Here is a 71652-nt window from a genome sequence, read left to right on the forward strand (position 1 = left end):
AGTTCTGTTCGCGACCGTGTTTCAAGTACATTATTCACGAATACAGGCTTTACGTTTAAGAAGTTGTTCGGAGATAGGATACGTAAAAGCCGGTGGTTTTTCCCCCCTGAATTCCTATCAACAGCACCACAGACCGTCCAATGCCAATTTATTCCTTGCCTTCTTCCTCTTCCGCAGTGTAACGACGTCAACGTAAGCACGTTCCTCGTGTACAGCAACGTCCCCGTTCAAGAGGTGCCGCAAAACGCACGCTGCGTGAAGTTCACTCGCGTGACACCAGTTGACAACGGCTTTGCCGACTACCGAATCACCTTTTCACCTACAGGGGATAAGTGAGTAATAACGATCGAGGTTTCATAAGTTGGTGACGCGTGGTGTGGAACTCGCAAATCCGTGCTTGTATTGTGAAAAAGGCGTGAAATGAAGGTAGGTAAATACATGTACAGAACGAACAGTAGTGTTGGTGACGTCCCTAACATAAACATTTTTGGGCTTGACGAGGGGGGGTTTGGGTAGAGACAAATAGTTTGTTTTTCGGCTCAGCTGACCCATGCATGAGACGGCGGATTGAGTTCAAAGCCCAACGGGGATGTCCGTTTGAACCGCAGGCAGGTGTGGATTGACTCGTTCGTTGGGTTCAGGTGGCGAGCTCTAAGGAGCTGAACAGGTCCTTTTCTGCGAATCCCGCCGGTCTGCACCGTGACATCGATTCTTTGGATGCAGTTTGTGTAAACGCGGGAAGGTCAAAGTAAAAAGAGCCTGCGTGTAAATTCTACCCTCCTTCGTCGAGTATATGTATAATAGGGTTATAGCTGCTTTACATCGAATGCGAATTCGCTGGGCAGACACGCCTTTCTGGTGTGTACAGACCACTGTAATGCTGCAGTATATAAAGAGAGAGAGAAACGAAAAACAGGACTCGAAATGCAAAACCTGAACCATCTTTCTTCAATTTTTTTGGTAGCACGACATACTCAGGTAGCACTCAATTCGCCTGGCACATTGCGTAGCTACATTAGAAAGACACATCCTTGGTTGTTTCTGCTAGTGTTACTGCGATGCTCATGTGTTATAACGATTGCGCTAGTGTCGCGAAAAAATGTGGCTACGACGTGTTATTTATATGCTTTGTTCTAGGACCCTCCGGACCAAGTTAACGTCCTCTGTAGGCCAGGTCGTAAGAAACGTGCTGGAATCATTTCCGCCAGAAGGTATGGTATACGTTTGTGAATACATGGCGAAAATGAAACTAGATATTTATGCCTATCATGGTTGCATCAAGCCGGATATTTTCTAAAATTGTTTTTTATAGTTTTGCTGTTTCGTTTGGGGAGAGATTGTCTCACCTGATAAGGCCAAACCAATCAGGCCAAAACCTTTCCACGTTTCCACTTAACAGCCACCCTCCTATTAAATTACCCTGTTCATGTCGCCCAGCACTGCAGTGAATCAGATTTTTGATCTATTCTATGCATTCTAGTCGAACATTTTTTAGCATCCTGGTGGTCATGACTAGCTACGTAAGCATAAAAATTTGCCACATTGAACTTAAGTGCCTTATTTGGACTTCGCCACGAATGCTCATGTGGGCAGGAACATTCTTTAGTAGTTCTTGTGACTACTTCTTAGGTAAGAAATTCGACTCTAAGCCATATCCTCCTAGATGATCTAGCTACGACAAGACATGGCTGGAGCAATCCGCGACATTTGGCGGTCAAATGTAAATAATCAGCACTGAGCATAGCTCGACATTGGTCCGAACACAACTTCATGATTACAAGATGGTGTTACATTGCTACTATGCTTTAGCGACCCCCAAACTAGGGGATGTTCACCGTAAATATTGTAAAGGCTTGAAAAAGCAATTGTGTTATTGCATAGGAACTCAGTAAAATTTCTCTGAGAACTTACGGAAAGTGGACAGAGATTCTATTGAACCTCTGTGAACAATTTCTATAGAAAGTCAAAAGAGATACTCTAGATGGATTCAAAAAGCGAGTACTTGATAGAAAAAGTCATTTGAAACTCAAAATTTCCGAAGGAACGCGGTGGCCAAATCACTTTTCAAACCGGGAAGACGAACTTTATTGAGACGTAAGCATCATCATAATCAGACTGTCTACGCCCACTGCAGGGCAAATGCCTCTCCGGATACTTTGAGAATTAACACTGAGCACTTATAGATTCTTTTATTGAAAATCAATAGACTTTCCCAATCATCAAGGAAACAATATTTGTAAGTGGTATATAATATGCGCATATTAAGTACAAAGCTCTTTTCGGAACTTGCTTCCGATGAGGAGATACAAAACCAAAATGTGTTGTTCTGTATTGAACGCTTCCTCAACAAACAAATAATTAGTTGAGTCATGTCGCCTTCCTCTCCTGTCGCCTTTAGTTTTGCACTAAATACCTTTCAGGTAAGAATCCGAAGCCGTTTAGTGTTTTGTACACTGACTGCAGCATCTGTAAGATAACAAGTTTTCCTCACCCATCCAGAGGTAAGTACCTGGCACCCTACCACTCTTTTTAAAGCGAGAGCTTTCTTTGGGGGTCTAATGTTCTCCTGTCAAAAAACGAATGCATGTACCCATAGACCGGTTGGCCGACCGAAAAGCTCTGATAAGGTCTCCGTACACACAGCACGTGCGTAAAAGCAGGCTTGCATTGAGTAAAACGGTTACTCAAAAATCGCAAAAAGGAACTGTTCTTGATAAGACAATAAACACATCGATCACGAAAGAGTGCAAAAGTTTACATTTATCTCATAAACCGCGTATCGGTATTTTCCATAGATGTGTTTACTTAGTGCGCGAAAAATCGTCGCATGGGTTTGTTTTTCATTTGTGATTGCGGCCTTTGAAGGCCTTTGATTGCTGCCTTTGGACGTACTTTTTGGCGAAGCTCTATGGCGCAGTTTTGACGCAGATTTGATGTCGAAAACCTTTCGCACTTCTTTCAACTTCCTTCTGAAAGGGATTGTAAAGTTTTTATAAAGTAGTTGCAGTCGCGGTAAACCTTATTACTTTTCATCTATACTTCCCGGCTGGCATTTATGATCCGGCAACTCATCTCCATCCAAGTTTACGTCTACCGAAAATGAGGCATAGGAAGAACACTTACTTTTTGGTCGCTAAAAAAAGAAACATGGTCATGACAGTCGCTAACAAAAGCTGGCCGCAAGAAGCTCGCCGTCCACCTTCCATCCATACGCATAGGCGCTCATCAGCTTGCTGAAGCAACAGAGCTCCGTATTCTGGGCCTGCATATTCACCAAGCTGGTACCTCTACAGCATGGCTGAAAGCAGTGAGCAAACGGCGGCAAATACCATTCGCCTAATCCGCCGCATTGCGCCAAAAGCGGGTGGTGCAAGAACTGAGGTCGCTCGGCGGCTGGCGTGGGCTGTCCTCCAACCACGATTAGTTTATGAAGCCCAGTTTCAGCGTCTAACCGCATCCCAACATGCTAAACTGGAAGCTATTAATAGAGAAGCCATACGAGCCATCACCGGTCTCCCTCGCATTATCCGATACCGGTCCTTCAGGAACAAGCTCAGCTCAACACAATTGACGAGCTCATAAATCAACGCTGAGCTGTGTGACTGTCAAAGTATGCATGTCTGCAGAACGGCCGTGAACTGTACGATCACTTCAATCCGGTCACTTTGGCCCCTACAGAAATTCAAGATGACCTTCCACCCTGGGGTTATACGATTATAACCTCCAATAAGACAAGCCATCTGCAGAAAAGGCGGACCAAGGAGGGTAAAGTACAGCTCTCTATGCCGCAAATAACCCGGGACCAGATGATCAATGCCTCCTCTACACCGACGCTTCATGCACATGAACGCATTCGTGGAACAGCCCCACTCATCCCAGCATCGAAGGCCGTATTCCCTACGCCTCTGCCACATGTACCCATGTCCTGCTGGAATTGCGGGCTGAACACGACGACCTACTGTGTGCAGCCGCTTGCAATGAAGACTTGACAACCATCAATATTCGTACCGACTCCACGCAAGTGATCCACCATTTGAAACAGGTTGCGCAGACCCCTATCATCTGTCAACCAGCTCAACCAGCTCCACATCAAAATGTCATACAAAGTGGTTGTGTCATGGGTTTCTGGTCACACCAGCATTGCAGGAAATGAACGGGCTGACTTCCTGTCACACAACTGCTCAGCCCCATCATCCCCCGCCCCGCTCCCAAGTGACCCATGGGCAAAAAGAATGGCTGCAAAGGAGGATCTTCGATGCCGAACGCGTGCTCTCATACCTCCGTGTTCGGTTGTCCTCCCCCTTAACCTTACCAGGATGGAGGAGGTTGTACTGCAAAGGATCCGACTGAGCGTGGCTCTTACTCCTGCCCGCCCGAGTGGATGGAAAGGGGATTACCGAGGGCATGTGAAATGTCTAACCTGCTCTGAGGAAACGGTTCCGGCAGACCTTCACCAGCTAATATGAACATGCCCTGGAACTAAGGACATTCGAAGAAAATGTTTGATGGGAGCAGGCCTAAATTTGCGGCAAGACACGCATTACCATCAGTGGCTCCATGGTGATACCTTCCGTTCCTTGCTGGACTATATCCGGGAGGCCAACCTAGTTTCCTGGATATAGATCGGACCCGCTTAGTGTCTAAGCATTGAGGCTATTAAATAAACGAAAAAACAACAACACAGAGAACACAACGGAGAAGAAAAACGTTTCTTGTCTACCACGAGAATTGTGATGTGGGCACACTGTTGCAAAAATTTGTAGTTTAAGTAGTGCAAAACCGTTCATGCTACAGTGAAACATTGGTTAATTTGCTAGAAATCTGACGTATTATGAAGTGAACTGTTTTGTGCGATACAATAAGAGAATAGAAAAACAAATCTGCAGAAATTCATATTATTTCCCAATCATGCATAGCATTCTTACACCGCTTGTCTTTATCTGAAGTGTCTTTCAGTCAGATGTGGCTATACTTAGCCAATTACGTTCGGTTTATTTCGTTGTTTTAAAGTCTCCCTTTGTTTCTTTCAGCCGATCATGTACACTTACCTCATTATACCGACTAAATGGCTCAAATGCCCCTTTATGTAATAGTGCAAAAATGTAGGCGATATATGCAGGGTGCGTTTTACTGATTTCTTATTCGGGTTTCTGTTAAATATTTCTGGCTTTGTAATTTTAGTCTCCGTTTTTTGGGGAAGGACAAATCTGTGATCTACATTTTGATTTCGCAACTTCGCTTTCATTCTTCTTCGCTTTTTTTACTTTGTATTGTTTTTTTCTAATTCGGTTCGACACCTCATTTCCACTTACGCGATTACAGCGGTTAAAGTTGTTACCTCCGCCTAATGTACATTTTTTGTGCGAAGCAGAGTATACAGTAGGGGCTCTGGGGGTATTCAACAAAGAACGCTACACATAAAAAATGCAGAAGAATCCATTGCACCACGTCAAAGCACCGATATTTAAGTACTAAACCAAGAATAAAATACATGCTTCTGCACATAAAAGTCGTAAAAAGAGAAGGTTTTTCGGAAGGCCCTACGGCAGTTTATCTCATCTCACAAGCACACACAAAACTAAATCGTTTGGATCCGTGCTGCGGTAAGGTTCTGTAAAAGCCGTAAATAATTGTCACATAGTTGTTTTCAAGAGCTGTAATACTCATGAAATTTTATGCCCTAAAGGTTGCCGAAACAAACCCAAGCAACATGAGGTGCAAGCAGAAAAAATAACCGACATGTTTTAGACAAAAAGAAGGTACATAAAAATTTACTCACCGCAAAAACGTATTACTAGAATATAATAACTCGTACATATGGGCCCATCACTGAAAACACTGGACATAACACATCTAAGCTATTATATAAAAGAGACAAAGAGATCGTGCCGGAGATAATATACTACGTGACTCGCGAAGAACGTAAAACGGCATATATCAATAAATGGGACATAGTCATTAGCAAAGACGTCTCGTCACTAACACTGTTTTGCATTTTGTTATTAGTGCTTTGTTCAGTATAACTTTCATTCATGCAAATTTCTTCATTTTACCGCTGCGATCTTTTTTTTGACAAAAAGCAGCAGTGCTGACATTTTGTGCAGATCTTAATGAACCGTAAAGAAAATGATCAGAATTGCCCGGAATTTCTAAAACAAAACGTTTTTACTTTTTCACAGAAAACGCCTGTATGCTGTTCATCGCAGAGATGCACTTGCGAGAAGCAAGCCTGCACTGCCATTACATCTTCGATCTTCTCTGTGGAGCTACCAAAAAATACCACTACGCAAACGAAACCTGCCTCACCAAAGTAATGTGAAAGGGGCATATCGCAGATGAACCACTTCGAGGAGCCGGGGTGCTTTGAAATATTTGAATGAAGATTGAAATTTAATGCGAAAAGCTGTTTGCCCATAAAAAAAAACACAGAAGTACAATACCTCTACAATTTTGATAGTTGGCGAAAAAATATACTTATGCATGCTTGTTACGAGACCTTGTAAGTGAATTTACTTTTTTTTAATGTTTCTACGAGCGCCAGATCTCTAAAATTTAACGGAAATAAAAGAAATGGGTTCTGAAGTAAATACTTCGATTCCTGTGTTGTTGGTGGATGACATTATACAAGAACCTCCAAGCCCATGGTTAGAGTAAAGCAGTGGTACTATAAGTACCAGTGCCTTTCGTGTTGGTTTTTTAAAAAGAAATTTAGCGATTGAAAGGTGAACCATTACCTTTTTATTTCAAAACTGAAAACAAGAAGTCTACAAACTTGCCGTTTGCAAGTACGAGAGGAAAAATGGTCGGCCTGTCATGGCAACTTCAGGGGAGATTTCATATCTAACTGGGCTACATATTCCGCAATATGGAGCATAACCAACTAGCCCCATTCTACGTCCTTAAGGGGTGATGCTCCTCGAAAACACTTTTCGTTAATACTATACCTATGGTCATTAAACTTCGGTCATAGATGAAGATTTTTAAAGCTGATCCCAAATATGTTCTTAGATTTCTTTAGCTTTATTAGTTTTTGTGCGAGGCATGCCACGGTAATAAAAAAAGAACCTAATGCCTAAACAACTATTCGCTAGTCATGTAACATTGCGAGCAGCAATAGAAAAATATGCTAAAAAAGCTTCTGATAAGTTTTATCATAGCAATCTTTGGTGACATCTGTTTTGTAATTATTGCAAATTAAAAGACGCAGCATTTTCACCAACCCTTAGTTGTGTCATTTCCTCGCACAATTTGATTTTTTTACAAGTTGCTGACACTCCGAGCAGCCGACCGTAATTCCAAAAGCATCGCTTTCACGAACTCAGCGAGAAATATAAAGCGAAGCTTTCAGATTCTCACTGATGGTGTCGCTAGCCCACCCAAAACGCACTGCAGGAAAGCCAACTTTCTAAAACGATGATGACAACCGTTGGTGAAATGAAAATGAAAACGCTTCCAATCGTAGAAATCGAACCTGGGTCCGTCGCGTTATGGTGCATACGTCTATTTGATTTGATTGCGCCATTACGGCAGGGTTAATGCAGCTTAGATTTGAAAAGGAGTGGAGACGTGCAAAATTAGACTGAAGAAGACCCCCCCCCCCCTATCTAACGACGACGATGGTTGAGCGCTTTTGAAAGCCATGGTATGCCCGTATTAGTAAAGCACAAGAGAACACAGTATCAGTGCAGTGATACTTGCCAATAAAAAATATCGTATGTGTATTTGCGATGCGGGTAAGCGCGCTTCTGGGTTGCTCCGTTTGTGTTTATTTGAATTTATAAATCTTCGAGTTTCCGCATCGTTGTTATTTCGACAGAGGGTAGTTGACTTTTTAGCTATGTAGCCATAAATGAATTATATTTGTAAATACACGCCTATTCTCCCGTCGTAAGGCTTTACGTAAATGTAAATATACCTTCACAACCATCATCGTCATCAGTCTATATATGTTCATTATAGGAGGAAGGATTCTCCATTACATTTCACATGGTTGAATATGTGTCATTTATGTCCGAAGGTTCCAAAGCCATACACTGGCCTTACACGCTGTTACGTGGCTTGCTTTAGTTTACACATCACTTTGAACCGTTAGAAGTAGGGCTCCAGGAATTTTAAAATGGGAGGAGAAACTTGGAAGACGCCTAATATTCACCTCTAAGCGTAGAACACGATGCCTTTATTGCATTCGGGGCTGAGGAACCTTCGGTAGCTTTCCCGTTACAGTAACCCGACATCGCATTCACCACACGTGTTTGAAGAGTCAGCGCACAGAATGGCGTATTGCACCCCAGCTCTGAGCTCAACGTACCCCCGAGGAGCGTCCGCGAACGGTGAAACCTTTCCGCTCTGGGCTCGCATGCCATATGCTGGAGCAGTACCCCAGGATCCCGAGGTTTTCGGCATGCACCGCAAGGTGCCTTTGGGTATTTCTGTTCATGGCTGAAACTGCCGACGTAACCGACTTTTCTGCGCCACGGGGCTCTTAATTATTATCCGCGTTAAAGAAGGTAACTTAAGTAAGTAAAGTTAACACGGGTTTCGGAAGCGTCACACAGAACAGGTCTGTCTGGCTTGGCGCTGCTGATAGTCGTCCTGGAAAGTGGCAGTAACGAGAACTTGTGCTTCAGGAACACATTTTAATGCGGCTTGAATTATAAACCCTTCCATGCTTTAGGCACTCCACGCGTCGAAACAGAACGGAAAATGTTTTGGGAGCTATTCGCATTGCCTGCCAGCCTACGAAACGTTCATCAAAAGAGACAGGATATTCTACGAAACGGGAGAGGTCATTTCGATGGAGTGTTCAGCGAAGCAACCGCGATGAAACAGATGTGCCTTTCATAAAACTGACTTCGAAAAAATCACCTTCCATTACTTCTGATGTACTCAAACACTTCAATAGTGGGCGGAAAGCGTGTAGATAAAATGTGACGGGTGAGCCGAATGCTCAACCTCTTCGATGGTTACTGCAAGAAAACTTGCACAAAATGGAACAAACCTGCATATCACAAAGAACTTTACAGTAAAACCCATACTATTAAAGCAAGCTTCTCGGTTCGAACTATGAATAAACAGTATTCTTCAGCTAAAAAATGTCTTTTACACGTAGTGTCACACATTTCATACAGAAGCCCGGGCTACCAGAAGAAACGTTTCGAAGATCGGGCGGCATTGAACTGATGACGGCATTGAGTCTCCTGCCGAATGAAATGCGCCGCTGTCGTCGTAGCGATGATGGAAGAGGCGGAGAAAAGTACAAAGGCATTCCTGCGCTGTGCGGCGGCCAACAGCACCACTCAGGTGCTAAAGCCTGTGCACTTCTGCCTGCCTTGCCATACGAGGTTATAGCTCAAAGGAGCACTTCTGTGCCTTCTCAAAGAACAGCATTGCTTTTGTGGCGATACCACGAACGTAGCGACAATTTTGACTAAAGCTAGAGCCCGTAAAGATGAAGTGAGCCCATCTTGGTTGGGTGCTCTTTGAAACGAGGTCGGCGAGCTAGAGATAAGAGCCCAGAGGGTGACTCAACGAAGGACAGCCGTTACATGGACATCACCATGACCCAGGTTCGATTCCCGGTCGACGCAAGTCTGTTTTCTTCGGCTCCTCGGCTATTATACCGAGTTTCATTGCCGGCCCACGTGAGTGCTTTTTCTGACTTCACGGCTGTTAAGGCGAAAACCTTATACGTCTAAATGGAAGATTGAGCCCGAACGACCTCGATGTCGACACGGCTGACGGAAAAACCCAAATGAGCAATGGTAGGCCAGAAGTGAGGCAAAGCATGCCAGGCGTGCATAACGTATGAATAATATTTATCGGAGTAGTGAATGATTGCTGAATGCTTGATCGCGATTATTGGTAGCTTGGCATTGTGGTGGATCAAACTAGAAAGGATAGAATATTGATTAGTGATGTATTAATAACCAACAACGTGAGTTGGGGCGCGTTATGGTGGATTAGGTTGAGATGGATTAAGGTTGGTTGAGGTTAATTAAGAGGAATTAAGACGAATTCAGGCTCATAAAGGTAGATTAAGGGGAAGTAAGGTAGGAATTTTACCTGCGAGGGGCTGGTCAAAAGGTCCAAACTAGAACGTTTTTGGCCAGCAACACGCAGATGTCTTCAGAGGAAGCTGATGGTATGGCAACCACACGGTAAACTGTGAAACCGATGCCTATGGCAGACGCAGAACGCGGTGTCGCATGCGATGCGTGAAATATGTATTCCCGCATAGATGAACGGTGAGCCCCCACGTGTTCTGCTTGGACGGGTAGATGACTCATAGTAGGAATACCTTAAAACAGATTTTAAAAGGGCAACAAAACCGCGCGGCAAAGATTTAGCATGAACAATTTATTGAGTTATTTCTAAAACTACGCTTCAAAGTTGTCACGTTTGGAAATAGAGATAAGTAGAGGAAAAGTTTGAAAAAAAAAACGGAAGGAGTTACGAGTGGCAAAGATGAACCGCGCAAACAAACAAAATAAAAGAGAAAGTGCTCATGCACTTCCAACACACGGTTGATCAGCGGAGCTGTAACTTTCGGCTGTTTCACACGCGCGTAGTCCATTAAAGTCTTTCCCATAATGTGTTACGTTATTGTGGTATTTTTTCATTCCAGTTTCGGCTCGGGGCATGGCTGACCGTAAGCTGCCTGTCTTTCACCGCCTGCCGCCCCTGCCAGCCGTTCAACCTTGATGTGTACTCCACGTAGTAGGTCGCATGTACACGTCTCCGCTGCGATAGAGAGAAGCTCGGCCACACCCTCCACCTTTGCAACTCCTCTCGAACCTGGTTTATTCGTGTTTGCTTATCGAATGTGCCGGAGGAGGTTTCTGCGCACACAGGACCACCAGATATTTCTTTCCTCTCGCCATATAAAGCTTCACTTTAAAGGAAAAGCTAGTAAAAAGTACTCACAGTCTTCGAACGAGTGCTTAAATTTATGTTTGGCGCAACGAAGCTACGCCAAGGTGACAATGGGCTTGGTAGTGGATAGCTACGAAATGCTATTGACTGCAAGAGTTTCAATAATGAGGGCCCCAATTTTTAAGCCCGGGCGTTGCCGCTTTTTTTTTTTTGCCTTCTTTACGAAAACGATCGGTACTGCCAGCGTCAAGCCCGTGCCCTTGTGCTCAGCTGCAAGCGCCATAGCCACTGCGCTTCCGCTGGATTTATTGATTGTGTGGTTTAACGCGCCGAAACACCACATGGCCTGTGAGACGCGCTGTAGTGGAGGGCTCCGGATTAATTTTGACCACCTGGGGATCTGTAGCGTGCGCCTAAATCTCGACACAGGAGCGTTTTCGGTTCTCGCCGTATACGTCTGCAAGGCAGCCACCGCTTTTGCCATTCAACCCGCGCTCTTGGGCGCAGCCGCACAACGCCTTAGCCACTTAGCCTCCGCGTCAGATCGAGTAAACTTTAAAGGACGTCAAGATTTGAGTATGGATAACGTCTGGGCCACATTCCATCCCGTTATTTTTTTTGGAGCGACCAGCAGTTGTAACACGTAAGGCACTCGAAGTAACTGTTTTGCCGTGTTCCTGTATTTAGTTATAAATGATACACTGAAACTGATTCTTTGTGATTTTAGATGCGACGGCATCTAATTCACTAGCCTTGTTCCTCCATACGGCGTTGTCGTTGTCCGTACACACCCCTCCCCAATTCTCCTCGCCGCGCGAGCTGCGCTCTCCGCCGCTCACCACCTCTCCTCTCCGATAGCGAACACTCTCTCGCGGGGTGCATTGGATTGGATTCGATTGGATTGGCTTGGCTTGGCTTGGATTGGATTTGGATTTGGATTGGATTGGATTAAAGTGGATTGTGTTGGATTGTGTTGCGTCATAGCCGCGTCACGTTGCGTCATAGCCGCGGCAGGGGGTTCACGGCACGTTTCACGCGATGGGAGAATCAACCTAACGGAAACAACAACGCAACCCCCTATGCTTCGAATCTACACAGGAGTTCCCGCGAGTGGAGGTGGGAGTAATTTTTTAGGGATAGCACAGTAGCTTATAGCCGCAATCTCAACGTAGCCTAGCCTAACTTACCTTAGGGCTGGGAGCAGGTGGGATGGCTGCTTCATTATCAGAACATGTGGTAACAGCGCTCGTAACAGAACGTATACGAAGGTGACACAAGTCAACTGCTTAGAGCCATTCTCCGGTTTAGCACGCTAACTTTCAAGAAACGGCTGGAGTACATTACACCACTCACGTTCATTACGTATTTTGCTATCTACTCTTATGCAATCTGTGCGTTTACAAAGCCCTTGATGTGTGTGATGAAGTTATTTTGGATTTTTTGTGGTGCGTTTCTTGTTCTCAGAGGGGGGGGGGGCGTCAACCAGTTGGGGAAACTACGAGAAACACAACGACGGCAAACAGCAGAATCTAAACCAACCACTTCGACTTTTAAAGGATGCAGTCTAATTTTTTTTCCACTTTTGAAAGTATGGTAAACAAAGATGCTCATCAACTTCCACTGAGGCAGAGTCATGACAACATATTCTGCTGAATTTCATGCTGGTGCTGGCAAGAAAATTCAATTCGCGTTTACGAGTAAAAGTGTAGAAAGAAACGAGTATAAAAAAATTTCTCCCACCTCCCCTCGCGGGAACCCCTGTGATGCGACGCATAGGGGGTTCCGTTGTTGTTTCCGTTAGGTTGATCCTCCCATCGCGTGAAACGTGCCGTGAACCCTCTGCCGCGGCTATGACGCAACGTGGCGCTGCTATGACGCAACACAATCCAACTCAATCCACTTTAATCCAATCCAATCCAAATCCAATCCAATCCTAGCCAAGCCAAGCCAAGCCAATCGAATCCAATCCAATGCCCATCGCGAGAGAGTGTTCGCTATCGGAGAGGAGAGGGGGTGAGCGGCGGAGAGCACAGCTTGCGCGGCGAGGAGAATGGGGTAGGGGTGTGGACGGACAACAACAACGCCGTATGGAGGGAAAAGGCGAGTGAATGAGATGCAGTCGCATCTAATAAAAAACGTAAGCTAACAAAATAATTTGTTTTTTATAGCACCATTTTCCAACTGGTCATTCAAAGCACGTGAAAGATATATACAAACTAGTGCAAATAGATGTATTAAAAAATAGTTAGGAAGGAGGAAAATGACATAATGCGGATGGTTTCGTGTACCGCTTAATTGTTATGAGGCCAATTCAAAACGTGTTGTCAAGGTATACTTATTAGCCTCTCGTTCAACCATTGGGAAATCCCTCTATTTACTGCTGTGCACTTATGTAAAAGTAATAAATAGCGGTAGAAAAAAACAAGCAAAGAAGAATAATGCTGAATTTTCATGAACATTTTTTTTCTTACCTGTTGCCGCTTCTCGGCAGCTAGGCACCTGCTTTTGAAGGAGCCACTAAGTTGAGTGTATAGGGTGAAACCTATCGGTTCCACTTATATTATCTATTAGGGCAGCAAATCTGGGGTACACAAAAAGGAATGTTTAAAATTGCATTCAAGCTTACCTATCTGCTGTTAATCGTTTGAATAGTTAAAGGTTGCGTATTTATAGATAATTGGGATTTTAGTCATAGCCAACATTAATTTCACGGCCTTATGCTTTCAGGAAATAAATTTGTATTTTAAAGTCCTATCGAATTACAATAATTAATTTAGCCCAGGCCAACTCTCCCCCTTGTGGGTACGTGTCAAAACTTTGACGGCGTCATAATCGTCATCATGTGAGACTCCCCCCGTTAATGTCCTGCTTACATTCACCTCTATCATTTACGGAAGCCAAACTTCTGTGATTCGTGTAAATGCGAGGTAACGCTCACAAATATTCCATGCAAAATCATTATAATCATCATTTTAGATGCGACTGCATCTCATTCACTCGCCTTGTCCATGCAGCGTCGTCGGCGTTGTTGTCGTCCGCCCCTCCCCCATTTTCCTCGCCACGCGAGCTGCGCTCTCCACCGCTCACCCCCTCTCCTCTCCGATGTCCCTCTCTCGCGAGGGGCATTGTACTGGATTCGAATGGATTGCCTTGGCTTGGCTTGGATTGGATTTGGATTGGATTGGATTAAAATTGGATTGTGTTGCGTCATAGCCGCGGAAGACGCACTGGCGCCGGCGCATGTGCAGTACTCTCTCTTCCGCGGTCTCCTCTCCTTCGGGCGCGCTGCGCATATAACCGGTGTGCCGCTCTCCGGCGGCCTTTCGGTCGACGGTTGCTCTCTGCTTGCGCTTAAACCCCCCTCAGCATCGCATCACACCAGGGTTCCCGCGAGGGGAGGTGGGCGTAATTTTTACTTTTTATCTACGCATATCTGTTGAGACTTCGTCTGCTCACCGTACTTTCTGCAAAGCTCAGGAAACCATGGAACACTTGCTCCTAAATTGCCGCAGCTCTTCCTCGACGTGAGCCACGCACCTTGAAAATACTTTTAATCGGCTTAATATTCTGTTATTTAGTACAGTTAACCTTTTCCTGGGTGCTTCATTCATGGGAGTTTGCCACGGAGATGTTTGTTTCCCCCCCCCCCCTTTCATTCCTTTGTTGCGGCGACAGGTTGGCTGCCCCGCAAGATAGCTCTTTCTGTATCGATCATTTTTTGCTCGATTGTTCCAAGATTTGCAAGACTTCCAAGACGATTTCAATACTTTTATTCTGACTTGATTTTCTGTTTAAAATAAAGCTGCCCCCCGCCCAAACTTTACAGACAGCTTCTTTGTCAATCCCCCACGTGGGTGTGTGCTATAATTCGAGGTTACCAAGGAACCAAGTTTTCACTCTTTAATTGCGGATACCATTCCTTGTGTATTCCTTCCTTTCGAGTAATTTCTTGTGGGCCGTCGTACCCGTCACTACAATATTCAGGGAAAACCCCCTCACCTCCAGCGGTGGCCCTGTGGACCCCCGCCGCCCCCCTCCCCCCCTCGATGTCTTTTAGGCCTTCCTCCGCGAACCGGGAACGAACATGTATTTGTAAAACAAACTAATTTGTGGAGGAAGTACATATCGCCTTAAACAAAACCCCCACTCGTTTATTCCACTGGGCGCCGTTGACGTAGCCATGGCACGCCGTAGCCCCCGGGTGGCAGGTAACCCAAAACAGTCGCATCTAGAAAATCCTAAATCTACACCTGGTTAAGTGCACTCTTCCTGGCCAATCCCTCTGAGTGGGTGTGGGCCACAGCTCTGGCACCAAATCAGACCATGTTCTCCCCCTTAGTGCGACGGTTTACAAAGAAAACATTTTTGTTCCTCATCTGTCTCCTATCTGTCTACAAAGTCATCGTGTTAGAAGTGCGCTTTCTTAGACCCGTGCTAAGGAACATGACGCTGCATTCCAAGGGACACCTCCTGGAGACTCTGGGCTGTTCCATGCCGCTGTACGACCCCCACCACTGGACCATCAAGAGGGCGTTCATCAAGGACGCACCGTACCAAAACGCCTGCGCCTCCCGCACACCCACGGTCCTCATCCAAAAACTGGACCGAGTAATTCTGGACACAGGGGCTCTGAGACGCGGCTACAATGTTTCCGAGCAAGAATTCAGCTGCCAATACCGCGAAGTGTTTCGAGACATCCACGCAACCGTTCCTGACGCCACCATTTCGTTCGGACAGGCAACGCCCCTCCACTTTAATAGGACATTGAACGGGGAGTTTGTGGAGGTATCGTGCCAGGCTAGCGGGAAGCCTCTGTTCACTGAACATTTCCTTATCCCTCGGCGACGCCACCCAGTCGACTTGAGACAACGCCAAGTTCCTCGACAAAACAGCGCCTCATTGAGCGTCCTCATTCTGGGCATAGACTCGACGTCGCGTATGAACTTCCACCGTCACATGGAGGAGACACGTAGGTACCTAGTCGAGGAACTGAACGCCTTCGAGTTTGTTGGCTTGAACAAGGTCGGCGACAGTTCCTTCCCCAACCTGATGCCTTTGCTAACTGGCCTGTCCGCCGCTGAGGCCGAGAGTCTGTACACGCGGCTGGGCTCGTTCGACGATTTCCCGTTACTCTGGACTCCGTACAGGCGAAAAGGTTACAGGACGCTCTACCTCGAAGAGATGCCGCACTACAGCCTGTTCACGTACCCGAACTTTACCGGATTCCTGAGTGCCCCACCGGCTGACTACTATCCCGTCCCTGTTCTACGGCTGCTGGACGGAAACGGCGATGATAGATACTGCGCCGGCTCTCGCTTGAAGACGGCAGTGTTCATCGATTACCTAAAGGACGTGCTAAAGTATAACCGCGGCAGATCAATGTTCTCCTTCGTATGGCTGTCCGACCTGACGCACAATCACATGAAGGGACTAAAGATACTGGATGCAATGCTCGCGTCCTTCCTTCGGGAACTTTACACTGCCGGCGTCCTAAACGATACGGCGCTTCTGTTCCTGAGCGACCACGGTCCCCGCATCGGTCCTTACAGGATGGCCGAGATCGGTCGCTACGAAGACAAGAATCCTTTCTGTTTTTTGGCGCTGCCAGAACGATTTCTAGCGGCCCACCCGAAAGCTGCCACTCAACTGCAGGTCAACCAGCGTCGCCTGATCACCCATTACGATCTCCACGCGACGCTGCTCTCCCTGTCCGGCCTGCCCGATCTCCATTCTTTGCCTACCGACAAGGGCCTAAACTTGTTCGGCAGAATCCCGTCGGAGAGGACCTGCGCGGACGCGTTTATTGGACTCGAGTTCTGCGCATGCCTGGACGCAAGGGACAAGCTCGACACTTCCAAGGTGTCCCTGTCGTTCAGCCGCTACGCCGTCGCCTACATAAATGCCCTCGCGCGGTTAAACTTCCCGGGAAAGTGCGTCAACTGGGAGCTTGACGCCGTCAATGAGGCGTCTGTCCTTGGTGGTCGGGTGGCTGGAAAAGTCGTGCTCCGAGTCGTGATCTCCACGGTGCCGATGGCGCACTTCGAGGTTTACGGTGTCCTGCTCAACGAGTCCTCGTGGGAGAAGCGTGTGGACTTGGTGCAGCGGCTGGACAGATACAGCAACCAGACGAAGTGCTTGCCGAACAGCAGGTGGCAGAAGATTTGCATGTGCAGGGAGGAGGTTCAGAAAGCGTGATCGGCGCTCTGCTTTTCTTTTTTGCGTGTACCCTTGTTAAAGAGAATATTCGTTTCTACTTAGCGAACTTCGCGCTCGTTTTGTATAACTTTAGGAGTTAATAAAGAGATGCAGATTCCGGCTTGCAGCGTATCCTCTACGGAACAACGAACTTCGTAGTGCAAACATGGGTCGAAAAACAAACGCGCACATTGCTTTTCACAGATTAATGTTCGGCCTGCTGCCCTTCAGAGCTGCTTCGTTTAGCCGATATCGAGCTAATCAGTCCACTGTCGCTGGTACATTCATATCACCAAGATACGCTGAACTGTAAATGCTTGTGAGACACAACGCAGAAAAAATATATGAGAAAACAGGAAATTGGGTCAGGTGGTTGGAGCTTAACCGCACAAGACGGGAAGTTGGCGAAGTTGATATCGAGAATAAGACGATTCCAGCGTAACTGAATAATGTAAAAATTTGTACAAGTTGGTATTGAGCATAGTGAGTCAATATTACTGTAGCTTATCCGGACGGAGGCAGAAAGTTGGGCTAGTTGGTACAAGGTGGCGTTATGCTGCGTTCTTTGCACTTCCCCGCCACCCTATAGCTGACATGTTTTCACGTCGCTCTGCTGGCATTTCCTACTGGGCGTAACATCATCCAAAGGGCAGCGGAATGCTATACAGTGGTGCTCATTATATTGCCTCTCGCAGCTATCACTCTCGACTTAACCCGCCGCTGTTTGACGCGTAGAAACTATACGCGCGATCAGAAACGCGTGTTGTTGCTCTCTTTACGGCATCTTTTAGCGATAAAACGCATTGATGGCTTGCTCGTGACATCACTACCGCTTTTTTTGGGGCACTGCTCAGAGCTTTATCAACCCTGTTCAAGATATCAGCAGCAGATAATGGTACCGATTTCCATCGCGCTCGCATGTACTAACTAGGCAGCTACAGTGTCCTCATTAAAAAGTATCATGAAGCGACGAGAAAACATGCGTAAAGCATATAGGAACTCACCCTGCTTCTGAGGCTGTTTTTTTCTTTATTGATTTAGGGTTTAACGCACCGATGCAACGAAGGTGATGAGGCGCGCCGTAGTGGAGGGCTTTGGATTTATTTCGACCAACTGGGGATCTCTAACGTGCACCGAAATCTCGTACACATCGGCGTTTTTGCTTTTCGTCTCCATCAGAAAAGCGGCCTCCGCGGCCGGAAATCGAACCCGTGTTGTTGTGCTCAGCAAGACTTATGCTGCGTTCCAATTCGCAGACAGCTTGGTAGACAGTCTACGAAGCAGTCTAACTAGACGTCGAAAAGAATGAAATTGGAATGGCGCCTCGGTCGCAAACGCAACACCAGCGCAGACGACCAGCAGACGACAGCGTCGTTGCAGACATGTTGAGATGAGCAAGCCGCAAGTTTTGTAACTAAGATTACCGTTGTTATTACAAACGTTACGTAATTTAAAAACTAGGCAAAGTCACCTTCATGACTAGTAACTTTTACTAAATATTTAAATAAAGGAACAAGTGCTTTTGGTTCAACATAAAAACGCAAAAAGGTGGCGCTGGCGTCGCTTTTCAGTTTAGACAGGAAGGTAGCCTGCATCGTTGCTGACTTCGATGCTGTCTCCTCGAAGCAGTCTTCGTTGACTGCTTCGTTCGAATTGGAACGGGGCTTAACATGGCGTACTGTCCGCGAAGACGGCAACGAAGCTGTCTAAACGGTAAATTGGAACGCACTGAGTCACCACGGCGGGTGAAAGCGAAAAAGAGATGCAACCACAGTGTATAAAAAAAATTGCTTTGAATTCTTTCGTGCCAAAAGAAAAAGAAAACGTAGGCGAAGAAAAAGCCTTAAATGCGTTCTAGCAATAAAGCAGTTGTTAATGATAATGGCCAAATTCTGCCTTGAAAGCACGTAGAAAGACTCCCGTAAAACGAGAATTTTTTTGTCCTTTAAGCTCGAGCATAATCAACGCTGGGTCCCTGGTCAATCCCCGTGGTAGGCACGTACCAACCAGTTCAAGGCAACCACCACCACCATCATCAATTGGAACAAAAAAAAATTGGCCGCGTATCTGCTTCTTTCGTTGCAAATGTCGTCAAAAGACGATAGTCTTTATTGACTTTTGCCAAGTAAATGCCTCCCTTCGCTTTCCCGCTCACCTCTCATGTTGTTCCTCTTGCGTCGCGCTAGTCCCAAGGTAAAGGCGCCAAAGGTTTGCTTAAATCATTTTAAATTTCCCGCGTTCCACTGCTCCAAACCGGGTGTCTCGATGCCATGGTCGTACGGCGAAGACGCGCGTGAATCAAGGCGCCCTACTTCAACGTTTATAGAACCGCGTTTCCCTACTCCACGTGCGTTGCAAGCAGAACGTGGAACCTACCTAGTGGAACCTTTCGTAACTGTTGCCTGTTGATTTCTTAAAATGGCGTCAGAAGCTGTAGTGGCGCGGGCGACAGCAGGCGACGGCGGAGTGAATTCTTTTTCTGCAGTTGATGAAGTATTTAATTTCGCAAAAGTCAAGCATGTTTGATTTTTTCATAAAGGAACACTGCAAATATCACTTCTGTATTGATTTTTTGTCTCATATTTGCGTAATGTCTTGTTCTTATTCGACAATGTTGACAAGTATGAACATTACACCGGACATAGACGGGTAGATTTAGCTGTGACTATATAAGACTATTGCGCAGGCATTGTTTTGTTTTGGCCGGGTGGCTGAATCGAGTCACAGACAGACAAACGGACAGACATACAGACAGACCAACATATCTGGGTTTAAGTAGCCCAAGAAAGACTATCGTCTTTAAAACTCCCACAGCTGGTTAAACTGCAATATATGACTATCTACCTTTGGCCATGGGGCCATCTAGCCACATTTAGCTGGTTTAGAAGTGCTTGGCCCCGAATGTATACAGACCATCAGCTATAAAGGTTTCCCTAGCTAGGCGCAAGTGGTACAAGGCTCCGAGACTCCAGTTTGTTAAAGAAAGGTTTTCGTGCCTAAAGCAGTAATTTTCGCAACAGCAAAAGCTCAATAAATTGGTAGTAACACGATCCATTGCGTGATACTTATATACTTACGACCTACATACATCAATGAAAAGAGGTTGTCTGATTATAATGTTGATGACCTGGTTATTGAAACGTATTTCTTGAATAAGCGCAGTTACTGATTCTACGGAACATATAATTGTAAGTTCGTTGAAAGCTGCCAACAAAGCGTTGTTAAAATCACTATAAAGTCCCAAGGAGAACAACCAACGACTAACCCGGTTCGTTAGCCATGTATATATAAAATTTTAATGTAGCTGCGGTAAGTACAAAAAGAAAAAAGATGCGTCGGCCGGGAATCGAACCCGGGTCAACTGCTTGGAAGGCAGCTATGCTAACCACTATACCACCGACGCCGACGGTCAAGGACAGTTTCGCAGCGCATCTCGTCGCATACGCCAAAGGCCGGCGGTCCGCTCTTGCGACGGCGCCGTATATGCGAGGAGAAGTGAAAAACAGGTCAACGCGCACGCATGGAGGAAAATAAGAGCCGCACGCGCGTGGTGTGCGAAGGCGACCAGCTGTGCGTTGGGTCAGTTCTGTTGCTGCCGGACGTAGTGTTCCGACGTTATTCTCCGGCTCTCGTTGAGAACTTCGCCCACGCTGGCCCGTCTACCCTGACTTTGGACCCTGTGCTGTGAGCTCCCAGTTGCGTGAGGCCACCGAGAAGGATTTCGCTCACTCCGGGCAATATACCCGCCTGCTTGTTCCCTGCTCATCAAGCTCGGCTCGTCGACGGTGACTTCGCATTTGTTCCCTGCTGCAACAAGGCCGCTGCTGCTCGCGAACACCACCGAGCATTGTTTCCCGCACGTTGCAGGATACCACCTACAGTGTTTGAAGTGTGTTTGAAGTGCTTGAAGTGTGAAGCCTACCGCACCTTACTCACGCCGCCGATGGAAGTCGGCAAATCGGGCATCCTCTGCCTACCGTTTCCCCCTAACGAATGCCTACGTTTATTTAGTATTTTTATTTGAAATTTTAGAATTACGTTATATTGTATATCTGTTTCCGGTTATAGTTTCTTTTTTTTATAGTGTTGTCTTATAATTTATAAAATTATTTATTTCTGTTTAATTCTTGGCTTCCCTAGAGCTTCGATGAGACTGCTGTCCTCAAAAGAGACACAGGTTCTTTCACGCTACTTTATGTTACTGCTTTTCGTAATAAAATACTTATTATAACAACCACCAGCTGTGATAAAACCAGACTTTAGGTACCTTATTGACAGCTACCACATTAGGCCGGGGAACTTTAACGAAGAGGGGAGTAGGGCAGGGCACACTCCACCGACCGCTTTTATTTTATTGCCACGTGATCTAAATGAGCCAGGTTGGGTCTGAAATGTTTATCCTTAAGTCTCGCTGTATATGCGTGGCAGCATAACGTGCAGATGATAAAAAATACTGCATAAGCAAACACCACACGTACAACTAGCGTTAAAAGTTTTGGGGGCGCCATTTCCAAAATTGAAGTCAATTTCTCTGTGGACAGATGAAATTGCCTCCACAAGCAAATCATCCCACTTCGAGCATCTTTACCACGCGAATAGCGGGAGCTTGGCCAGGCGCCAGAGAAGTCCACTGGGAGTTTCTAAATCGCCTCCCAGAAACGTTTGACGCCGGGTGTATATATGTTAAACATGCCACGAAGACGAAACACGAGTTTGTTCGGTTAAATAGACTTTTATCTCCCGATAGCAACGATACTAATCGTATCGTAAACATCAGTATACCCACAAATCTAGATGGGCATAAATGTCTGGTCAGAAACATCCGAAGGGAATTCAAAGCTGTGCGAAACACTGGGAAATATCTACCCTCTTCCACGCAATCTAGCCATGTGCAAGGCGATGCTCAATGGATAACTGAAACATTACGTATTCAACTTCTACCGAGACATGGGAGGCGACATTGACCAGCTGGTCACTGCAAGATCACTGTGAGCTGATGAAGGCGCAAAAAACGGTTATGCTGCGTCTGGGGCCCTGTACTTCGTTTTGCGTCCACCCTTGAGCTCCGTACCATCTGTTTATTCCTTTTTCTAAGCTCCAACTGTACCTTACTCAACTAAAGTCTTGTCTCTGTATGTTTATACCCAAGCAAGAAAACAAAAACAAAAGAGTTCAGTCCAGCCCCGACGATAACTAAACGCTGACACTGTCGCCGTCTCGCTCGAACTTACCACCACCTCGCAGCTGCAACCTTTCACAGCCAAATCTTAAGCCACATGACAAGCGTAGGCAGACTCTCTGTCTGTCTTTTCGCGAAACGATTAAAAACGGTTGCGGCTAGTCTTGGAAGTAATTTCGACTGCTTTAAACGAAGCATCCCTTCTGACAAGACCAGTTTCCTGCCCCGTGATCTTGGTTATAGTGAGGGTTTACTGTCTGTTTCCTAGCCCGCAGTCATATTATCTTCCGCTACGTACTTTCCGAACTGTAATTTCACGTATACCACAAAGTTGATGTTTTTTTGTGTTATTACAAACTAACTCATAATAGACCAGCTCGTCACAGTTGCGCTGCCAGGAATCTTGTGGCGAGATCTTCTGCAACCTTCCGTAGATTGACGTTGCCGTTTGTTTGTGTACCAGTATCTGAGCATGTCGAAAGGCTCCTAAGGGGAAAGGGGATATACTACAGCTGCTACTTGACAATCCCCCTCCCAAATTTACACGTTCTGTTCGCGCTAGATTCTCTTCCCACGCATGAGTAAGCACGGCATTTACTTCGCGACACCAGTGCCGCCTACTGATTGGCTTGGAACTCCCCTTCTATTCTGCTGAACATTTGCTACAAACGCGTTGTTCAACGTTAATAGACTACGAGATTTAGCAGGTTTTAGCGCGACTGTCCTGGGTTCAAGCGCAGCATTGAGGCTTTCCCCAAATATATGTGATTTTGTTACTATAGGATGCTCCTTCATCTCAATTCGGAATATTGTTTTGATAAATTGGGGTGGTTTGGTATCTTTTAAGCATACCAAAGTGTTCTGTTGTCGTTCTGCATCGTATACCGGAAGGGCTGGGAATTTTCTGTCTCAGAACGGAATATCGCTTGGTTCGCCGTATCTCTGCATCGTGACGTTCTGATAGACTTAACTGTACACCTGGGTGTCGGCACAGCTGGCTCAACGCAGACAAATTTCCAGCGAGTTGTCGTTTCTCCGCGCACAAGTAAACAACGCTTCCTAGATATTTCGGTCTATTTTCGTTGGACGTCTGAGGCCAGCTGCATCCGTTGTTTAGGTACACTGTTCTGCGACGCACTAAGCTTCGCTTGCAATGAGTAGGCATTGTTCCGGGAAACGCTACGTTTTCAGACAAAAAAAATTTAGGGATTAGAGAAGGCATCGTTTCAGTGAAGCTGCGGTATTGCCGCCATTTGTGCTTAAACATACAACATTCCGTATTATCCTAAGTGAGCCCGTTCAGGTATTTACTCTTCTTTATTTTACTTTTAATGCAATTCCCATTCTTGAATGCCGTGCAGTTCACGATACATTAACCAAGCGCATTATTTTGTGTTTGATGCGGGTAGCATAACTGAGGAAATGGGCCAGTGAATCTGAGGTACGCATCATTTGCTTGGGCGCCTACCATTCGGATGAGTTGATGGTTCCGGATTCTCCTGCTCACTCAGCTTTCACGGGCGAAATTGATTTTCATATCAGGGAATACCGAAATTAACGTCGCAGTTTCTACCGGAGCAGCGCACTCGATCGACACGGCTGCACTGATTGTTTAAGGACAAAGCCTCGAGCGGCCCACTATACACCGTGGTGGCTAAGACGTCGTGCTTTGAAGCCCAAGGACGCGGGTACGGTGACGGCCGCGGTGGTGGCTGTTCTGATGGAGGCCAATAGCGAAAACTTGCGTGTATTTTAATTTCAGCGCACGTTAAAGAGCCCCACATGGTCGAAATTGATCCGGAGACCCCTACACTACGGCTCGCCTTACAGCTGAGAGTTAGCTTCGCACGCGAAACCCGCATATTTGTTTAATTACTAACCAAGAACGAAAAAATAACAAAATCGTGCGTCGGCCGGGAATCGAACCCGGGTCAACTGCTTGGAAGGCAGCTATGCTAACCACTATACCACCGACGCCGCCGGTCCGGATATTTCCCGGAGCGCATCTTGTATGGCGTATCTTTGGCGTGTCCATCTGCTGAGAGGAGGGCGCTAGAAGGAAGCTATTGAAATAGGTCAGTGGTCGGCAGGCCCGGAACGAGCTCTGCCGGAACTCAAGCAGCGCTAGAAGGAGCCAGTGATGCTTGGAAAACGTGGAGGCAGAACAAGGCAGGGATCCTAGAAGTCGCAATGGCACCTGGAACTGATGGGATAGGCACGCATGCTGTCGCGCACAAAGCATTGGTGATGATTCTGGCGCCGCTATAGGCATTTCGGGACAAATACAGGATTGTACATCTGTATTTTGAGCTGCGCGGTCTTTGTTCTGCCTCACATATCTCGTGCTTACGCATAACCATTCTGATCTCTATCTGCCCTGTATGCATTTCAGCTGTTTGTGAGTTTCAGCTCAAATTAAAACAGCAGGGATTGTTTATACACTCAAGTAGAAATAACGTTTGTAATGTGAATCTTGCAATATGGCCATTACAGTCAAGGTTTGAAACTATCAACGCTGGCAGTTTGGGACGTCGCATTCAAGCAAAACGATCCAAGAATGAAAATATCGATGGGTTGCAGGTGTGTATAGAGCACAAAAAGCATGCTCCCCTCTTTTTAACGACGACGATAGTTGAACGCAAAGCTTTCTCGCGAGGGCTTCCTTTGTTGGCATATGAGTGTGTACTTTCACTCCCAGACGATTGACTTGGACTAGTTCATGTTTGACTAACTCGCACGTAGTTTAGACTTTGGTCGCAGTGAACTGACCCTTCGCAATTTGATTTCGCTCGAAGAAGTCTTCGCAATCATCCAGTGTCATTGTTACATACAGGAGTGCATGACTGCTCTCTGTTATTTTGCACGTCCACGTCCCACTATCACAGTCAAAAGTGCTTCGAGTGTGTCGTAATGCTGCAATCGGATAGACGTCCGCTTCATATCGCGAGGGACCGAAGTGCAACTCCGACCACGGGAAGCGCTTTACCCCCGATCATCATCGTAAAAGAACGTTGTCTGTGCTGCAGTGTGTGTTCGACGTGACATACGCCATGAGAGATACATACAAAGCTTCTCTTTAAAACAGGGCAAATTCATCCTACTGTGCACAATGATGCTTTAGTTTTTAAAAAACGATATGGTCATTTTCTCTCCCAAAACCCTATAGTATGTAGGTTGAAAGACGCGCAAATACTCAGCCCCGTTAAACAAGGACAAAAAAGCACGAGTTTTTTTCGGACACATCACAGTGTATTGCAGCTGTGAACGCGTGCCAGCATATATCCGTGTGGCAGCCAGCTACACGCTTACCATCTGAGAAAGCGTGCGCCTGACTTTATTCACATTTTACGTCGGCAAGCTTCTAAGACTCGATATCGGTGCGTTATGAATTGTGCTACATTGTGTGGCATGAAGAATACCTGTCAGTTGGGAAGTTGGTACTGATTCATTGTTCTCTATTCGCGCGAAAACCACACCGCGCATCTTATGTCCTTTTTTTCTTCTTTTGTAATTTTGGCTCTCTTAGAGCACACGGAATTCTGTGGCATGGTCTCAAGCAAGTTGCGCGAACTCCACATAAACAAGGGGAAATTGAAGCGAAATCCTGGCGCGCATTTTCTACATCCCGTCACAGAATAAAATCTTAACCACCGAAAAGCAAAAGAAAGCATGCGTCGGCCGTGAATCGAACCCGGGTCAACTGCTTGGAAGGCAGCTATGCTAACCACTATACCACCGACTTTTTTTTTTTCTTTATTGCCATACTTTGACACACCCAAACAAAACACTACACTCTTAAAAACGCTAGCCAGCACTTGACTAACAGAGTAATGGCTAAAATTGTTTCATGTTTGTTAATGTTTCAAACACGGGCAACCATTCCGGAGGCTCGGGCTGAGCCCTCCACACTTCAATAATCAGACGAACAGACGCAGAAAAGTACTCTTTGGACCGTTTGGCATCGATGTCGCGATGGCGGATGGCCATGCGCGATTTCCAAATGCCGTGCAGGGCCAGAACCATGACGAGGTCATATGGTACCCCATCCTCGCTTTGAATGGGTAGAAACCTGATCCCGTAGGCATCCAGGGGGAAGTCCTTCTTTAATGTGCGCTGAAGCACATCCCAAAAGAAAACCCCATCCCAACACTCCAAGAAAACATGTTACCCATGCAAAAAACCCGAGACGGTTGAACACTATACCACCGACGCCGACGAATGCGGTGCTTACCAGGCCTCGTCTTGTAAGGAGTATTTTCGGCGTGCCTATCTGTTAAGGGGAGGGCGCCAAGATGGAAGCTAGAGAAATAGGTCAGCGGTCGCCACGCTGCCAACGAATGCTGCCGAAAGACCAGTGGTGCCTCGGGAGTCAAGGATGTTTGGAAGGCGGGATGGCAGAACAAGAGTGGAACCACAGAAGTCAGAATCTAGGTGGGAAGGATTGAGAAGAGTAAAATGGGGGCCGCAACCAAGATGAGACTAAAATTGAAATGGAAAATTGCCACCAGTGGAGGTGTGGCATTCCAAGCGAATTTAGGACCAACTGCGCCTGGTTTATACCCCGCGTGTCTGCAAGGATATTTAGTGCCAGGTTTATTCTGCCATACCGGTTTTAAGACACCAACTTAAGTGCACTTGGTGTGCTGTAGGGCTGGGTTTCGGAATAATTTAGACCACCACAATTACACTTTGTGATAGCGCCTCCAAAGTAAAATGATTTACACCTTTTCGGTCTATCAATAACACCCTTACACATCTCATTCAAAGGTGTAACCAACGATGAGACACCCTCTAAAAGGGTGTGTTATAGTGTTTCCCCTAGTGTATAAGGCTATTATATTCGACAAAACAAGCGTTGATTGGTGTTTTATTTTGTTTTTTGCATCCTGTAATGGGTAAGTTATAAAAAGTACAAATTCTCCTTGAGGGTGTAAATTATTTTACATTGTATCCGACTAGCACGTTACTACATAAGCAGCATCCTATCAACACATCCATAGATTTTACGGCGCGTTCTCAAGCAACGAACCTAACCCAATAGCAGCCCTGTGTGATTTTACCGCTTCAGGCTTGCATGCACAGGTTTAAGTCTACACGTTACAAGTTTATCCTTTGCTCTTTCAATAAGGACAAGATCTTTCATTAGAAGTTCGCATAGTCTGTAACATGTGTCTGCCTTTCGGGTGAGAGTTTTGGGTGTTTTCGCCCCTGGCGATTGATTCAATGGAGGGAACAGTTGATCGCCAAGTTTAATTGCAGCAGGGAGTCCAGATGTGCTGCGTCGCTCAAAAAAAAAAAAAACAAAAAAAAAAGAGAGAATAAACATTTAATAGAGCAAACGGCGGCGGTTGAGCCGTCACTCGGTGTGGTGAGTTCGCCTCAGTCCAGGTACAGGAATGTGCTTTATGGCGATAGGGGGATTTCTGCACTGTTCACAATTACAGCCACTGAGTACGGAATCGAGAGCGCTAACCTCTGTGTGGCTGCACAACATGGCAGGCAATACACATTTCTGCGATTGGCACTTTTATAATACTGTTCTCTGCGTATAGGAAGAACAATAACCTATATTTCTCGAACGCTGAGGAATCGCAGCTGCGAGTGGCCCAGCAAACATTTCCTGAATCTCTTCAAGGGACATGTATGCAGCTTTGAATGGAGGAACTAATGGTCGAGTTTGAGGTATCGAGCTGGCTGTGCACGCCGTCTCACACTACTCGTGCCAGACCACTCTCAAGGAAAAAACTGCCGACCGCGGTGAGAAATAGGGGGGCGTGGTGTGGGGGATTATTTGGCGACGAACCATGTGGGAGTGGACTTTGGAGAATATAGCTATTATCTTCTAATGCAGCACACTGCAGGATTAAAAGGTTTAGTTCCGCGATAGATTCCGTTGAAGAGTGCGGGCAACGAGGGGATGGGGGCTCCCCCTGGTGAATTCGTTGCGAAAAAATGTGAGGGCTGAGAGCGGCATCGGCAAGCGTCTTGTTAATAAATTTTGTCTGGGAATGTTGAGAAGGGACGCCATTCATATGGCTCAGCGGGGTGCTTGATACTATAGGAAACATCCGCACACGTGGCGAGCTTGGTCTAGCGGAAATGTGGGCTTGGAAAAAAAAAAGTGAATCTAGCCCATCCGAACCTGCTTTGTTTTGTATTGAAGACACCAAGCAATGTCATGGATAATATATTGATTGGGGGGAGATTAAAGGGAGCAAAAATTATGGCTACGAGTTGACAGCTGCTTTAAGGCTTGACGGGTGAGCTCCGCCTTATTTTTCCCTGCATTGCCATCCACAATAAACGCGTATTATATGCCGCATAGCTCATATGGTCACATTGAAATCACGTACTCTTTCTTGACATTCCTCGGTCTGCGAAGTGGCACTGTAGGGTTATTTCAGCGGATGAAATAGATAGAGCCCGAGGCTCTTTTCTTTTTGCGGTGCAGATGCGATCATGCTCTGTAAGCTAGGTCAAATCTGCAACCAAATACAGTGCGCCACCTTGTTCCTTTAAGTAGACCTAGTAGAAGTCGACTTTATTAAGAAGTACGGGGTGGAGTTTAATTGGGGAAGGGAGAGTTAGAAATCGCTACATTTGGGCCACGGGAAAAGCGTCGCAATCAAAGCTTTCTGGCGAGTTGAGTATCTCTGCGGTCCGTTTGCGGCCGTATCTCGGCGCCCTCGCTCTCCGGCTCTTGTTGAGGATCGCCTTTCAGTTCTGGAATTTTCACAGAACGAGATACGTGTGCTCTCCTTATTTACTGTGAGACGTAGAAGCTGCAGAAGAGGCAGCAAAAGGGCCTTCAGTGAATGGTCTCACACTGTACGCGTGAGCTGCTAGACTTGCATAGGATGGAAATGTGGTATGGCAGTAGTGGCAAATATAGTAGTAGTGGTAATGAGCCTTTATTTACAAAGGTTGGAGGGTTGGGCATGAATTCAACTTCTTCAGCTGAAGAGACCGTGATCCCGCGCCCCTTACAGGGCTCAAGTTACCCCGTCTTGCTGTTGCTCCGTTAATGATTTGGTCAGGGTGGCCTCAACACAGCATACTCTTACTAACATGCACACTGACACCAAGAAAGTCTGCGCCCTTTTGACACAAGGCGTTATTTTGAAACCGGCTTTGAAAGAACTTAAGCGCCTTTAAATCACGATAGGGGCACACTGGGTACAGGGAAACACAGGTTTGGAAGAAAACAGATAACAAAAGAGCAAACCTGCTCGCAGCGAAGCGCTTTTCTGGGCACCTGCCAACGGAAGACAAACACAGAAGTCCGTGATGGCACCAAAACTGCAACTGAAAGAATACGCAGGCAGCAGACGTAAATATACTTCTCCACACAATAAATTACCCAGGGAGCAGCAAACCACCGTTCGGCTGACGCAAAGGCAAGCACTACTCATCCCTGACGAAGTATACATGTTCAAGGGCGGCATAAACACTTTCAAACAATGGGCGAGGTATGCAACGTGCCGATCAATCAAGAGCACATGTTATGGCTGTGTCCTAACCCAGAGAAAACCAATATCCGCAAGGAGTGGCTGACTGAACCGGCCATGCTAGAGCCGCAGGTATCTATGGCAGGGTGTGTTCAGAAGACCAGAGGCAGCCCGCCAGCCTGGTAAGACCTTTAAAGAACCCACCAATGAGGCAATCCAGTGACACCCTGGAATGAGAAGACCTTTTGAAGCAGTACAGCCCGGGTTCAGTCTGGATTCGGTGCTTGGAATGCAATGACTGGGCTCATGACGACTGCGTGGAGACTCACAAAGTGAATTTCAAGTGCTTCTACGGCAATAACTGAAGGGCTGAATTTTTTTCAAACTGTCTCGTTCTTCCCCCCGTCGCGTCTCGTTCTGCCCCGCCGGTTGGGTAAAATGAGTCATTTGGTGCATTTTTATTTTTTTTAAAATAAACTTTTGCACAATCGTATTAATACGTCCATATTTATGTGGCACGTACCTTGTACCCGGAATAACGTTCCTGCGTTGACGTTTTATGGTATCGAGTGAAATAAAAAAAGTACTCACCATTTTCAAATTTTTGTTGCACCTTGCCCCGATTAACCCTAAGCCCCAAGTAGCCCCTTAGCCGTGTTCTGGGCTCTTCCAGTCTTTCCTTTTGCTGGGGCAGTCACGGTCATGTCCAACCAACTGGCCCGTATCCTCAACCCTACCGTACAGTGCGAATAATTTTTTGAAAAATGCAGGCGGGAACAAGTAAAGGTACGGAAGCATTGACCGCTGCTGTTCCACCCGGAGCCGAAATTTTCTCTGGCATCGGTTTGCTGCGTACTCAGTGGTCGTCAAAGGCCATCGTTACTGGCAGACACTTATCAGTGATCATCTTTAGTTCCTCGCATTGCCAGATGACATCGCTTTGAAGGTTGCGTACAAGCTGCAGAAGAACTCTTCATCGGCTGGTTTTCACTGGTCGGCTCTAAAATGCAAAAAGAAACGATAATTCAACCGCCAGTGTACCGAACACAAACACTCACTGGAACCTTATCATCATATATTCACAAACAAAAAGTACAACCAACGAAACAAAAAAAACACGTGCGTCGGCCGGGAATCGCACCCGGGTCAACTGCTTGGAAGGCAGCTATGCTAACCACTATACCACCGACGCCGACAGGAACTGCTGTTCGAGTGCCCCTCGCAGCAGGCGGCTGTCTCCGTTTGGGAAAGGGCGGTCCGGTTATGTTTCACACCTAGAAGGTACGAAGGACTCCAACTTCCCTTACCGCTTTTCTTTTGGTCATTTCATTTCATTCCCTTGGGCTGCCCTGCACTTGCCAGCGTTTTCTATTATCTTAACCTTGCAGGGGCAAGTTCGGCGATCACCACGGCAATCAGCCTAGGGATTGTAGACTAAAAGCCATTTCTGTGCGCGCAGACAGGGAATCCCATTGTATATACCGCGTCCCGTTGTGTCTCTATCACGACGCTCGCTGCGCCTACTGTTTCGTCCGCATTTTATGTCCTCCCTTTGCGCGCCTGTAGCTTAATCCTTGTAGTACAGTTGTATTTTACATAATCGGGCTCCAATTTTCGTTGAGGTAATCTTATTAGAGCCTAATGAAAACGTTGTACCCCTAAATCAGACTGCGTGTGTTCGTAAGCAACTTACGCGGCATTACGCATGGAAAACTGCCATTGCCAGGACTGTTGTGAGGAGAAAGGAAAATTAGAGGGATTAGGCTTAACAGCAGCGTCACTTACATTGCCATAGAAGAAAATGAGAAAATCACGTATTTATTTATTTATTTATTTATTTATTTATTTATTTATTTATTTATTTATTTATTGTTACCATTGCAGTTCTTGGCAAAGGGTGCACGTATCTCCTTTGGTCGAGTCTTCCTAAATGCACTTCACGGCCGTCCATTGCCAGCCCACCATTTTTTTCCTCAATATTTTTCCTGAATGATATTCTGCTTAATAGAGAGAGAGAGAGAGAGACTGACGGAACATTTTTATTGTTTCTAAGTAAAAAGACTTTAGGGTGCTTCCTCACTCCAGGAGTCCATTGGCACGGGCCGAGTCTCCTGCCCTCTCCACCAACTTGCGCTGGACGTCGAGGGAAGAGCTGGCCAAGGCGCGCTCCCAAAGCTCATAAGTGTGGAAGGGACTGGGCGGGTCAAGTGGGCTTTGTGTACAGCCGCCGACCATATCAAAAGTTTTCCAAACTCCCCGCAGAAGCGGCACAAACGGGCATACAGGGTGGGGGCTATGCAGTGGTTTCTGCTAGGGTGGGGGTAAGTATTAGTTTGCATGGAAGCAAAGTCGTGCAACGATGATTTTCTTCCCTCTAAGGTCAAAATAGGGCGTCTGTTGATTTACACGCTGACTGTCAATTCGTGCGAGCAGTGGTTTGATTTTGGCGCCACGGAGCCCGGCGTTACTTGAATGACCCATTTTATCTTCTCGTTTCAACCTCCGCCTTAAAACGATGCCGCGCTATAAACATCCGTTTGAAGACGCATCACAGTGGCGGTGCCATTCCGCCGGCGTCGGTGGTATAGTGGTTAGCATAGCTGCCTTCCAAGCAGTTGACCCGGGTTCGATTCCCGGCCGACGCAAGTTTTTTTTTATACCTTCACTTTCTATAATAAATCAACCATACTTCAACCCGTACCGTGAACATTCCATCTAAACTGCAGTGCCCTCCACCCTATCAGCAACCAACTACAAATGCAAGATATCCGGAAATACCTCTGCAAAATCATTGCGGTTTATTACCGTTAATGGGTGGTATAGATCTGGCAGCTATGCGACACAACTGTCAATGTTGCGGCAGCCAGCTTAAAAATACGCCCTTCGTTACCCAAGAAACAATGGCGCCACATGGCTATTTTTTTCACAAACACGCAATGGATAGAAACCGAAAATACGGCAGCTGCGTCCTCAACAACCCAGCGGCCATGTAACGATTTGACAAAACAATCGCCTGCTTGCTATTCTGGAAAAATTGAAATATTTTTCTGCACTCAAGGGGATGGGCATGAAAACAAAGTAGATAATGTCCGCAAACAAGGACGACACGCACAGCTTCAATGCAGCTGACAAGGCCTGATAAGCGGGTAAGAAGTCAGCTGATAAGGTGCACTGTAAAAGTGGTGCTCCCGCCTGCAGAAACCGGCGCAATGACTTCTACATTATGTAATACGTGTACGTGACGCACGGAAGAAAGAGAGGGTAATTTCGATGAATGAAAGGTAAGCACAGAGAGGTCAGCTTGATCGTATACAGGCCGTGGTCTGCGCTCTAAGAAATTAATATCTAGCCTTCTCAGATCACAGCTGTCTCAGGGCAGCTCTTGTCGCAGATCGCCTTTGGTTTCTGGCTTTATCTGGCAACGGTATTTCTTGGGATGTGACGTAAAGGCGGGAGCGCATTCTATCTCTGTAAAGAGGAGCGCTTGATGACTGACTGACTGACTGACTGACTGACTGACTGAAAAGGACACACTTCCCAACGCTTAGCCGAAACCGATAGATACAGATTTGAAATCTTTGGAGTGCATTTCTAGCATAGCGTTGGGGCTCACAAAGGCTGCGTCTTTTCTTTCAATTACGCCCATAAGGGAGCAAAACGGAAAAATTGTGCCTCAAAAATTTTTAATTACCTTGCGTGCACCCTATGTAATATCGAACTGGTTTTCCCGATGTATAAATTACGCAGAGATATCTTGAAAACAGTTTCACGGTTTCGCCGAAAGAAACCTTATGTGGCAAATCCGGATTTGGGAGTAAATTGGGTGATTTTCGGATTTCTCAAAACATGCTTGCTCATTCGATACCCGAATTAAGTTTTTGGTGACAATGTTCCCTATAAATTTGGGCGAGTGCAGATGTAAGTATCTCGCCCTTACAGATGCCGCTAAAAGAACAAGTGGGATTTCTTAAAATTGCACCCTAAACCTTTTAGAAATTCTCTTTTAGATGATAAATATGAGATCATGAATAGTTTACCTCTTCTTATGTATAAAATGGGGCGTGTATTACTTCGCAAGCCAGTTGTGAGTTTGAGTGAGGAGGCGTTTTGATTTTGGCGCCGCCGAAACCGGGCTTGGGGTAGTGGCCTATTTTCTTCCGTTCCCGGCCTCCACCGAAAAACAAGATTCTGCGCTCAATATATCCTCTACAAGGACCGACGCGGAGGGGCTCCATTCCGTTGGCGTCGGTGGTATAGTGGTTAGCATAGCTGCCTTCCAAGCAGTTGACCCGGGTTCGATTCCCGGCCGACGCAGGCGTTTTTTTTATTATAAAGCCTCCCAACTTCTGTTTCTATATGTTGACTTTCCACCTATACTGCGGCGACCGAAATACTTTCAGCACTCAACCTAAGGTGCGAAATGCGGCCAATCCCTCGAAAGGATATAGGAGAATTGCGTTACGATTCAGGATACTATAAGTTATAGAGCGGACGTCTCTGCGAACGAATCTCTGTGGTGGCAGTTGTGAACTTACGACGGATAGTGTCATCACCCAATTAACATACATTTTAAATAGTTACTTATCAGGAACAATGGTGGTGGTCAGAACGTTTTTACTGTCATTTATACAAAAATCAGAGAGAGAAGTGGAAATAGCCTATACACCGTATGCCGTTGCCGCCTTCTCCGCCCGTTCCAAGACTTTGTCCTGGGTAGTAGGCGTTGAGCTACGCACGGCAGCATCCCACTGCTCAAACGTAGTTAGTTTCAGGGGTTTAGGAGAGGGCCGTCTGGGGCATCCCTACATTATGAGGTTCAGATCCCCTCTTCCAGGGCAGAAGAGGCAGGAGGGAGATGTAGACGGAAGGGTGGATGAGGTGCTTAAAGGCTGGGTTGGGGAATGTGCGTGCCTGAAGATAGTGCCACAAGACCTCATGGGGCCACGAAGTAGAGCGATGGGCCGGGGGGGGGGTGTAGAGTAGCTGTTCGAGATGGTAGTAGGATGCCATGCCATGAAAGGGAGAAGGAAGTCGAGGCAGCTGGCATGTGGCCCCGACGATTTTGGCTACCGAGTGGCCAGAGCTCGGCAGGCAATTTCCCGGACGCTGGTATCATCTGCCTCATTTTCAAGGCGGCCAGCAAGTGAGGGTGATCATAGAATGCTTGTGGCATGCGTTGTGGGTAGGCAAGGGTATTGGGGGAGATTCTACCAGCACTGAAATTGTGCATGGCGATTTTCGAGACATTCACATTTGAGAGTGTAAGGAAGTGGGTCATTACAGGAGTGATGGCGGCCTCCTCGGCCTCCTCGGCCTCCTCGGAGAAGTGGCAGAGATTAACGCTGCCGCAGTAACTTGGCCGTCCAAAGCAATGGCTGCGAGGGCATAAAGGAGGTCAGACGGGTAGGCAGCGGCATCGACATAGAGTACATCCTTCCTAGAGCTCAGTGACCTGTGTAGAGCGTTAGCGCGTTGTGAGCGGCGGGCAGTGTGGTGCGTAGGGCGCATGTTTCCGGGGAGCGGGAGAATGCGTAAGTAGTACTTCTATATGTGTAGGGATTGTGCGCTTGTGCTGGAAACATAGTCGAAGTATGCTGAGTTTGAACTATTCCAAACTCAAGTACAGCAGATGAATAGTTGGATCACTACAGTTAACGACAATCATCCTCAATTGGCACCGCCGCCAGTTCCGGAAGATGATGGGGCCATCTAACCAGCGCGAACTTCTAATCTGGCAGTGGAATAGCCGGGGCATCGCCGTAAACAGGCTCAGCTCGGGCAGTACATTCTCGCATGCCAGGCCACACCTGACATTACTGCGCCCCAGGAAACGCACGAAAGAATCCATTTGGCTGGATATAACGCTTATATTGATCCTTCGCTTGAAAACAACTTAATACAGGCATTTTAGTTCCTCGCCATTTTGCAGCAGATTGCACCACATTTGCCAGCATCGACATCGAGTAAAATCTTCTTCAGATCCTTCCAACACATTTATCGTCTCCTAAGCTGTGACTTCTCGACATATATAGCAGCCCGCAACACAAGCACCACCGCTTTGGCTTCCTGTTCCGCATGGCTGTCACGAAGGCTGCTAAACACCCCCTATTCATCGTGGGAGACTTCAACGCCCCCCCCACCCAGTCTGGGGGTACATAAGCACGTCTCTTAAAGTTGCGACTTATGATATCAGATTCAAAATTGTATCTTCTCCCTTCTTATCGATCCCGACATTCCTCCTGAACTAGGCAGTAATGTCGCTGCAGACACCACTCCCGACCTTACCTTGACAGACCATCTCCCTTAAGCCTCTCGGTAAACACGCAGACTAATTTATGAAGTGATCACTACATTCTTAGTATTGCACTTCCATTTCACCATCGAGACTTACGACCTCTCCCCCTATTACTAAATGGGATGCTTTCCGTAAAATCAGGAATTCCCAGGACCCCACCAGCATTGGAAATCTCTCCAAGTGAATTTCCACTCTTCAATCGGATGTTCACACGCACACTAGAAGACCTCCTAACAATGCACCATTGGAAACGATAGATTGTCGACTCCTCCACATATGAAATGCCAAAGAAAGTCTTCTTCGGAGATGAAAGAGTAACCGCAACAACCGAAAGCTCTTCCCTTCGTATCGCCGAAGTGGGTCGGGCTATAGAATCGCACGCCACGGAATTTGCAAGATAAAAATGTGGAGAAATCTGGGATCTCATGATGGGCATGTTCGACATATGTCTCGCACATGCCAACTCCGGCGCCATCTGATTCTTCTTATCAACACCAACACAGCTCATCGGCATCACATCAGTAACAGCTCCATCAACACCGCCAACATCCAGATTATCTCTAAGTCACACAGCGGGACACTCATCTTTAGCCCCCTCCCAAATCTCAATCCCCACTACACCAGTCGCTCGAATTCTGTCCTAGACACCCTTATTACAGAGACAGACGTACCACACGCACTGAGCCAGCTTCAGACGCTCTCTTCGCCTGGTCCTGATAAGGTCACACACTGTAGGCTTCGTAATCTGGATGACAATTCTGTCACCGCCATCACAGATTTCTTCAACACTTGCCTTAGCGAGCGCAGTTTGCCTCCCGAATGGAAAACTGCATCGGTCATTTTTGTTCCCAAACCCAAAAAACCCCTTCGCGATCAGCGAACCTTCGACCCATATATCTGACATCGTGCCTGGGCATTCTTCATTTTGTGCATTGGGAGCGGCTGCTGACCAGCTCAGACCCTGCATATCAAGCTATGCTGGTCGACTAGGCGGTGACGGCGGCGTCTTCTCGCGGCCTCCGGTACACAGGAGGTTGACTGCATGCACACCCTTCCGCTACCCCTTTGCTCTATAATAAACGTTTATTTATCTTTATCATTGCGCACAAACGGAATGACATCAACGTGCTTTTGCACTGCCCACTTCGCATTTATTAAACATCAGACCATTTAGTACCGTTACCAAAACAATAACAGTCAAAAACAAGATTGCACCTTTCAAACAATTGGACTAAAAGATGTTTGCGGCTCTCTAAAGGGTCTTTACCGCTTGCGTTCATTTCCACAGTTCATGTTTGGTTTGGTTGCATTTTTACTTTTTTCACCTCCCACCGCCGGCGCTGTATGATTGCACGTTGCAAGAGGGTTCTTCTTTAGGCGCGCTTCTCTGGCATATACCTGTTGTCGGGCTGACCGGTGGTCCCGATAGATCCTGTCAGCCAGGTCGCTGACCTACTGCGCTCCTCATCTCTCCTGGATTGCCCCGACGCGTCCAAGCGGAGTCTGCCTTCCTCCGCGGACTCAGGTGACGCGGATGACACTAAGAAATTGTGTGTTGAAGTGTCCTCTGAGGACAGCGAAATGTAGGAGGGAGCGTCAACGTTCACTAGCGCATTAATACCATCATGCTGATACATTTTCTTTACCTTAATGCCCAAGGTTTTCGAAGCTTTGACAAACAGAGAGAGATAATGCATTATGCACGTGCGCAAAACGTTGACGTTCTCTTCCTGCAGGAATGTAATTTCCGCTCGCCGCGCGATGTGTTGGCTTTTCGCGAGCGGTTTTCAGTGGAGGCGTTTTTTGCATTGACTGATCGGGTAGCTTCAGGGGTTGTCCCTGGTCCCCCTCGCTCTTTGCCCTATGCATGGACCCCCTTCTGCGTCGCGTGGCAGCGTGTCCTTCCATCCGCGGCTTCCCGCTGCCCGGTCAAGGTCAGATTAAGGTCTCTGCATATGTGGACGATGTGTCCCTTTTTCTCCGGGATGAGGACAGCTACCGAGCGTTTACACGGCTTTTTTGGAGTATGGTGAGCTGTCTGGATCCCGGCTGAATAAGGGCAAAAGCAGAGCGCTACGATTTGGGTCGCTTGCCAGTGACCTTGCTGGAGACGTACAGTGGGTGAGGAAAGTCCGGGTGCTAGGTGTAGTCTTCCATGGCTCTGGAGAAGTTGCTCGTGAGACGTGAAAGGGTTTGTTAGACACGGCTGACAAACGTATAAACATAGCGTCGACGTTCAAGCTGTCACTCTCTGAGAGGAGTTATATCATTAAATCGTGCATGTCAGCGGCGTTCTTTTACGTGGCGAGGGTAGCTCGACCACCTAGTGACATAACTCGTCGGCTGGCCACAAAATTCGGGTCATTTTTCTGGGCTAGCAAGACCGAGTCAGTTGCGCGCGCTTTGCTGCGTCTGCCCCGCAGCATGGGGGGTTTTAGCTTGCCATGCCTGAACACGATGTCAAGTGTTCTAGCGTTACGCGGTGTGTGGGAACTAGTAGATGATGATGAGTACCCGGGGCAGGCTCTGCTTCGCTACTTCTTGGGTACTGCTCGCTTGTTGTTTTATGATGAGCCCATTACCGGACCTACAGCCGTGCAGCCGCCAGCTTTCTATAGGTACGTTGCTAAAACACTTAGAAGCTTTCAGTCGGCCAACCCAGATTTGGATATTAGAGCCTCATCTGCGACTGATATATGCGAGAAATTGGCTATTGGGCAACTGAATGATCGGCAAAAAGAGAAGTCTCGCGGGGCCCGCTGGCAACAGTTAACGTCAGCGGTGCTTCCTGCAGACGTTCGTGATTTCGGGTGGCTGCGGGGCTGGAGGGCCCTGCCGACGTGTGACCGCCTTGCAGCATTTGGTGTGGTTCGCTCTGCCCGGTGCCCGCAATGCGGACGCACTGAGACGCTAGAGCATGCTCTTTTTGAGCGTCGTGTGGCCGCCACATTCTGGGTTTTACTCAGCAGAATGTTTGAGCTTAGGCTGGGAGCCCACACGAAATCGAAAGACCCATTTGTCAGCGTTCTGCTGTGTGTGGGTGCCTTTGTTGTGTGGCGCCAGCGAGGTGTAGCCGCCTTGCAGGCACGACCACAGCGTGCCATGTATCCCCTGTTGTGGCGTGTTCGAAAAATGGCCATAGAGCATCTGCAGCATGAGCTGGTGGCGCTGGGTGGAGAATCTTTTCTCAGGCGTTGGTCTACTCGCTTCATCAAGGTTGCCAATAACACCGTGCAATGGTGTGTCGTGCCTTATTAATAAGGTGAAACTTGCGTGCTGAAAGAGTTGTATGTTTGAGGCCAAGGCGCAGTTTAGGCAGCCTGGCTGAGCATGCATCTCTGTACGGACATAGAACGGATGTGTGTGAACTGCTGTAGTTTTTATGTTGACTCCCACGCGTGAACTATGGTGTCTGAGTCTCGTGCCTCGGACATTATTGTAAAGGACCTTCGGTGCGGTGTACTAGTTGTTTTGTGAACTTGTGTGATCTTCACTTCCTTTCCTCTGTGGCACATTGCGTAAATCCTGTGCTCTGTCGACCCGTGTAGTAGCTAACCACAGCGGGTCCTAGCTGTAACTTGTGTTTAATAAATTCTCTTTATGTGTCTACTGTGCGTTGGTGCCCAGATCATCTGGAAAAGGCGCGGTTTTGCGGCTCTCAGAGCACGGCCGCAAAAGTTCATGTTTCCAATGCTTCGAAAAATGCGCTCGCGTCTATTCGATCACCTGGAGGCTGAGCTCGCCGCGCTGGGGGAAGAGCAGTTCCTTCAGCGGTGGTCCACTCGGTTTATCCGTGTGGTAAACAAACAAATAGAAGTGTCTATTCTACCCTATTGACTGTTGTATTGATCTTGACGTATCGTCGTGAACTTTCGAGGATGTGATCTACAGATCTTTCAGAGTAATTGTGCTTCTATTAGTGTGTGTACTAGTGAACAATGGAGAACTGTGCAGTGAACTGTGTGTGTAGTGAGTGGTGTAGTGAGTGAAGTGATACATGCAGTGTGTATGGTTTAGGCGACCCGTGTAGTATTTAGCACAGCGGGCCTTTGTATCGGCGATCAATAGATTTTCTTGAAGAGATGGCCGGCGCCCCAAGTGGAGGTCGTCCATTGCACTGCGGTCGGCTGAAGCTTGCCACTTCCCCTAATCGGGGCAGATGGGGCATGTAATTTTTGGTAGTGGGGCTAGGCGTTCTTGCCGGCCCCTTCCCTATGAAATTCCAAAATGAGACCTTAACAAAACGCTACGGTGCACATTTTCACGCTGGCCCTGTGAGTGGCTGTGTGCGCCGTCAGCAATGACGGTTTCCTGCAAACAGCAAATCACGTTACGCTACGTGAGAATTCAATACCGCGGGATTTCCGTTGTAATGTCATAACGCCGGGACCATTTTCATTCCGGTGCTTACAGAGCTACCACGTTAGTAGGGGTGGATTATCTAGGGTTCAAGTGAACCGTACCCTCCGGGCTTAGTGACCCCCCCCTCCCCTGAAGAATGGGAGAAGTGACCTATTTCATGGTTTGGTTGCAGAAATTTTAAGCCTCCTGCTGATTTGCCCTTATTGAAACAGAGATAATCTGTGTCACTAACGAAGGCTTCGAAATGGCTGTTCGTCGTGTAATGTGCGGAATCCTGAAGTCAGCTAACAGTTCCGCAGTCTCAGACAGAAACGTTGCAGTCGCCCAAAACCGGCCATCGCTTTTGCCCGGTAAGGGGTTGGGAGTACGAGGGATGGGAGACCCCGCCCATCTCTCCTAGGCCGTCAGCCAGGAGTCCTTGGTCCCTGGCGGCTGCTTCAGTTTCTGTTTGAAATCCCCTTTACTGCGTTGGAAAGAAACCCGGAAATAAGCTGACGCAGAGGTTTCTATGCTATACTATGCTTCCATGATAGTGTAAGCAGCGCCCAATGAAATAATTATACGGTATCGAACTCTCGGATTATGGAAGGACCCCAAAGAAATGGTTTATTTATTTATTTATTTTGCTGATGACGTTGGCTTGCTAAGTAAGTCGGTGGACGAATTGCAAAGCATGCTTTCCGCACTGGACAAACAAAGTAGAACCGTGGGCCTCAAAATAGAGATGCAGAAAACTAAAGTAATGATCAATAACCTCGGGACAGCACTGCGGTTTGAGATAGGTGGCGAGGCAGTGGAAGTGGTGACCGATAATATCTACTTAGGCCAAGTTGTGACCTCGGATTCTACCCATGAGGACGAGATAATTAGAAGGATAAGAAACGGGTGGTGTGTATTGGGCAGGCATTCGAAGATAATGCATGACAGCCTACCATTGTCCCTGAAGAAGAAACTGTACGACACCTGCATCTTACCGGTACTCACGTACGGGGCAGAAATTAGGAGGCTTACTAAAAGGGTTCAATTTACATTGAGGACGAATCAATGTTCATTTGGCTTCACATACAAAAAGAAGCCATGGGAGTAGCCACGTCAAGTAGGCGAGGAATGTCGCACGCTCCGATGGCGGCGCCCGCGAAGGAACGGGACTGCAGCGACAGAATTCCGTACCCATGAGTTTGCAACTCAGAACAGAATTTGTGGTAGACAACCGGGTAATGCTCGAGTTCTAAATTTCGTTTCCTGGTGTGGAAAGCGCAGGCGTGCTCGACTCAGCTGAGGGGAAAAAGAAAACATGTGCGTCGGCCGGGAATCGAACCCGGGTCAACTGCTTGGAAGGCAGCTATGCTAACCACTATACCACCGACGCCGGCGGTACAAGTAGTTGTCTGGACTCATCTTGTATACTTTCCGGCATGTCCATGCGCTAGGAAGTTGGTGAATTAGGTTAGCGGTCGGCACCAGTGGAACAAGCGATGGCGAAACCCATGCGGCCGAGCGGTGCAAGACGGCTAATTTTTGGAAGCGGGAGGCTTTAGACGGGGGACATCACAGAAGTTGAGTAAAAGGGATGGCGAAAGTAGATGAAGCGGTGGAACCTTGAAGGCACAAAACTTGAAGTAGAAGGTTGCACCGAGGAAAGTTGTGACACAACCAGTGGTCCTACCCTCAACGCTTCCAATTACTGGGTAAGCTGGGCCCCGAAAATTACCACCCACATGGCTGGGGCTCCTTGTGAACTCAGTTCTGTTACTGCCCCACCAGGTTAAAATAGTGGGCTTCGGCACCAGAGCTACACCCGGGCTAAGAAGCGTGCCACAGAGCATGCCTGCATAGCAGTCAAGTTCTACATATTTCTAATTCGTCAAATACGCAAAGTTGCGACTAGCACATCCGTATGCTAGTACATACGTTGCATTCCTTTATCACGGCACAACCTTTAAGGCTTGCGGTAACACCACTAAGCGGATCATTTTTGTGTGGTTGTGGTGCTATTGCAAGTTTCTTACTTGTTGAGAACCGGGTTTTATCCAAAAGAGCCATTTTATCGGAACCTTCCATAATAAGCGACACCTCTGTTCTTTACCTTTTAACGTTGGGGTCATTTCGCACCTTCGTAATCACTTTGAATGAAAAAGGCTGTCAAGCACCGCGTTTATTTGCTGTATCCTTTCCACTGCACCGTGACTCTAACGAAAGAGAAGTATGTTTTGGGGGTGATCAATGGTTCTACAGTGACAGTCGAAGGTTTTACTAAATTAGCGCGTTGTGATAAAAATTCCGCAGCCTTTGACGAAAGGAAAGTTAGTTTCTCGGGTTATCAAGGGTTCTGAAATGTCAGTCGATTTTTCTACCAAATTAGCGCAATGTTATAAAATTTCCTAACTGTGTACAAATACAACCCCTAAAACGGGAACAGAGACCGCCACCTTGTGTGTAGAAGCACGAGGTAGTAGCCACTGTAAATTCCGCGTACGCTAGGAGGACGCCTTCAACTCGCAAAGCGAGGACAATGGGCTGCTTTATTTGTGCGTTGCAGATGTGCAGCTGCGAAAAGCAGAGGCGATAATATGCTTTACCCACGTGCTGCAGCCCTTCTGTTCCAAAATTACGAGACGCAAACCGTACAAGTGCACAAGGCGGCAAAATATAGTGTGAAGTGCTTGCTTACGATTATCAAGCTTTTACACTGGAGGCACAACGAAAGGTCAACAAATATTTCAATGATTACCTGTGTGATAAGTGAGACAAAAATCGATGTAGTGCCACGCCCGGGAGCTAAGACATCGCAGAGTTGTCGAGAAAGATTAATTTAATGGGTGAATAATTAATGAGCGTCGTGAGCGAGTTGTTGAGTGGTTGATTTGAGTAGCTCTTCTACAACCATCGCCCTCAATGGGACGTGTTACGTTGGATGTACATAATATAGACACACGCGTACGGCATGCATCAAAGCAACTTCGGCAGTAAAACGCTTGCGAAGCGTCGCTAGCCGCCTTTTTGTACCATGCCGACATACGCGGCGACGATTTTGACCTCGAGACGAAGCGCGGTTCAGGGTTTCTGGTCAGCTTCCACTGCATATGTTCTGCCACATTTTGGTGACCTTACCATGTTACAATACAAGGGTTCTTGATCCATCAGTCCATTTGGTCACCGCGAAAATACATTGGAATTCCCAACATTCCTCACAAAAAATAGCATCCTAGCACCCTAAAAATGCATTTCCAGCAACACATTTATGCGTAGAAGTAACGCCGGATTGAGGGAGATTCGTGTAGGCCTAAAGTGTTTGCCAGCTGGTTTTCCCGGATTGTATGTCACATAGTTAAGCCTAGTGACAATCCCACTAAAGGCTCCTCCGGCGCGACGGCGCAGATGGAGCGGGAGTTTGTGGACAACCAATAACTCACAAATCTCCTCCGGTGGTTGTCCACCTCCAAAGACTGCAATGACATCGATTTTTTTTCCGTTTTTCCCCTCCATGAGAAAAACAGCCATCGCGGTATGCAAAAACTCTACGTATTCCTAATGTATACGAAGGCATTTTAAAGTCGTTTAGACTACTATATCCAAGTGGGTTGTTGGACTGAATTAGAAAACGTTTATTATTATTATTATTATTATTATTATTATTATTATTATTATTATTTTTATTATTATTTATTATTATTTTGTGTGTTGTGTTGTCTTGATTTTAGTTTGTTTTTATGTACGATTTGTATATGGTGTACCAGTACCAAGACCCTAGGGTTGTTCCTGGGCACCGAAAATAAAGGTTGATTGATTGATTGATTGATTGATTATTGGCATTTTTTTTAGTTTTTTATATGGTTTTTATGTATGCAATGTCTTCATAGTTTTTGTTTCTGGTTTGTAAGTCCAATATATTCGGGACTTTGTGGCTGTAACTGCTTCATTGACTTGTCATATATTACGGTATGCTACTTGCCTTCCATCGCACCTGATTTATTGTGATGTGTCTGGTACTTTCCATCTTCTGTTGCTGTAATTTCATAAATCAGTTCCTGTATTTTGTTTCATACATTCATGTTTAATTGAAGCTTTGTGTTTTCGCCTATATCTGCGAATATGTTTTTATGTCTGCTTGCTTCACCCAACTGCTGTGACCATTCTTCCATATACTTTTGCCATTGATCCACCATTAGAGTTTCTTAATCGTCTAATTGTGGCTGGAATACCTTTTTATTATCCTTAGGGTTTTACTGCTCTTTTTTTTTCTTTGCTCGTTCTTCTCGTTGACTGTTTATATTGTGAGTTGCTCCTGTATATTAGTGCCGCATTTTGTCTTCCTCAGTGCGCCAGAACCAAGGCCTCGGCTATTCCTGGGCACTCTAATTAACATTGATTGATTGATTGATTGATTGATTGATTGATTGATTGATTATTATTATTATTATGCAGGTTTTCTCGAGAATTCCGGTTTCCTTCTTCATTCCTAAAACTATTCAGAACGCTTTGTATTCCGCTACTAGAATATGCTTCTGTCGTTTGGAATGGAACCTGTAGTTCCAACTGTAAATGTATAGAGCGTGTACAAACCAAATTTTCATCAATATTCAGGCATCGTTTTCCTTCGGAGCCTATCCCTAGAACTGTTTCTCTAAGTTCCCGGCGGGCCCACTCAGACCTTCTTTTCATGTACAAATTGCTTCATGGTATTATTTTATGCCCGGAACTACTTGAATCAATCAGTTTTCGCGTTCCACAAAAAGCTACAAGGCTCGCCCACCCTTTTAAAGCAGCTGGAGCTCTCAGCACACGTTCTCCTCTTCAAAGGATGCAGCATCTGCATAATGTTCACTCCGAGAAGCTCGATATCTTTCAGCGTTCTCTTCGGGAGTTTTTGGCCGGGTTGTCAGCTCTGACACACTAGGTTCATCTTGGCAGTTCTCTTTTTCTTCACTTATCGTCCTGACGTGTGCATTGACTTCACCGAGCTTGTTCTTGTTCCTGGTTATTCGTGTATTGTGCTGATACTGTGACTGTAATTATCGTAGAATTTTTCTTTTTCTGCCGTTTTTATCATTAACAGTTGCCATATTCACTTCATGCGTCCATTTGAAACTGAAAATGTACTCTTCCCGAATCTTGTAAAAACTTTCTTCTTTTCACTCACCCTTCCGTATAGTTACGCTTATTGTAAGATGTCTTCTTGCAATTGACCAGACATTACAGTTTCTATTGATTGTGTAATAATGTTGCCTAAAATTACACTATGGTATTTTTATTCTTCTTTGAAGTTGTAGTTTCTTCTTATTTTTTGCTCACTCACTGTTCTTTTGCCAGCTGTTTATGCCTTTCATTGCTGTCTTATACCTTTTCTGTGCGCCAGCACGACTTGATTGTGTAAAGCCGGTTGGATTGCACTATTTTATTTCTAATCTTTTTTGCCGTTTTTTGTAGGTCTTTCTTTCTTTTTTTTTTTTGCTCACTGAGTGTTTATTAGCAAATTGTTGATGTACTACAGTGCTGCATTTTCCCCTCTGAGTGCTCCAGCACGAAGGCCTCCGCTGTTCCTGGGCACTATAATAAACATTGATTGATTGATTGATTGATTGATTGATTGATTGATTATTATTATTATTATTATTATTACCGGCTTCTGCGACGGGGCAATGTGGCTGGGCTTGCCCAGCAGGCTGCAATCGTCGCTTCCCTGCGCGAGGAGGTTCGCTGCCTGCGAGGGGAGCTCGCGCGTCCTCCGCCTTCTCCGCCTGCTTCCCCGAAGCCTGCTAATCCTTTCATGCCGCCGGTGACGTCACCGCAGTCTGGTATCCCTACGAGGTCGTCGTTCGCCGAAGCCGCCGCCGGTGCAGCTGGTGAAGGTGCCCCCTTCCTGTCCTCTTCCACCGCTTCCCCGTTCGTTGAACGCCCCAGCAGTCAACCTGCTACGACCTTGAGCACTTTAGTTTCCCCTTCGGTCCACCCTCTGCCCCCGCCTCCAAGGTGCGACACTGCGTTTAATGTCCCGCCGACGAACATGCAGAAGAAAAGGAGCCCTCCCCGCGTGGGTGCGTCGGAAGCTTCTCAGTTGGTTGTGGTACACCGACCACCGAGCTCCAGGGCCATCTTTGTTTCAAAACTGTCGGCTAACACCACATCTGCTTAACTGTTGGCCCACTTGTCAACTGTGCAAGTTACGCCATTGTTGTGCAAACGCCTTAGGACCAAGTACGACTCCTATTCTTCTTTTTGCGTAACTGTTAACGAGGAGTGTTTTAGGCGCCTGAGCGACCCGTCTATGTGGCCAAAAGGCTGCCTCTTCAAGCCGTTCCAAGGCAAGGTCCACCCTGGTATGCTGCACAGCTGTGAAATAACTGAAAATGATCAGTAAGAACGATAGTCTCGACATATACTATCAAAACACTCGAGGTCTACGAACTAAGTCCTCTGAATTTATTAGAAATATTGTATGCTCTAAATTTTCTGCGATTGTCATTAGTGAAACCCGGCTTTCCGATGATATCTCGTCTTCCGACTATTTCCCTTCTAACTATCAAATCTTTAGAAGCGACAGAAAATTAACCGGACATAAACAGAAAGGTGGCGGAGTTCTCATTGCCGTTGATCACTCAGTGCAGTGCATGCTTTGTGCTGACCTCGAGACCCTAGACGAATCAGTCTGGCTTAAGGTAGGCCTCACGAAGGGCGAGAAGCTACTCATCGGTGCATTCTATATATCCCCGGATGTATTACCTTCTGAATATAATCGAACACTCACATCCATAGAAAATGTCTCAAATGCACACTTGGGGACTTCAACACCCCAGGTATTCGCTGGAACAGTCTTTCCTTTGAGCACAAAAACCATCCCAAGCAGCCGAGGCTGATTGCCAATGATTGGAAACCCCATGGGTCCCCATTGGCTTCCGAGCCGTCGGCCACTCATCGGTAACTTGGCTGAAAGATTGAGTGAGCGCCAAGCAAACGGCGACCGGAAGTAACGTCACACGGAAGGCTCATCGGAAGCCGAGCTTCAGCTGACGAATAAAAGCGCATTTTGACCTTGAGCTTGCCGAGCCCGTGACGGCGACGGTTAGAGCGGGTGAATAGGCCACAACGCAGCAAAAAGTAGTTACATAAAGAGCTAAAGCACCGGGCCATGAAACAAAGCGTGCTTCAACTAAAGTGCAGCGTATTCGAAAAAGCGTGAGATAGCTGTTACACGTTCAGCAGGAATGGGTCATTTGTGTGTCCTAACGCAACGGTGACCGTCGAACAACTTCAGCGTTGTGCCTTTGCGCGTTCTTTGAACCCGCGGCGGGGCCGGTGGACGGACGCGTTGCACCGACGTTGTGTGGCATTCTCTTCTGTGGCATTGAAACTGCGGTAGTACTCCTGTAGGTGTCTGTGAGGTGCGTTTTGGTTTCGGTGGCTCTGTGAAGCATACCTGACTGGTGGAATAACTTTGTTTGCCTGCTGTGGCCGCCGCTGAAAACGTAAGTCACCATTTCATTTTTCCTTGCGCGGTGCTGGAGAGCTCGCGCTCGTTCCCGCTAAAACTTCAGCTGTCGTTTATAACAACTGGCGCCCGTGAGTGCTGCTTAGCGTTGTTGGTTCTTGCGAAGAAAAAAGCGGTCACATACATGTACTTCCATTTGTGTGACGGCAGTTCTAGCTATTCTTTTTCCGGCTTTGTGTTTTCCGAACAAGCGGCCGTGCTCCCACTGTAGGTTCACGACGTTCAGCATGCGTTGAAGCAAGACTCGTGTGCAGTATAAGAGTTGCGGATGTTCTAAGCTGACTTATTTAAGCTCTAGCTATAAATGAAGCTTCCGTTTCATTATTTTCTTGAGCAAAGTAAAGATATTGTCGAGCGACACAGTAATTACACTGCCGCTGGGCTTCTCCGTCGGTTCCGTTCGCATCTGGCGCGTCTGACGAGGCAGATGTGAGCGACGGCGACAGCAACACCATAACCAGTTTAGTACTTTATCTGTGGCTTTGTTTTGTTACCCCTCAAAATATAACGCATTCAAAGGTCACAAGGTTTGTATTCAACCTCCAAGTTGGCATAGATGCCTTGCAAAAAAAAAAAAGTTCGTGCGTTCCGAACTAATTGTGTAGTGCGTTGCCTTGTAGTCTCTGGGTCCCGTGTTGTTAGCGAACAAAACTTACGCTATTAAAACGTTGACAGCACGACATTTCAGTCACGATTAAATGTTTATGGGGTACAGTAGCCACAACAAAATTTCGCGGAACCGCTGCCGTGTTGCTTTGTGTATTGGACTTTTTTAATTACCTTGCGTGACTGCAACAAGAGTGAAGCCCATTTTCGGTGAAATTCCGGACTGTTTTCTCAAGAACGAGCCAATTAACTGCTATCGTAAAACGCAGTATTGAGAAATGAATAGTGCAGTACGTTTTGTGTTTCATAGCGAGTGCTAACAAGCTAGAACTTTAGGCACGGACATATTTTCACACGGACATGTGGTAAGGCTGGTGCAGAGTGCTGTATTTAGTAAGCAGCGTGCATTTAGCATTGTAGTGAACTATTTTTTTTACTTATTACAGGCGCTACGACGTAAAGGTGTTTCCCGTGGATAAGTGGCGGATGCAGCCGAGACAACCTTTCCAAGCTGGCCTATTCTGCAATAGTGCTGTTGAACAACGTATCGTGATCTTGGCAGGTCGGAGATTTACGGGGGTAATGGTCCTGTTTTCATTTACTTGAATGCTTCTGTTTTGTAGGAATCTCAAGCAGTTAAACGAAGCATAATCGGTTCGCGCTTTATGAGCAGCGCTTTTTAAAATTTTTTCTCGATTATTGTGTGTGCTTGCTTTCGTGTTTGTGTTCGTATTCTTGCCACTGTTAAGCCAGGTTTCTCGTACATTTGATATGCATAATAAAAAAAAACTACAGAGAGAGACTCGTCGTGTTGTGTTGCTCAATTGTTTTTGACAAGTCACGTAATTGCTTCGCAAAGTTGATGCAGTTTGTTTATTGTGTCTCGCGCTCCCATTTCTGTTTTATACATGTCATTGTACAAAAAATTATTTAACGAGTGCGCTATAAATAAATAATGCGCACTCGTTAAATAATTTCCTGTACAATGAAATGTATAAAGCAGAAATCGGGCCACGAGGCAACTCATAAAATAGGCATTCGTCACAAGGACTGGCCTCAAAGCCAAAAATGTGCATGAAAATAGCCTGGGGTCCACCTATAGGCAATATCATGGCAACATACTTCACCAAGCATTGTCCAATATTGGCCTTCCAGAGCTTGGCCAATTGTTGCTTGTCACCTTTCCCAAGCGCCAGCCAATGATGGCGGCCGAGGTATTGCCAAGCTCGGACACATTGGCCACTGATGATTTGCCATGCTTGGTATTGGCAATTTCTGCTGCTTGGCATTATGCAGCGCAAAAATGCAGCATGCTAATAGATTTTCAATCGTTCACCTCCATGCAGCAGTTTTGCCGCATAGAAAACTCTTGTGGTAATGTTCTAGACGTGTGCTTCTCAAACTTAAAAAACGTACAAGTGTGTGCCTCTGAAATATCCCTTGTGCACCCCGACAAGTTTCAACCCCCTCTTATTGTCTCTGTCTCGGTCACGACCCAGCATCGCTCTGGCGGTGTTGACAATAGTGCAGTCCCGCGATACGTTTTCAAGCGTGGAGATTATGCTGGGCTGTATCACTTTTATTCATCTGCTGAATGGTCTAGTGTTTTTGATGTTAATGATGTTGACCAACAGGTTCGACGTTTTACCGAGATCGTCAGGAGTGGCATGGAAAAGTACATCTCTTGTTATAAGCCTGTTCATTCCAAATTTCCCCACTGGTTTTCTGAAGAACTTCGAAGTTCGCTTAAACTTAAGGACAGCGCCTACAAAAAGTTCAAGCGTTCTGGGCTTGACAAGTGGAAAGCGGAGTTTAGTCGGTATTGCTCACTTTGTAAAATCCTCTACCGGCGTGACCACCAGCTCTATATAGAGTCGTTAGAGGCTGCTGCGTCTCAGAAACCGGCTGAATTCTGGAGGTATGTACGCGGCCTTTCGAAGGCGTCTAAAGAACACGTTAGCCTGCTTAATTCCGATGGTGAAGAGGTTTAGGATGTTGCAACAGTTTTGCTCAGTACTTTCATTGTCTTCCAACTGCCAGATGGCAACGACGAACGCCTATCGTTTAATAACTCTAATTTTAATACACTTATGTTCGATAAAAAATTGTCAATGATAACCTTCAACGGATGAAACCATCATTTTCCTGTGGTGCAGATGGGATTCCAGCAGCCCTCATGAAGGCTTACGGCCACATTTTTGTGCCTGTCTTAATTTTCATTTATAATAACTGCTTCCTTTTCGGCAAATTTCCTCGTGCATGGAAGATCGCTCGAATTTTTCCAATATTTAAGTCTGGTGATAAGTCAGCCGTTTCTAACTATCGCCCGATCTCACTCCTTTGTGTCGCCTCAAAACTCTTTGAGTCAGCTCTGCACAAAGCTCTTGCTGCCTGCGTCAAGAACGTTGTGATACCAAATCAGCACGGCTTTTTCTCGGGTCCATCGACCGTCACAAATCTTGCAATCTTCATGACACAGGCTTCAGCTGCAGTTTGTGAAAACGGCCAGTTGGACGTTATTTATTTTGACTTCAGTAAGGCGTTTCATGTGGTGAACCATCAGTTGTTAATTAACAAGCTTGCTACGTCCGGTGTAGACGCAAGCCTTGTTGCCTTGTTGTCCAACTATCTCCTTGACCGGTCCTTTTATGTAGATGTAAACTACAAAAAGTCTAGTGTTTACCATGCAGCAAGTGGTGTACCACAGGGTTCCGTGCTGGGTCCATTATTGTTTTCTATCTTTATCTATGATGTGTCAACAGTGTTAACAAACTCTTCTTTTGTTATCTATGCTGATGATGTCAAACTATTTAGGCCCATTAGCGGTGTTCAGGACTGTTGTGCCTTGCAGAGGGATGTGTCGGAATTATCGGCCTGGTGCAGGAAAAACTGCCTAATTTTAAACCCCGCTAAAACAAAGGTTGTCACCTACAGCCGGAAAACCCACCGTCTGATGTTTTCCTACAGTATTGACGGAGCTCCTCTGCAAAAGGTTGAGGAGATTAGGGACCTAGGGGTGCTTTTCGACAGTACCCTCTCTTTTTCTCCTCATATTAGGCTCATCACCCAGCGAGCGCTCCGAAGTCTTGGGAATGTGTGTCGGATTACAAAGGAATTCTCTTCTCCAGATCCATTTCCAATGCTATACAATGCAATATGTATACCACAGTTAGAATATGCTTCTGTTGCCTGGAACGGCATCTCTAAATCTAGTAGTGAATTATTAGAACGTGTGCAGAAGACGTTTTTATCTATATTTAAGCACCGTTATCACAATCACAGTTTTCATCTTGATTCTGACTTACCCATAGTTCAGTTCCTTCCATCCCTTCCTTGAAGTGCAGACGTATGCGTGCAGACCTTACATTTGTCCACAAAATTGTTCATGTTCATGGTGACCTTTCTTGAGCAGACCTGCTTAACTGTTTAGAGTTTAGTGTACCACAAAGGCCCACCAGGTCGCATCGGCCGTTCTTGACCGCTGCGCGCAACTCCAATCATTCTCCTATGCGCAGAATACATAATTGTTACAACCGCTTCTTTAAACGCCTTGACATATTTCAGAAATCCTCTTCAATTTACCGTACAGCGCTGTTGAATACAGTATGTTAAACATCTATGATATATCTGTCGTTCTTTTTTTTCTGGAATTTGGTTTCTCTGCGGTTGTCTGTCCAACTGATAGTTGCCTATTTTTGAAACTGTTTACTCTCATTTGTTCGTCTTATCATTTGTCTCTACACTCTTGCCGTTGTTTTTGATGTATTACTGTCAAACTTTGTTGCTCTGCCTTTCGTGTGGCCTTTACGACAGGCAGAGCAATATAGGCATCTTCTTTTTTATTTTTTTTTGCCTGTACCCAGGCTCCGCCTGTGCTCTATTTCTGTCATTTTTCACTACTTCAATTTGTGTGTGTCTGGTCGCTTGTTTGTTTCCTGCTATATGTTTCTTGTATTTTGTTTTTATGTAACTATCCGTGCGCCAGCACTCAGGCCTCTGGCTGTTCCTGGGCACGTAAATAAACGTGATTGATTGATTGATTGAATTATTATTATTATTACTATTATTAAGCTATCCTTTCGTTTTTTGTTTTTTTGTATTTTGTATTTGAAAGATGTGTACAATATGTTTCGTGTGTTTCTGTTTCCGTGCGCCAGCACAAAGGCCCCCCCGGCTGTTCTTGGGCACGCAAATAAATGATTGATTGATTGATTGATTGATTATTATATTATTTCGCCTATATCTGCGAATATGTTTTTATGTCTGCTTGCTTAACCCAACTGCTGTGACCATTGTTCCACAAACTTTTGACATTGATCCACCATTAGAGTTTCTTAATCGTTTAATTTTGGTTGGAATACCTTTTTATTATCCTTAGGGTTTTATTGCTCTTTTTTTCTTCGCTCGTTCTTCTCGTTGACTGTTTATATTGTGAGTTTCTGCTGTATATTAGTGCCGCATTTTGTCTTCCTCAGTGCGCCAGAACCAAGGCCCCGGCTGTTCCTGGGCACTCTAATAAACATTGATTGATTGATTGATTATTATTATTATTATTATTATTATTAATAATATGCTGCACAGCTCTGAAATAACTGAAAATGATCAGTAAGTACGAGAGTTTCGACATATACTATCAAAACACTAGAGGTCTACGAACTAAGTCCTCTGAATTTATTAGAAATATTGTATGCTCTAAATTTTCTGCTGTTGTCATTACTGAAGCCTGGCTTTCCGATGATATCTCGTCTTCCGACTATTTCCCTTCTAACTATCAAATCTTTAGAAGCGACAGAAAATTAACTGGACCTAAACAAACAGGTGGCGGGGTTCTCGTTGCCGTTGATCATTCAGTGCATTGCATGCGGCGTGCTGACCTCGAGACCCTAGACGAATCAGTCTGGCTTGAGGTAGGCCTCACGAAGGGCGAGAAGCTACTCATCGGTGCATTCTATATATCCCCGGATGTATTACCTTCTGTATTTAATCGAACACTCACATCCATAGAAAATGTCTCAAATGCACACTCCAACCATAAGCTCATTATACTTGGAGACTTCAACACCCCAGGTATTCACTGGAACAGTCTTTCCTTTGAGCACAAAAACCATTATGCAGCGCAGAAATGCAGCATGCTATTAGATTTTCAATCGTTCACCTCCATGCAGCAGTTCTGCCGCATAGAAAACTATTGTGGTAATGTTCTAGATGTGTGCTTCTCAAACTTAAAAAACGTACAAGTGTGTGCCTCCGAAATATCCCTTGTGCACCCCGACAAGTTTCACCCCCCTCTTATTGTCTCTGTCTCGGTCACGACCCAGCATCGCTCTGGCGGTGTTGACAATTGTGCAGTCCCGCGATATGCTTTCAAGCGTGGAGATTATGCTGGGCTGTATCACTTTTATTCATCTGCTGAATGGTCTAGTGTTTTGGATGTCAATGATGTTTACGAACAGGTTCGACGCTTCACCGAAATCGTCAGAAGGGGCATGGAAAAGTATATCCCTTGTTATAAGCCTGTTCCTTCCAAATTTCCCCATTGGTTTTCTAAAGAACTTAGAAGTTCGCTTAAACTTAAGGATAGCGCCCACAAAAAGGCCAAGCGTTCTGGGCTTGACAAGTGGAAAGCGGAGTTTAGTCGGTATCGCTCACTTTGTAAAATCCTCTACCGGCGTGACCACCAGCTCTATATAGAATCGTTAGAGGCTGCTGCGTCTCAGAAACCAGCTGAATTCTGGAGGTATGTACGCGGCCGTTCTAAGGCGTCTAAAGAACACGTTAGCCTGCTTAATTCCGATGGTGAAGAGGTTGAGGATGTTGCCACCAGTTTTGCTCAGTACTTTCTTTCTGTCTTTCAACTGCCAGATGGCAACGACGAACGCCTATCGGTTAATAACTCTAATTTTAACACACTTAGGTTCGATGAAAAAATTGTCAATGATAGCCTTCAACGGATGAAACCATCATTTTCCTGTGGTGCAGATGGAATTCCAGCAGCACCTCATGATGGCTTACGGCAACATTTTTGTGCCTGTCTTAACTTCCATTTATAATAACTGCTTACTTTTAGGTAAATTTCCTTGTGCATGGAAGATCGCTCGAATTTTTCCAATATTTGAGTCTGGTGATAAGTGTGCCGTTTCTAACTATCGCCCGATCTCACTCCTTTGTGTCGCCTCAAAACTCTTTGAGTCAGCTCTGCACAAAGTTCTTGCTGCCTGCGTCAAGAACGTTGTGATACCAAATCAGCACGGCTTTTTCTCGGGTCGATCGACGGTCACAAATCTTGCAAGCTTTATGACACAGGCTTCGGCTGCAGTTTGTGAAAACGGCCAGTTGGACGTCATTTATTTTGACCTCAGTAAGGCGTTTGATGTGGTGAACCATCAGTTATTAATTAACAAGCTTGCTAAGTCCGGTGTAGACGCAAGCCTTGTTGCCTTGTTGTCCAACTATCTCCTTGACCGGTCCTTTTATGTAGATGTTAACTACAAAAAGTCTAGTGTTTACCCTGCAACAAGTGGTGTACCCCAGGGTTCCGTTCTGGGTCCATTATTGTTTTCTGTCTTTATCAATGATGTTTCAACAGTGTTAACAAACTCTAGTTTTCTTCTCTATGCTGATGATGTCAAACTATTTAGGCACATTAGCGGTGTTCAGGACTGCTGTGCCTTGCAGAGGGATGTGTCGGAATTATCGGTCTGGTGCAGGAAAAACTGCCTAATTTTAAACCCCACTAAAACAAACGTTGTCACCTACAGCCGGAAAACCCACCGTCTGCTGTTTTCCTACAGTATTGAGGGAGCTCCTCTGCAAAGGGTTGATGAGATTCGGGACCTAGGGGTGCTTTTCGACAGTACCCTCTCTTTTTCTCCTCATATTAGGCTCATCACCCGGCGAGCACTCCGAAGCCTTGGAAATGTGTGTCGGATTACAAAGGAATTCTCTTCTCCAGATCCATTTCTAATGCTATACAATGCAATATGTATACCACAGTTAGAATATGGTTCTGTTGCCTGGAACGGTATCTCCAAATCTAGTAGTGAATTAATAGAACGTGTGCAGAAGAAGTTTTTATCCATATTTAAGCACCGTCATCACAATCACAGTTTTCATCCTGATTCTGACTTACCCATAGTCCCTTCGATCCCTTCCTTGAACTGCAGACGTATGCGTGCAGACCTTACATTTCTTCACAAAATTGTTCACTGCGACCTTTCTTGCGCAGACCTGCTCAACTGTTTAGAGTTTAGTGTACCACAAAAGGCCACCAGGTCGCATCGCCCGTTCTTGACCGCTGCGCGCAACTTCAATCATTCTCCTGTGCGCAGAATACAGAATTGTTATAACCGCTTCTTTGAACGCCTTGACATCTTTCAGAAATCCTTTGCAATTTACCGTACAGCGCTGTTGAATACAGTATGTTAAACACCTATGATATGTCTGTCGCTATTTTTTTTCTGGAATTTGGTTTCTCTGCGGTTGTGTCTATCCAACTGATAGTTGCCTATTTTTGAAACTGTTTACTGTCATTTGTTCGTATTATCACTTGTCTCTACACTCTGTTGTTTGTGTTGTATTACTGTCAAACTTTGCTGCTCTGCCTGTCGTGTGGCCTTTACGACAGGCAAAGCAACATAGGCATCTTCTTTTTTTATTTTTTACCTGTACTTAGGCTCCGCCTGTGCTTTATTTGTCATTTTCACTACTTCAATTTGTGTGTCTTGTCGCTTGTTTGTTTCTTGCTATACGTTTCTTGTATTTTGTTTTCATGTAACTACCCGTTCGCCAGCACTCAGGCCTCTGGCTTTTCCTGGGCACGTAAATAAACATGATTGATTGATTGATTGATTGATTGATTATTAATGTAGTCTACTTTGATTTAAGCAAGGCTTTTGATGTCGTCTGCCACGAGCTCTTAGCCAAAAAACTATCTGAGCTTGATATACAACCATCCCTGATATCTCTTATATGCAATTATCTATGTGATAGGTCATGTTTCGTGCATGTAAATGGACAGTCTTCTCTTTCCTATGAGGTCACCAGTGGTGTCCCTCAGGGCTCAGTTCTCGGGCCACTTCTCTTCTCAATCTTTATAAATGATGTCGCGACAATATTTAATGATTGTAATTTTCTTTTATATTGTTCCGTTGCGAGAAGTGTAGCAGGCGAAGTTGGGGCAAGGACAAACTGAGATTTATTTAGGCGAACTTGTGCCTGTAGAAAGAAAGCCACCAAAAAGACGTGGAGTCACACGAAGCGCTGATCAGCCAAATCAGCGTTCCAAAGCACGAGCCGTTCCACGAACTCTCCGGCACGCGCCACGTGGATGAGCCTTTCGTCGTCGTCGTCTTCGTGGCTCCGTCTCATAGCAGACGCACTCGTGACATTTGCCCCCCTCTCTAAAGGGCATCGTCCCGATGCTCAGGGTTGTAGCTACACGTAGAAAATGGTAGAAAACGGGCACAGTCCCTGAGTGTGACGGCGTGAACGTCGGCTCATCTTGAATAATAGGGTTTCATGCGCACCACGTGAACGGTTTCAGGCTGAAGTTTACGACGTCCTGCGGGTACAGTGCTGACCGGGATAACTTCATACGTAACGTCACTCAGCCGACGCAGAACTTTGTATGGACCAAAGTACCGTCTAAGCAGCTTTTCTGAGAGCCCTCGGCGACGAACAGGACTCCACACCCACACACGGTCACCATGTTGGAAGTCCGCGTGCCTGTGGCGGAGATTGTAGCGGTTGGCGTCATGGCGTTGCTGATTGCTTGTGCGCACGCGAGCAAGTTGCCGTGCCTCTTCCGCTCGCCGTGTAAACTCTTCCGTGTCGACATGGTCGTCGCTATCGGCATGTGGTAGCATAGCGTCCAACATGGTCGACACTTCGCGACCGTAGAGTAGCCTAAAGGGCGACATTCGTGTCGTCTCCTGTCGCGCCGTGTTGTATCCGAAAGTTACGTACGGCAGAATGGCATCCCAGGTTTTATGCTCGACATCTACGTACATGCAGAGCATGTCCGCGATCGTTTTGTTCATGCGCTCCGTCAAACCGTTGGTCTGCGGATGGTATGCGGTTGTCTTCCTATGGGAAGTCCCGCTGAGCGTCATGACAGCTTCCATGAGCTGCGCCGTGAAGGCTGTTCCGCGGTCTGTGATTACAATCGATGGAGCGCCGTGTCTGAGCACGATGTTTTCGAGGAAGAAGTGGGCCACTTCTGCAGCTGTTCCTCGTTGTAAGGGCCTTGTCTCGGCGTAGCGGGTGAGGTAGTCGGTTGCGACGACTACGAATTTGCTCCCGGAAGATGAAAGTGGGAAAGGTCCCAAAAGGTCCATTCCAACTTGTTCAAAGGGTTTTTCAGGAATCTGAACTGGTTGAAGCAAACCGGCTGGTCGTCCCGGTGGCGGTTTCCGTCGTTGACAATCACGGCAGGTACGGACATAATGTCTAACGGTGACGGAAAGCCTTGGCCAATAATATTTCTCCTGGATTCGGGCCAACGTGCGAGTGAAGCCTAGATGACCCGCGGTGGGTTCGTCATGACACGCTTGTAATATTTCATTACGTAGCGTTGCGGGGACGACTAGGAGGTGGGCATTGCCATTAGGGGTGAAGTTCCTCTTGAAGAGCAAATTGTTCCGCAACGAGAAGGATGACAACCCTCTTGTGAAAGCTTTTGGAACACTACTTGTCTGTCCCTCCAAAAAGTCGATGAGTGGCCGCAGTTCTGGGTCTTCGCGCTGCTTCTGGGACATGGTGGTCGTGTTCACAGCTCCCAAGAACGGAATGTCGTATTCTTCATCGTCTGCAGGCGTTACTGGAGCTCGGGAGAGACAGTCCGCATCGGAGTGCTGTCGTCCAGATTTATAAACGACGGTTATGTCGAATTCTTGGAGCCTCAGGCTCCAGCGCGCAAGGCGCCCCGAAGGGTTTCTAAGGCTCGTCAACCAGCATAGTGAATGATGGTCGCTTACGACTTGAAACGGCCGTCCATACAGGTATGGTCGAAATTTCAACACCGCCCATACAACCGCAAGGCATTCTTTTTCAGTTGCCGAGTAGTTCGACTCCGCACGGGAGAGCGTCCTGCTTGCGAAAGCAAGAACCTTTTCGGCACCATCTTGCTTTTGTACTAAAACTGCTCCTAATCCGATATTGCTTGCGTCCGTGTGGATGCTGGTCGCTGCGTCTTCGTCAAAATGGGCTAAAACCGGCGGTGTTTGCATGCGCTGCTTCAGCTCATCAAATGCCGTTTGCTGTTCCTTGTTCCACACAAATGGGGTATCATCTCGGGTTAGGCAGGTTAACGGGGCTGCAATGTGAGAAAAGGCTGGAATAAATCGGCGGTAATACGAGCAGAGTCCCAAAAAGCGGCGTACGCCTTTTTTGTCCGTAGGTTTCGGGAAATCGGCGACAGCTGCAATTTTGTCAGGGTCTGGCTGTACTCCTTCGTGGCTAACGACGTGGCCTAAAAAGCGGAGCTTCTCGTAACCGAAATGGCACTTCTCCGGCTTGAGTGTGAGTCCGGCGGAACGTAATGCCTGGAGGACCAAGCAAAGTCTTTCCAAGTGCTCCTCGAAAGTGGCGGAAAAGACAACAACGTCATCGAGGTACACAAGGCACGTTTGCCATTTCAGGCCGGTCAAGACAGTGTCCATGAGACGTTGAAATGTTGCTGGAGCTGAGCATAAACCAAAAGGGAGAACCTTAAATTCATAAAGTCCATCCGGTGTCACAAATGCAGTTTTCTCCCGGTCCCGCTCATCGACCTCGATCTGCCAGTAACCACTCCTGAGATCCATCGACGAAAAATACCGTGCGTGGCGCAGTCTGTCAAGGGAGTCGTCGATTCGCGGTAGCGGGTACACATCCTTCTTGGTGACTTGGTTTAGCTTGCGGTAGTCGACACAGAAGCGCAGACTACCATCTTTCTTCCGCACCAAAACAACAGGAGAAGCCCAGGGGCTTTGCGATGGCTGTATCACATCGTCCTCCAGCATTTGTTTTACCTGGTCCCGTATAGCGTCTCGTTCCTTGGGAGAGACACGATACGGGTTTTGGCGAACAGGTCTCCCATCCTCCATGGTAATGATCCGATGCTTCGTAAGGGGCGTTTGTCGTACCTTGGTTGTAGAAGAGAAGCAATCAATAAACTGTTGTAATAGTTCCAGCAGGCATTGTTGCTTCGTGGCTGGTAGATCAGGGCATATGTCGAAGACGGAGGGTTCACCGCCACCTGGCGCTGTTTCGGCCTGTAAGGCCAGACATCCGAAGTTTTCTTCAATGTTCTCAAAGCGTGCTACGGCGGTTCCTTTGGAGATTTGCTGGCGTTCGTTGCTGAAGTTTGTAAGAAGTACTTCGGTGCAATTATCATTTAGGTGCACTACTCCTCGTGCGATCGAGATGCCACGGGTAAAAAGAAGGTCACTTGTTGCTTCAGCTATCCCTTCGCCACACCACGAACCCTCGCACTTCACGGAAACCAAGGCGCATGACCTCGGTGGCAAGACGACGTCTTCATCAACGATACGCAATGTCGACGAGCATTGTTCGTAATCGAGGTCTCGAGCCGTGACGTCGTTAGAGAATGTGACTAGGCGCTCTGGGATATTGATAATGGCGTGATATTCTCGCAGAAAGTCCATTCCCAAGATAAGGTCTTTACAGCACTGGGGAAGGATGACGAAAGTGCCGACAAAATTCGCCGTACTGATACGGATTCTCGCAGTACACTTGCCCGTCGGCGTCATTACATCGCCGCCTGCGGATCGAATCTGTGGCCCAGTCCACGGCGTTTTGACTTTTCTGAGCTTGTCTGCGAGTCCTTGGCTCATTATCGAAAAATCTGCGCCAGTGTCCACCAGAGCAGTTACTTCCTGCCCGTCGATTAAAACAGAAAGATCGGCGCTCACCACTTCATCGGCGCATTCTTCCGCCGTACGCCTATCGACCGCCGGCGACATTGGAGGGTCTTCGCAGCTCCCATCGACAGCAACCTTGCCTCCATAGGTTGCCGGTTCTAGTTTCCCCGGTGGGGACTTGGAGACCTCCCCCTTGACGCATCCTGAGAGCTTCGACGATTGAACGAAGTGTTCAAGCGAGCTGGCGAGGGCGAGCGTGGTCGCTGTCTCACAGACTGCTCTTGCCTCGCCGCGAGATAGGCGTCTATTTCAGGTGGTCGTTCCCCGAAACGAGAAGGGCGACGAGCGGCGGGTGAAAAACCGGCAAGTCCAATCTCGCGGTATGGGCAGCGACGGTACACGTGACCCGCCTCGCCGCAGTGGTAGCATAGCGGTGTTTGGTCTGCCGTGCGCCATACGTTGGTCTTGCGTATCGGTGGCTGGAAGATTGGCTCAGTGCGGGACCATGTCCCAGAAGGCGGCTTTCGTTGCGTTGGGAAAGAGGGCCGTGCAGACGAAGGACGACCCAGGGCATTCGCATAGCTCACTTGTAAAACTTCTTGGCTGGGTTCAGGTGGGGCAATCGCTTGACGAATCTCTTCGCGGACGACCTCAGCGATGGTAGCAATGGCTGGCTGCGAGGAACTCGTGGTAAGCTTTCTCAGTTCTTCTTGGACGATGCTCCGGACGAGGTCACGCAGCGAATTTTCGTTGGCTGGGGAAGTAAAGGCGGCGTGCGCCGAAGTTGCATTGTCCATTCGGTTGTATTGGCGGCAGCGATCCCGCAGAGCTCGTTCGATGGCGGTAGCTTCTTTTATAAACTGCGGCACAGTCTGTGGCGGGTTTCGCACGAGTCCGGCAAAGAGCTGCTCCTTCACTCCGTGCATAAGGTACCGGAGCTTTTTCGGCTCGGACATGTCGGGATCGGCTCGGCGAAAAAGACGCGCCATGTCCTCAGCGAACATTGCCACACTCTCGTTTGGCTTCTGCACGCGCGATTCAAGGAGTTGCAATGCGTTGTCCCTACGATCTGCGTTAGGGAATGCCTCGCGAATGTCGTGGCGGAAGTCGTCCCACGTTCGAAGGCTCGCTTCATGGTTCTCAAACCATACACGGGCACCGTCCTCTAGCGAGTAGTAGACGTTTCTTAGTTTGTGGACGGCATTCCAGAGGTTGCATGAAGCAACTCGTTCGTACTGGTCTAGCCAGTCGTCGACGTCTTCGTACACTTCGCCATGGAAGCTGGGTGGCTGCCGAGGTTGTTGGAAAATCACCTGTGAGTTGTTGGACTCCATGGTTTGCGTTTCGCGAGCTTGACGCGACTGAGCGTTCCCAGGCATGAGGCCGAATTCAGGGGTTAGGCCCAGAAGGCGACGGCTGCTGCGATGGACAGGCGTGTCGATGAGAAGAGGACTGACGGGGCTAGATGAGCGGCTGCCGGTAGGACTGCTGGACATACCCCGCACCTCCACCAGTGTTCCGTTGCGAGAAGTGTAGCAGGCGAAGTTGGGGCAAGGACAAACTGAGATTTATTTAGGCGAACTTGTGCCTGTAGAAAGAAAGCCACCAAAAAGACGTGGAGTCACACGAAGCGCTGATCAGCCAAATCAGCGTTCCAAAGCACGAGCCGTTCCACGAACTCTCCGGCACGCGCCACGTGGATGAGCCTTTCGTCGTCGTCGTCTTCGTGGCTCCGTCTCATAGCAGACGCACTCGTGACAATATGCCGATGATGTAAAAATATTTAAATCTGTTTCCAACTCTGCCAGCTGTTCCGCTCTCCAGAGAGCAATCTCGTCCTTCTCGCATTGGTGCTCATGCAACAAACTCCTCATTAATACATCTAAAACTAAGGTAATGACATACACAAGAAAGACTGACAACATCTTATTTCCCTATAACATCAACGGTGAATTACTCCCACGTGTGGTAGAGGTTAATGACCTAGGCGTCACTTTCGACAGTACACTGAGCTTCTCTCCACATATTCAGGTAATTACTCGTAGAGCTCTTCGATCGCTTGGCGTTGTCTGTCGCGTGTCCAAGAAGTTCAAGGAGCCGATTTCTCTCCTCAAGCTCTACACAACTATATGTCGTCCTCAGCTTGAATATGCATCTGTTGTCTGGAACAGCACGAGCAAAACAAACCGTAAGCTTGTAGAAAGGGTCCAAAATAAGTTCATATCTATCTTCAACCATCGCTTTGGCGATAGTAGTAATTATAACCCTGGATCGCCCTCTTCATTGACGCTATCATGCTTAACTTCCAGGCGGAACAAGGCCGATATTCTCTTCCTCTTTAAAATTATGCACGGCATAGTGTCTTGTGGTGAGCTGCTACAACATGCTCGTCTTTATGTGCCGCAAAAGTGGACCAGGAAACATGATACCTTTTGCAACCCCAATTGTCTGCGTGTCTTGTGCCCTGTGTTCCGACTGCAATGCACACACAATCGGTACTCGGATTACCTTGATATATTTAATGATTGCCCTACTCTGTTTCGCAAACAAGTCTGTGAGTTTGTATTGGCGTAACTGCCAACTTTTCTTATTCTGCATTTGTCTTTTATCTGAGTTCATGCACTTAAATGACTTTCATTCCATAACTTCAACATAAGCTATCCTTTCGTTTTGTTGTATTTTGCATCTTATTTTTATTTGAGAGATGTGTACATTATGTTTCGTGTGTTTCTGTTTCCGTGCGCCAGCACAAAGGCCCCCCCGGCTGTTCCTGGGCACGCAAATAAATGATTGATTGATTGATTGATTGATTGATTGATTGATTGATTGATTGATTGATTGATTGATTGATTGATTATTATTTTGCCCAAGCTGTAAACAAGGAAGTGTTTTCTTCGGCTAGGTCTGCTCCGCTGCAGTTGGTGTCTTCGGCTTCTCCTGCACTGCCTCCTACTCCGTCCCAACTTTCCCCTGTGCATTCTGTGCCTGTGCTTGACTGTCTCCCCCCTACTGTTGAGAAGAAGCGTCGAAGCCGGGCATGTGTAGGTGCTTCGGACACATGTGGACTGGTCGTCGTTCCGCAGCCGAAGCGCCCCAAAGCAATGTTCGTTTCAAAGCTTTCTCAGTCCACGACCTCTGCTAGTCTTAATGCCCATCTGTCAACCTTAGGTGTCTCGCCCTTGAATTGCCGACGACTGAAGACTAAATATGACACTTACGCATCCTTTTATATTTCCGTCAGTGAAGAGTTTTTCGAGCGCTTGAATGACCCCGCTGTTTGGCCGAAAGACTGCCTCTTTAAGGAGTTCCGAGGCATGTTTCGCGAAGGCATGCTTCACAGCTCTGAGCGCAACACATCAGAAAAAGAATAATGACTAGTTTAGATGTTTTTTATCAGAATGTGCGAGGTCTTCGAACTAAGGCGACTGAATTTTTTGGTAATGTTCTGGCATCTTGCTTTCCGTTAATAGCTATATCTGAAACTTGGTTGTGCCCTGATATTCTATCCAGTGATTATTTTCCTCAAAATTACCATGTATATCGTAATGATCGTGCCTTAACGGGATGCAAACAAAAGGGGGGCGGGGTACTTCTCGCAGTTAACAAATCTCTCCCATGTGTGCTATGTAGCGATATTGAAAATGCAGGTGAGTCTTTATGGGTCGAAATTCATATCTCTAAAGCTGAAAAACTTCTAGTTGGTGTTTTTTACGTTCCTCCTGATGTAGTTCCTGACGCGTTCAATAAGTTAGTCTCCTCCATTGAACAGGTGCTCACTACTCATTGCGACCTCAAGGTCCTCCTCCTTGGAGATTTTAACGCTCCTGGCGTTCAGTGGAGCCACCTCACCTGTTCCCACTACAACCACCACTTTCAACAGAAGGGTAATAGGTTACTAGATTTTTCGTCTTTCACTTCCATGGCACAGCGTAATCACATCAAAAACTGCAGTGGAAACATTCTGGACCTGTGCTTTTCAAACTTCGATGGCGTTAATGTCTCGCGCTCTGATTATGCTTTAGTAATACCCGACAAATATCATAATCCTCTTTATATTTCCTGTTGCCTTCCTACAATACTCCACCGTTCTGTAATTTCAAGCAATGCGCAACCTCGCTACGCTTTCGCCCGGGGAGATTACGTTGGGCTGTATGGCTACTTTTCTGCTGCCCCTTGGTCAACAGTCATTGACCTCTCTGATGTCAATGAACAAGTTGACCGTTTTACTGAGATTGTGCTTTTGGGTATGAAGAAATACATCCCGCAATATTTACCAAAGAAGTTCAAGTTCCCACACTGGTTTTCTTCTGAATTGCGGGATGCCCTGAAACTCAAAGAACGTGCGCACAGAAAGATGAAGCGCTCTGGTGCGAATCAGTTCGCTCAGGAGTTCCGGCGCCTACGTGCCCTATGCAAAATATTGCAAAAGCGTGATCATGCTTTGTACCTGGCGTCAGTTGAAGCTAAAGCAACTCATCAGCCGGAAGCCTTCTGGAAGTACATTAATTCTAGATCTAGTACAACGAAAGAATCTATTCGTCTTCTGGATTCCAACGGCGATGAGGTTGCAGATGCGGCGGACTGCTTTGCTCGTCAGTTTTTTTCTTTGTTTGGGCTTAGCGGTGGTAGTGATGACGGCAGCGTCTCTTGTCACCAGGAGGGTAACTCCGCTTGTTTTCAATTAGATGAGAACATCGTGCGGACCAGCATCAAGCGGCTAAAGCCCTCGTTGTCTTCTGGGCCAGATGGTATTCCTGCTGCAATTCTAAAAACGTATGCAAATATATTCGTTCCTGTGTTCACCTCAATATTTAATAACTGTCTCCGGTCTGGCACGTACCCTCGCTCATGGAAAATTTCTCGTGTATTCCCTGTTTTCAAGTCAGGCCCAAAAACTGACCCCATGAACTATAGGCCAGTGTCGCTCCTTTGTTCTGCCTCTAAAATATTCGAGTTATCTCTTCATACGGTCTTGTCTTTCTCACTTAAACACGTCCTCATTCCTAATCAACATGGCTTCATGCGTGGTCGCTCAACTTCCACAAACCTCGCATGCTTCATGGAGCAGGCTGTCCCAGCACTCGTTGGTAGAAGCCAGCTTGATGCGGTCTACTGTGACATGAGCAAGGCCTTTGATGTAGTCAACGACTCGTTATTGCTTGCCAAGCTCATTCTGTTAGATGTTCATGCTTCTTTAGTGGGTCTTATACGTTGCTATCTCCAGGAGCGATATTGCTATGTAAGTGTTAACGGTCAAACATCATTTAGGTACAAAGCAACAAGTGGTGTACCCCAGGGCTCCGTTCTGGGCCCCCTTCGTTTTTCCATTTTCATTAACGATGTTGCTTCTGCCATTCAAAATTCTTCTTTTTTGTTGTATGCTGATGACATGAAAATCTTCAGAGAAGTGCGTAATGTTCAGGACTGTAATTCTCTTCAGGCTGATATCGTGTCATTCCATCGTTGGTGCACCAAAAACGACCTAATTTTGAACCCCTCAAAAACTAAAGTTGTTTCCTATAGTAGGAAAACTCAACAGCTGCAGTACTCCTATAAAATAGCAAGCACTGCACTGCCGAGGGTGACCGAAATTCGGGACTTGGGAGTACTATTTGATTCTTCTCTGACTTTCTCTTCCCACGTTACACAAATTACCGGACGCTCTCTTTGATGTCTGGGTGCTGTTTGCAGGTATTCTAGAGAGTTTAAAAGTCCTCTTCCTTTCTTAAAGTTGTATTCAGCTCTCTGCTTACCTCTTCTCGAATACGGTTCTGTTGTTTGGAATGGAACTTGCAAGTCCAATTGTGACCGCACCGAAAGGGTTCAAAATAAGTTCCTTTCTATCTTTAGGCACCGTTTCCGTCATGTACAAGAAGACGCAAACGGCAACATGTCTTGTCTCAGAAGTATTCCTTCCCTTTGGTGTCGACGAATGAGAGCTGACATTATCTTTCTTTATAAACTTCTTCATGGTGATATTTTGTGTGATGACTTAGTTGCACTTATCAATGTCAACTTGCCGAACAAACTTTTCCGAAGATTTCGAACGTTCAGAACAGATGCTTTAAGTAGACGACACTCGTCCATCTGCAGAATTCAATGTGCATATAATGAATATTCCGATCGTCTTGATATATTCCAGAGCTCTTTGTCTTTGTTCTCTAATGAATTAAAACTGTTGTAGCTTAAGTGCCTTTATGTAATTTATGTGCCGTATTTATGTACCGTATTTATTTTATACAAATCATCTTCTTGCTTGTTTGTTTTTCACTTTTCCTGCTTTTGTGTTGCTTGAATTTCTGTCTGTTTAAGTGTCAGTGCTTGTAACGCTGAACTTCGTTTTCCTATTTTGAAACTTCCTAACATATTGTTACAAAACCTTCGTTTTGTGTGTATAATCTATCTCCGTCATGTTCATTGTGTATTTTCAATTTTTCACGTGCCTTCAACGTTTTGCTGGCCGGGTGTCATGGCTTCTAACACTAGGCTTCCTTTTTTTGCTGTTTTGCTTTCTGGGATCTCTGTAACTATTTTTACTTTATTGTTTCTTTCGTACATATGGTTTTCTGTGTTGTGTTGTATTGATTTTAGTTTGTTTTTATGAATGTTTGTATATAGTGTACCAGTACCAAGACCCTAGGGTTGTTCCTGGGCGCCGAAAATAAAGGTTGATTGATTGATTGATTGATTGATTGATTGATTGATTGATTGATTGATTGATTGATTGATTGAATATTATTATTATTACTGCACCGAGTGCGACCCTAGGCGGTGCGTGGACATTGCAGTCCGGTTGTTCACGCTGTGCTGCGGCCTACACCTTCCTCCATTGGACCACACACCCCCGCCCCCCTCAACTGCCCATACTGCGTTGTTGTAAAAGTATTTTAGGGGCAATATAACGTGTCATCCATCAAAGTATCCAAGCGCTAGGGCACAATGCTAGATACTTTCATACAACCGCAAGTAATAGGCCGAGGCTTTTTCACAATCGGTTCCGCAACATTCACAAATGCATTACTTGGGATACTTTTTTTTGTGCCCTATAAGAATCTTGACACTCAAGTATGATGCCCGAAAGACCTCCTTTAAATATCTTCATGAGACCCCGTGTGTCCTTATAGATCGTCACAGACCAACAACATTTAAACTAGGTTTTGCTGGGAATGAATTGCTTAGAAGACCTTTTTTTCAGAGGCAATATAACAGTGTGATACAATTATGAAAATCCTAGCGTGTTTATAATACCATTTTCGTAAGCAGCGCAAGTGTGACAAACTGACCCACAAAGCGTTGCGTATGTGGACTCTTGAGTTTCCTTATCGGTTCCTAATAGAAACGATAAAGTATGAATAAAAAAAAAGCACTTGCGTCGGCCGGGAATCGAACCCGGGTCAACTGCTTGGAAGGCAGCTATGCTAACCACTATACCACCGACGCCGACGGTTCCACTGTCCTCCGGGACGCTTCTTGTACAGAGTATCTTCGGCGTGCCCATCCACTGTAAGGAGGACGTAGAGAGGGAAGCTGGAGAATTGGGTCAGTCGCCGAACGAGCGCTGCCGAAACTTCAACGGCCACACTGGAACCTGGGATGTTTGTTCTTACAAGGAGGCAGGACAGGGCTTAGATCCCAGAAGTCAGGATATTATTGAAGAGGCAATGGCAAAATAACCTAGGCGTTTCAACATGCAGAGCACAAAATACGAAACTATAGGTCGCACCCGAGGAAAGATGTGGTGCGCTCAGCGGCACTAGCCCAAACTCAACCTTGTGCTTCTTAGCGCCCTGTACCCCGACCACCACAACCCACGTGAACGGGAGGGTGTTAGGCTCAAAGCGTGAGGGTGGCGACTAGTTGGTAATTCATTACGCTCACAGCCCCAAAAAAACAGACAATAGAAAGTGAGAAAGGCGACAGACGTCGTATGTTTCTTGTCCTTTTCTGTTTCCGTTCTCCATTTCTTTCTGCGCTGTGAACACAAAGGATACTTACGGACCGGGTGTATTCCGGCAAACTGCATGCAGGTTGGAGTATTAGGTTCACACCTGTTGCGAACGGTGCCATATATTGTCGTTAACACTGACGTCGCTGTGTATCGCCTCCCTCAGATGTACGTATTTGTGGACCCAAAGCGAGCGCGGGTTTCATTCAGGGTATTCTTCCCTGACCTAAATAAACTCCCAACTTTGTGAATTGACAGGATTTAGGTTACGATCGAATTGGCCTTTAAACTGCAAACGTGGGTTGAAGAGAACAGATGGGCCTTAAAGGGACAGACAACCGATTTTTGTCGAGTATATATTCTCTATCCCAAATGAAAGGGCATCACTTAAAGTACCTTGACGAGAAACGGTTTTGCTGATAACGCCCTAGAACGTTTTAAATCGAATTTTTTAGATCTACAAGCCGTATGTGTCCCTCCCAAAAATATTGCTGGCAATCATGATATAGAGTAGCTCGGCAACGTGCTTTTGTATGTATGCAAAATAAAAGACGATATTTAGAAACTTGTCCCCCAGCTAAAAAATTTTGAATTGCAGGCTTTCCTGTTCCTTTATGTGTTTCTTCAATGCAACTGTCTATTGTGCAAGAATGCGCCATCTGTTGGGATAGACGATAGGTAGAATCTGGCGTCACGTTGTGGAGGTGGGAAGTTCGATTCTCCCCGGGCGCGACGGTTTTTTTTAAGCTGCCGTTCGAGTATTTGGAAACTGAAATCAAATATTTTGGCAGGACAAATGCCCCTGACTCAGGCAGAACCGTCAAAGCTCCTTCACTGGGTCTGTTTACTGAACGCTGCCGTTGATTCCGGGCATGGAGGCTCAGTTAGCCACACTGAGAGCAACCCTGCGGCGGCGGGCGGCGTGTGTTTAAAATTTTCAAAATAATGTTTAGAAATACATATACAATTTAACCTTGTACAGACACTTGTGTTAAAAGGTTTTCAATGCGTAAATAAACGTTTCAGTAGTTACAGTAGCTGCTAGGTTCGCAGGTCACGTGGCAGAGGCACATATTGTAGTGTCAAGTTTCGACACTACAATCCGCCACCCTTCTCATTCCAGGAAGTTTGCTGTCAAATTAAAATTATTTCCACCAATTTGTTTAGAAATTGCTTGTAGTTACCGGGCTACATGAAACGCTGGATTTCATATGAGCTAGAGAACATATACGCGACAAAAATCGGTTGTATGTCCATTTAAATACTGCATTCACTACAGAACCGTTCACCGCACGCGCTGAAAGAAAGCTTTGCGCGCAAGCTTAATAAGGAATGGCTAGAATATCGGCTAGATGGGATGAAATTAAACAATTTCAATAGATAATGGGGCAGGCACAAGCTGCTTTATAGCTACGGGTGTGCATACTAGTGAGAGGCCGGTGCCATGGCAACTCAGTAAGTAGTCTGCCCGCGTGGTGCGTACTCCACATTGGAGTCTTAAATTTTGCCCAAAAACGTCTTCTGGATCTATTTACTCTGAATGATAAATATATAGAAAAAGGTAAACAATTATTATAGTACTGAGCAGTAGGGAGTACTTAGAGCCTGTACCCAATGAGAGACGTCGTTATTGCAAGATGCCTTGGAGCTGGCTGGCCGTCAGGGCGCGTTCCTCCAGTCGGCGCTTGCCCGAGAGCTCGGAGCTGGGCACCTGCTCCACCCTAGGGTAGGGTTGGGGCTCTGTGCAAGACTTTTTCGAAAAATGTGCGATGACAGATAATGGACGCAAATAATGATTGCTACAATACTCGAAAAAACAGTTACGAATCTCCGCAACGGCACAGCCTTAGTTGTTATCGCACTATCATGCCTGTCCGGAAAATGGCCGTGTTTTATTTTGTTCAGGTATTTTATTTTGTTGGGGCACTTACAATCCTGCTCTACGAACGGCCCCATACCTCAATCCTATGGAATTCGGACGTTTCTTTGTGACGTGTAGCAGCATTAGTAGAACATAGCCAACAGTTGACCGCGAGGTTTAGTCAAAAGGGCGTACCTGTGGTTTACTTTAGAAGAATCATGGATAAAGATTCATAGAGAACCAAGCGTTACTATGGCCTCTGGCATCAGTTTTTTGCCCTATCCAGCTGCTGTAGGAAGTCGCCTTTACGGGCAGGTCCCTCTTGCAGATGGCTTTTTGTTTCTCATTTAACGAGACGACCGCGTGTCGGATGTGACGTGGAAAAAGGTGGTGTGATTGGATCAGCCGGTGTCCGCTGATGGATTTGGGTGTGCGGGAACAAACCGCGGCTTCACTGTCAGTTTATGAAACACCACGACGCCATTGTGAGCTTCAAAAACAAATTCGCACTTAAAACGCAAAGCAAAAACGTGCGTCGGCCGGAATCGAACCCGGGTCAACTGCTTGGAAGGCAGCTATGCTAACCACTATACCACCGACGCCGACATGCGCCGTGGCTCGGCTATTTCTTGCCTGAGGCGGCAGTCCTCGCTTGCAGACATTTTTCAGTTTCCGTTCACACACCTCGAAGCTACAAAGCCTTCGAGACGCCGTTCCTCTTTCTGTTTTTGTCATTGCCTCGGTCTGTGCCTCATATATACCAGCCACGCCGAATATCTGCCTCATAAAGGCTGAAATGGGCAACGACCACTGTGTTGAGTCTAGGGCTTGTCTAATAATAGGCCTTCTGGTGAACACTGAAACACAATCCCATTGTACTTACGGTGTCCCTTTGTATCAACGTCACGACGCCAGCTGCACATTCCGGTTCTTTCCCTGTGTCCAGTCCTCGCTAGGCATGCCTGGAGCTGGTAATAGCCGGATTGGGCACAACAGGGTGTCAGATGTCATTGTATTAATGCATTACACAAGTTTCTCACCCTGAAATCAGCTTGCTTAAGTTCCTAGCAAAACTCAGGCGGCACAGCACAGGAAAAACTTTTATTCTGAATGCTGTATTGACCACGAAGAAAGGTACGGGTTATTCGGCTTATAAACATGCAGTGCTGCTTAAAGACAAAGAAGAAAATGACTAAAAATATAAACACAGGTTACGCTCTTTCGTGCTGTTGGTACAAGTATTATAACTACCTCTTCTTGCAATACCGAAGCCGGAACCGAGAAGAACACGCATGAAAAGTACTCTGTTCATTTACAAATGTCACATGTACTACGGTTGTATGCCGAAAGCATGGCTTGGCGAAAGTTAACCAATGGAAGCGCTGAGTGCGCGCAAACAGCGTCAAACCAGTTAGAGGGATACACTGTATACGCAAGTTTAGTCACAATTGCATGTCAGTATATGAATATCTCCGAATGCAGGAACATGTTGCGGAGAAAGAAAAACAAAAATAAAACGAAAGCCATGGAGATGAAACCGTT

The 71652-nt window shown here is 46.4% G+C and overlaps 1 protein-coding gene and 8 non-coding genes across 9 annotated transcripts; 3 read left to right on the forward strand and 6 right to left on the reverse strand.

The window, feature by feature from the left end:
• Positions 1–15315: 15315 nt before the first annotated feature.
• On the forward strand, positions 15316–17067 carry LOC144143177 (uncharacterized). Its single transcript, XM_077674976.1, has one exon. The coding sequence runs from the start codon at positions 15316–15318 to the stop codon at positions 17065–17067; it is 1752 nt and encodes a 583-aa protein (XP_077531102.1).
• A 3331-nt stretch (positions 17068–20398) lies between these two features.
• Positions 20399–20470, reverse strand: Trnag-ucc (transfer RNA glycine (anticodon UCC)). Its single transcript has one exon. It is a non-coding gene; the product is annotated as a tRNA-Gly (tRNA).
• A 3681-nt stretch (positions 20471–24151) lies between these two features.
• Positions 24152–24223, reverse strand: Trnag-ucc (transfer RNA glycine (anticodon UCC)). The gene has a single exon. It is a non-coding gene; the product is annotated as a tRNA-Gly (tRNA).
• A 6591-nt stretch (positions 24224–30814) lies between these two features.
• Positions 30815–30886, reverse strand: Trnag-ucc (transfer RNA glycine (anticodon UCC)). The gene has a single exon. It is a non-coding gene; the product is annotated as a tRNA-Gly (tRNA).
• A 1381-nt stretch (positions 30887–32267) lies between these two features.
• On the forward strand, positions 32268–32339 carry Trnag-ucc (transfer RNA glycine (anticodon UCC)). Its single transcript has one exon. It is a non-coding gene; the product is annotated as a tRNA-Gly (tRNA).
• Positions 32340–33936: 1597 nt separating this feature from the next.
• On the forward strand, positions 33937–34008 carry Trnag-ucc (transfer RNA glycine (anticodon UCC)). The gene has a single exon. It is a non-coding gene; the product is annotated as a tRNA-Gly (tRNA).
• Positions 34009–41648: 7640 nt separating this feature from the next.
• Trnag-ucc (transfer RNA glycine (anticodon UCC)) lies at positions 41649–41720 on the reverse strand. The gene has a single exon. It is a non-coding gene; the product is annotated as a tRNA-Gly (tRNA).
• A 25952-nt stretch (positions 41721–67672) lies between these two features.
• Positions 67673–67744, reverse strand: Trnag-ucc (transfer RNA glycine (anticodon UCC)). Its single transcript has one exon. It is a non-coding gene; the product is annotated as a tRNA-Gly (tRNA).
• A 2897-nt stretch (positions 67745–70641) lies between these two features.
• Positions 70642–70712, reverse strand: Trnag-ucc (transfer RNA glycine (anticodon UCC)). The gene has a single exon. It is a non-coding gene; the product is annotated as a tRNA-Gly (tRNA).
• Between the last annotated feature and the right edge of the window lie 940 nt (positions 70713–71652).

Source organism: Haemaphysalis longicornis, unplaced genomic scaffold (genome assembly GCF_048455015.1).
Source record: "Haemaphysalis longicornis isolate Haplotype H1 unplaced genomic scaffold, Haemaphysalis longicornis Haplotype H1 scaffold_6, whole genome shotgun sequence".
Taxonomy (NCBI): Eukaryota; Metazoa; Arthropoda; class Arachnida; order Ixodida; family Ixodidae; genus Haemaphysalis; species Haemaphysalis longicornis.

Excerpts from the sequence above, each read along its gene's own strand:
- LOC144143177 (XM_077674976.1), top strand. The coding sequence starts at position 15,316 with ATGACGCTGCATTCCAAGGGACACCTCCTGGAGACTCTGGGCTGTTCC.